Raw genomic sequence first — 72,089 nt, 5'->3', positions numbered from 1 at the left:
CTTACTTTAAGAGGGATGAGTAATGATGTGTATCTTCTACATTTGTAAACAGAGCCTGAAAGGGTTGCGCGAATAGAGACACTTCCCTCTTAATCTCTAAGATCTGTTACAATGCTTTGAGTAGAATCCTGCTGGGATTCATTCAAGCTGAGCACCAAGCTTCGAGCAAAGCAGCACTGAGTTAATGACTTTAAATTATTTTAAATTTCCAATAGGCGGCACTGTTAACTGCCTTAAAGTACCTTTGGGCCATTCAATGAAAGTGGTAGGTGGGTCACATCTTGGCAAATATATTGATACCTGCTTTTCGGTTCAATGTCAAACCCTATAAAGGCACTAAAACCCCAATTTTCATCTGCTCTGTAATCACCAGTGTATTTGCATCTGCAATTTGAGCATATAATAATAATAATAATAATAATAATAATAATAATAATAATAATAATAATAATAATAATAATAATAATAATAATTGTATTTAAGGAACTTTCTCCCACTTTGGATACCAAAGCTGGTTTATTCCCTGATGAATCTCATGGACTGTGTGATGAATAAGTTTACAGATGAATCCAAGATAAAAGGCATGAATGAACGAGATGGCTGCTCATGGCTGGAGGTGAGTGCAACCTTGAGCTTTACAAACTGTAGCTATTAGTATGTGTTTCCTAATAGTACATGTGCAGTACTTAATGATTCAACATCTCTAAACCCTGTGCAGGAAAATGCAAAATACCCTTCTATTAACTTTTGACATCTGCATTTCACAACACCAAATGAAAAATAACAGTTGGTATAGAATGCGGACAATCAAACTTAAATAAAATTTCCCCAGCAGAATTAACACAGAGATATTTTAGAGAATGAAATTAATTTACATGTACAATACAACTGTCATCGCACCTACAATTAAAATAAATTAATAAATAAACAAAAAAGTAGTGTAAATTTGTAATAGTATCTGTTTCTGTTGCCTGTAAAACATACAGAACACTTGATGAGCTGTACAGTGTTATTCTATTTGGTAAGCTGGTTCCCCCATCAATACCAAGTCATATTTAAGTCCTCATTTAAACTTGAACTCAAGGTATAGCTGCAATAGTTTTAACAGTCTTATCATACACTTATCACTTAATATACAGTATTTTCTATTGGAAAACCGTCTTTGTTTCCAAACATCATTATCTTTGCCAAATTTAGCATCAGAGTTTGAAAAGATTGTGAAGACAATTCTGTGATGCATGAGTAATACAGTAAAGCTGCAAGCCTGAGGCCCCCTGGAAGCTGCCGAAAGTGTGAAAGCTGCAGGATTATGCTTGCTTGGCTGCAAGATTTAATTGAAAGGGAGATTAGCACATATCTGCTTCTTAGGAAAGACCAGCAGAGCTCAGTGGTAGGAATAAGGCAAAATCTGCAGGAGAATGGGCTCTAGTGGGATATCTACTTCTCATTTTAGATGTAATCCTTCTACACATTCAATGAGATTTTTACACAGCAGTTTATATGGGAAGTAATCTGAGTGGGCACACTGACTTCTATAGCCCATCAGAATAAAAAAAGGGTATGTTTAAGTGGTATTTGTGTATTATTGTAAGAGTTGATTATTATTATTATTATTATTATTATTATTATTATTATTATTATTATTATTATTATTATTATTATAATAATAAAAGCCATGTCCCAATTAGAACCTGTAGCATCTGTAGCAACTGCACATAAATCAGTTAGAGGTGTTGTGTCTTATTAACAAATACATAAATACAATTGTAAGCATGCAATTTCATATCACGTCATATTGCTGGTCTCTGCAGTCAGATGCAAAAGATCTGTTATGAAGCTATATCATTTTCCACAGCGTATGATTCACAACTTGTTCATTTAAAGCACATTTAGACAGAAGTATATTTATAAATGTATTGCACGGAATAACTTCATAATATTGGCTTTGAAAGCGTTAAACTCAACAACCCTGCTTGTATCTGTAAATGTCTTTTTAACTTTAAGTTGCTGCACTGTTTTGAACTTATTGAGTGCTCCTGTCCTCTGTCAGGGAGCCTGCGGTGAAATGGGTAATGCAGCTCAGTAGGTTTGTTCTCCCTGGATTACCATGTTAAGTACTTTGCCTTCCCTTGTAGGGCTCAGGGAGATGGGAGTTGTGGACTGAAGCTCTGGCATCTGCCCCTGCGATTCCACGGGATGTGCAGTTCAATGAAATCATTGTGCCCACCCTGGACACTATCCAATACACAGCACTGATGCAGCTCCTGACAACACATCAGAAGCCAACCGTGTTCGTTGGGCCTACGGGCACCGACAAGAGCGTCTACATTTTTATAAGTGCCAATTAGCAGTTTAAAGGTGACCTTTCTCTTTTAATAAAGTGATCTGGCTTCCCCAGAACATATTTCTTTGCAAAGAAAAAAGAAAAGTGCAGAGCTAAACTATGCCTCCAGATGGGTGCAAGAATTAAACTTTATATTTATAATTTTTAAAGCAAGATATATGTCTAACTACATTACATTTGCAGTTTTACCATAGCCCGCAATTAACAGTTTACCCCAGACTTCAAGAGAGAAATAAGTTTGCAGTATCTGAATGCCATCTTACCCTGTAAAGCCCAGAGAGGTATAGTAAGCGTGGCAACCCATGGTAAATGCATAGTATACCCATGGGAAAAGAAGCAGCACATTAAAGAGTGCATGTTTCACTATGGGGTGCAAAGATTCCAGTCCTAAAATCTAAGGCTCAGCATTGTGTGTGCAGTAAAGCATATAAGAATAGGGATATGCATGCACATCGAGGTCCGCCACAAACACAATTTCTAGTATGAAATGTCCGTGGTCTGATATAGTCTAGTCATGTCAGAGCACAAATATAACAGCCCTAAAGCCAGTAACCATCCATATTTAATATTGAGACCAGTGTCTAGAAGTTATATCAAGAAGTTGGTTATAGTAGATCCAGTTGTGACATTCCAGCTCAGCCTGCAGACTATGTGAAAATGCCTATAGTGCAAATCTCTTCGAAATGGTTAAACCATAATTCCTGTTTGAAATGAAGGTCTACGCTGGAGTTTCTCCTGGAACGTCCTATTTTTAAGTAGCCATTTTGTCCTTATCTGTGTAACTTTTTCCTGACCTAATTAACGGTGTCTAGCACAATACCGGCCTGACTCTCAGTGATAAATGAGCTTGCGACTAAAACTGATGACAGTATACACTGGTAACTTGCCTTTAGCACTGAAGAAATTGATGGCTGAAATAAATCCAAGACAGAGATTGTGTGCGTTGCGTGTATGTGTTTTAAGCTCAATGGCGAGATTACAAGAAAACTTTTTGAGACAAAAAGCTTGCTTAAAAACCCATCTCATTTGCAGTTCCATTGATTAACCATCAAGTCTAATTTTTTATTTTGTAAATACACTCATCAAACCTCTGTTTTCCATTGGATTAGAATGGAGTGTTTCTTTATTCCTTATACTGCAAGAGATGAATGTTATGGAAACCAAATATGTATTGTTTATGTTTATGACAGGTGGAGACAGGGGTTGTATATGATTTACATCCCATGATGATTAATATCATAGGTTTGTGGCTCTGGCAGAATGAGAATAGTATCAATAATCCTTTTTATGTGATGTTGGGGTTTTCCTTGTAGGATTTCCTGTTAGAACACCTGGACAAGAATGTCTACAACCCCCTGCTCATCAACTTCTCAGCCCAGACCACTGCAAATCAGACCCAGAACATCATCATATCCAAGTAAACATAAAAGAATAATTGACAGAACAGGTACTATAAATACTTGCACATGTACATGTAAAGTGTGTAAATACATGAACAAAAGTAAAAATTATTAATAATTAAACATAAGAACAACACATAAAAAACTACTAAAAACTAATACCTACTGTAAAAATAGCAGTGTTGTTAATGGAATAACCTGTGAAAAATGTGATGAAATAAAATATGTTGGAGAGACTGGAACAACTTTATATAAAATAATTCAGAACCACCTTTCATTAATTAGAAATAAAAAAAAAGAATGTTAATTAGAATTAATATAGATTTAAAGATATAAGTAAAAATGATATCACATTATGTAGAATACCATTACATAATGTAAGAATAAATCATGGATTTGAATAGAAACAGTAACAAGTAGTTGTCATGCTGTCAAATGCCATTTAATAAAGATCCTGACAACATTTTTAAGAGTAAAACAATTTACTAGACACATTGGAAAGATCGCAGTCTGTTCTGAATTAAAGCTCACAGACAGAAAAATCTGACGGCTTAACCTTGCCTTTAAGGTCTAAGATTCGCACATGTGTAGAAAGGCTCAAAAAGGCAAACGCTAACTTATTTTCTGTGACACTGGAATGTATGAAGGGTAAGTGAACAATAAACAGTAGGCTGTCTGCAGCCACAGTACAGTCTCAGTTAAGAAGCAGAAGTGATAGTTTTAAAGTGTGTGTGTGTTTACCCTGTGCTACTCCTGGTTTCAGACCTGGCCACAGGACGTCCTTCAGGCTGTGCCACTTGTTTCCTGGAAGACATCAAGATGTTGGAGGACACACAAGCCGGTTGCATCGACATGTTCAAGAGCCTCCAGGCCTCCAGGGTCAGGGTAGTTAAGGCACTTTGGCATCGGAGGGATATATGGTGGGGTGAAAACAGAGAACTTTAGTTTCAAGTTCACTTTTTTTTCTAAGTCTTTCCAAGCACACTCCCTCCCTTTATTCTTTCCTGCAGGGATTCTTAATGTTAACTTTGTACCTTGGTATAGCGTTGTGTGATTGTGCCTCCCAGGTGGACCTGTGCAGTAAGAAGCTGGAATGAGCAGAGCAGCTGATCGATGGGCTGGGAAGAGAAAAGACCCGTTGGAGTGTGACAGCCAAACAGCTGGGGATTCAGTATAACAACCTGACTGGAGACATCCTCATCTCTGGGATCGTGTCATACCTGGGGGCCTTCACCTCCATCTACAGTCAGGTACAGAATTAAAAAACAGAGAAAAAGGAACTTAAGCCTTTACTCAGATCTAAAGAACTGTATTGTTCACTATCAATATTAAGTCAATTGATTTGCCAGTCAAGTGTCTCATTTTCTCTCCAGTTATCATTTCTTGTGGTCGTTGCATCTGGTGGGACGTGTTCTTTGATGTGACTGTTTCACGCCAGATATTTTAATATTTAATGAGAGATCACTGTGAAGTTCATTCACAGGACAGGAGCAAGGGCTGAGAGGTATAAGCCCTGGGACTTGAACTAGGAATTCTGTGCTTGTGACTTTAGGAAGATGCTATGCTTTACCCTTGGCTCGCGAAGAGCCACCCTCACGGAGGTGAGACCGCACCAATCGGCCTCCTAGGCTGGGATGCTGGGAAGCCAGAGAGGAACACTGGCATAGATGAAAGCAAGTTGTTAGTAAAGAATACAGGGTTTACCCCAGGCTCAGGGAGAGCAGTCGTCTCAGAGGTGAGACCAAATGTATCTGCCTCCTAGGCTGGGAGCATCGTTGGTGGCAGAGGGGGAACCTGAAATGATAGAGATTGTTAAGATAGATTTGGCCGGTGGTCCCCTCTGGCTCTCGGAGAACCTTCCTCTCGGAGGTTGAGGCCAGCTCAGCATGAACATCACTTGCCCTCAAAGGAAGATTGCTACAGAGGTGGAGCTGCCATTTTGAGGAGGAGGAAGGGTGAAAATGCAAAAAGCAAGACCGAGAATGAATGTTCGACCCAAGGCTTAAATAATTGATAAATTGGCTGGATGAACTAAGAGATACTTTTTTTTCAGAATCTATCTGAAGATGTTGTTAATATTTGCATTTATTTTTAAATATTTTTTATTAAGAAAGACACCTTCGTTGCACCATGAAAAAGTAAACTGAAGATATTTTATTATACCGCTATGATAATAATGCACGCAAATAATAAAGATTAGACTCCCACTGTTTTCTTCTGCTGTTCAAAATATTAAGGCATTTATTTATACATTATTATTGAGATCCACACTTTAATGTTTTTTCATTCCTCTTAAAACGTGCCTTTGCATTTCCTCTTGCTTAAATATAGATCTCAAAAGTCTGGAAAATAGGCCCCATAAGTCTAAGCAGTACAAGATGTGAACAGACAACACCAATCAATTGGAGAGAAGTAACTACATTATATTTCCTGTTCAGCAGTAGCAACAGCATTAAGATACAGATATTAATGATAAGATCTTAAAGTTATATGTGTCGATCAATCTGTCTATCTATTTTAGACTCATGTGTGAGTAGGCTGCTCTGTGAAAAAGCCGTCACATCCTCTGTTCGGAGGATTTCTCCCTCATGGCTGTCTGGGGGAGCCCTTGAAAATCCGTGCCTGGAACATTACGGGCCTGTCCTTGGACAGCTTCTCCATTGACAATGCCATCTTCATCTCGTAAGTGTCCAGTGCAGCCTGGGGACATGCACCATTGAGGAGTGGATAAAAGCGTCTGGAACAGGGTTTCAGGTTAACCTGGAAATAACATTCAATTGGGACATATTTTGCCCTAATCACTGGAAGATTGCCCCCTCCATAGTAAGTGCAATACATTTTCAATCTGTTTACCCTCTGACCCTGCACTTAGTGAGTCCTACAGTATATCCCCCCAGCTCTGCCAATGTGACAAACCTTACCGACACCGACAATTTACCAGTTAAACCTTATATAAGGTTAATGTCCTCATACATGAAAAAAAAGATGAAGACATTGAGGAAGACTTTTAGTATTACTTGAAAGATAATAAGAACACACAAAAAGCTGCAAGAGGTCTGAACGGCATTATACATTTTTCATGGTTCATCAGCACCAAGGAAAATGTTTTAAAATCCTTTATTACAATGTAGAGTCAAAATTTTTTAATGTGATGATTGAGATGATTGTGAAGGAATTAGTTTATTTATTTAAGAAATATTTATACATCATAAGATAGCTGTGAAGAAGACAGCAGAGATTAGCAGTTCTCACTAATTCCACTGCTGCTTCAAAGTCTCTCCTGATGAGTGTGTCAGTTTATACTCAGAGACAGTGTAGTCTTCTCTCTGAAGTCACACTCAAGAGAAGGCTTTACTGTTTTAGTTTTATTACCTCTGATATTAAAAAAAACATCGACGACTGTATTTAACAAACCCTTTTACTTTAGTCTGCAAACTGCATTTTTATTTTTGGGTGAATATATATAAAGCTGTTGCCGTCAATGTTTATTACAGTTTTTTGTAAACTGTTTTGTGCTGCAAGTTTTGATAAAGCTTGTCAACTATATCCATATACACTATATTAGCTTACAGTTCACCAGAATACTGGCACTTTTTGGGGAATACCTTAGATTGTTGCAAATACATATAGCTACCTAAAGTTGGACAAAAACCTACTGCTGTTACTGAAAAGCCAGTATCTCCCTTTTATTCTCTTTTCAGGAATGCGAGAAGGTGGCCTCTGATGATAGACCCCCAGGGACAGGCCAACAAGTGGGTGAAGAACTTGGAGAAAGCCAACACCCTCCACATCATCAAACTGAGTTACTTTGTGAGAACGCTGGAGAGCTGCATTCAGTTCGGCACACCTGGTGAGCAGTGCAGAGCTTGTAGTGTTTGAAATCACCTTAAGATGGCGCACTTTACCACAAAAGAGCCTGGTATAAAAAAAAAAAAACAAGGCTACTAAGTTAAGGGAGAGCTGGTGGAAATACTATAGAAACTATAGCAGTATGCAATTATCTAATGCTATCACTGCAGACAATGCTATGAACATATGTGTGTTTGTTTTTTAAAGTTGTCAAGTACTGTGGTGTTATAAATAAAATACCAAAAGCCTACAAAATGTCTATTACTGCACTTAGAAAAAAAAATGTCATGAATATTTGTAACTGTTAGGAATATTTGCTAAAACAAGGCAACAGCTGTGAAACCCTTGCTAAAACCCTTACTAAATGTTATGCATCAGTGTAATTGATGGACGCCAGCCCGTGCTGATCTCTGTCTCTTGGGGAGGAGCTGGACCCCATCTTGAAGCCGCTGCTGCTCAAGCAGACCTTTAAACAGGGGGGCAGTGTCTGTGTCCGGCTGGGAGACTCCACCATCGAGTACACCCCGGACATCCACTTCTACATCACCACCAAGCTGAGGAACCCACACTACCTCACCGAGACCTCTGTCAAGATCAGCACCACACTGCCTGAGTGGTTTGGGTGCCCCTGTCTGTGTGCACATGTACAAATATTTTAGCAGTATCTTAGGAACTGCTCATTTAATAGTCTTGAAACTTGGTATGGGCACACCATATAGGAAGTTCTTGAGGGTTTCAGAATCTGGGACTTGTGGTGTATATATGGCAAGGGAATGTATATATTACTTACACTCTAACCACTATTCCACTAGACATCTATAAAAACAGCAAGATAACCAAAATCTCTTCCACCCATGCCTAATTGTATTTCTTTTTTTATCCCAAGTGTTTTGTGATTATTCAGTCTTCCAAGGACATTCATGTTTATTCATTGTTCCAAAGTGTTTCAGGGTCGTTTCCAACTTTTTTAAACTTTTTTGACAACTGTTGGCTCCTTGGGGGGGGGGTGGGGGGGGGGGGGGGGGGGGGGTGGGGGGGTGGTGAGAGGTTGACTGCTCTGAAATTTATGATGGCTCTTACAGACATTATCATTGCTAGTGCTTAGTCAATAAAAATCTAATTATGGCTCAGCCATTTATTAGGAGGGAGCATCATGTTATTTAACTTTTCAACCCTTTCTTGCCCATAACGCTTGCAAACTTTTCATCATTCTGACAGGCTTTGCTACTTTTTGCCGGCTCCCCGTGGAGCCGTTAAGTGCTAATCAAGTTTATGTGCTGCATGGACGTCTGGGACAGCTGCTGGTCCATTTCAAAATCCTGTGAAAATATGTGACTTGGCCTCTTGTTTCATATTGTCCTAGTTTAGCTACTTGTGTGTTCTTGATTCAGGATTCTCAATGCCCCCATTTAACTGTTTCAAACTGAAGCATAAAGTTACAGATAGCACACAACTATATTTTCTTTGAAAACAGTAAATACTAAGCAAGTCTATTGTCCCTTCTGTTCTGAGATAATAGTTAAAGTCAAGTTTAATCAGTGACTCCCTGCATGCTTTTGCTGTGCTTCCCAGGTGACCCTGCTGAACTTCATGATGATGATTCACCCCTGAAGGCATGCAGGACCACCTCCTCGGGATCGTGGTGGCACAGGAGAGACCCGCTCATTTTATAAGGCGATAAGTGTGCATGCTAAATGTTAATAAACATATTCAATCCTGCACTCCTCAGAGAAGTCACACAATGAATGGATATGCATTAAGAACATGTCAGGACTCCAACTCCTAGAACTCAACTCCTCCACACCTGGCTCGGGAACTAAATAGTGCTTTCCCTTTGCCTGTTTTCTCTGCATTTATCATGTGACTTCTTCAGGACCGATGTATGAGAGAAATTGGGAAAGTTCCACATTGTATTTCATGCATTTATTATTTTTTGCTCCCCCTGCCCAGGCAGTTAAAGGAAATCGAGGACAAGATCCTGGAGGTGCTGTCATCATCAGAGGGCAACATCCTGGAGGATGAGAAAACCATCAAGATCCTACAAGTGCTGTCATCATCAGAGGGCAACATCCCTGAGGACGAGACGGCCATCAAGATCCTGTCGTCCTCCAAGGTCCTGGCCAACGAGATCACAGAGAAGCAGACAGTGGCCTAAGTGACGGAGAAGAAGATTGACGCCACACGCCTGGGCTACCGGCCCATTGCTATCCACTCTTCCATCCAGTACTCCCTAACCTGGTTCATCAACCTCTTTACCATGTCCATCGAGAGCTCGATACCAGATGACCACCCAGTAATGTGCAGCTCCACTGTAGCAGCTTCTGGTATAACCATTGATTTTAACCAATTTATATTGTAGCCTAGCAAAAAACAATTAACAATTGAGATCAATAGATATAAGTGCAGTTTGCCAGTTTGAAAGACATAATTGCACCTGAATTATGCATTGCCTGTTAGCCTGAGGGGGATCTGTGAAAGAGGAAGAAAAAAATCAATCGCAATTGTAGGAAAGAAAACCTAAAGCAACACAAAGGCTTTATAATCCCCTATACTATCCAAGTTTCCATGGTTCTGGCGAGCATTGATAATGAAATGTTGCTCATGTTTTATGGATAATTGACCATAGGGCTCTAGTAGGACTAAGTGGTTGGTAATCAAATTATTTAAGTGTGCATACTGTATGGGGATATACAAACACACTGCACATTTGTCCTATTTACTGATGCACTTTATAACAGATGTAGTTTTCATACAGTGTCTGGAAACAGATTGCAGCTCTTAGTATGGTTGCAAACTCTCTAGGAGTCCATAATAATCTGCATCATTTAATGCCAAAGGTCAGAAAACATGCATGCTGATTGGCTTACTGGCTTTTTTTTACAAACTTTATTTCTGCTTTATTTTTCATTGAAATGCATTCCTTATATATGAATGCATTGCAATGAAAAACAAAGCAAAAATAAAGTTTGTTAAAGTCAGTAATTTCCTCCATGTCTGGTATTGATTAACTCATGGTGTCTCGCCGTCCTGGGCAGGCTCCAGATCCTGTGAGATCACTTCACCTACTCTGTACGTCAACATGTGCCGCTCACTGTTTGAGAAGGACAAGCTGCTCTTCTCTTTGTGTCTCAACGTCAACCTGCTGAAGCATGAGATGATGGTCAGTGAGCCCGCTTTCTCACTTTAACCATTTAAGATCAGTAAAAGATATGTGGAGTTATTCACCAGGGGCATAGTTCAATTGTTTGGAGAGTATAGTGTGTCTTGGAAAAATCTATGCAATAAGCATCGGTAAAGTAGTATTAGACCAAAGGTATTAGATCAAGCTTGTGCAAGTGTTCTAAGTTTGATGTAGTCATTTTTATGACTATTGAAAATACCAGCATCCATGTAGCAGATTTAGAGACTGAGGAGTTTATTGATTGACTACAGCTCTAAGAGGGGTTTCTTTTGTCCCTCCCCCTGATTGACAACAGTTAATGGAAGTTCTTGCTGACAGGAGGGATGGGGCTGGATAATCCCCACCCTAACCCCTGCGCCTGGCTGCCAACAAATTCCTGGGATGAGATCTGCAGGGTGGACAGTCTGGTGACCTTCAAATTCATCCGCAGGGACTCTGAACGACTGAAGGAGGGCTGGAAGCAGGTCTATGACAAACTGTAAATATTTACATGTGAAAAGGAAAACTTGTTTTTAAGGTCACACAAACAAGGAGAACAAGTATTTAGTTGTGGCTGTCTGGAAGGACTCAAATGATTCCAAACATTAACCAGGTTAGTTGCAGTGACACACATTGATTTCTGGTATAGATTAATTATATTTTAATCGAGCAGGCCGATAAATTCCAGGATCGAAAAAAAAAAAAAAAATGACAAAAGTCACTTCATTAAAGGAAACTAAACTTGAGTGATATAAAGCATAATCAAATACGCATTTCCCTGTGATACATTCCTTTTTTTATCGTGTTCTAATGGCGTGTCAATAAAACTACAGAGGGATTAATATGTAGTTAAAAGGCAGTGGTATTTATATATGTGTTAAGCATTAACATAGACCCCCATCAATTAATCACCATGGAGATTACCTAAGATTCACAATGAGGAGGAAACACAGCTTACTGTCTTACAGTGTGAAAGAAAGTAAGCAAGAAAGAAAGCAAGAAAGAAAGCAAGCAAGCAGGGTGACACTGTGCTATTGGCTGACTGGCTGTGTCTTATTGTTACAGAAGCAGCATCACATGCCGTTCCCCGAGGAGTGGCAGGATAAGCCTGGCGAGTTCCAGAGGATGCTGATGATCCGCTGCCTTCAACCGGTCAAGGTAGGGCTGCCCGTTACTCATTCCTCACCAGCTCAGGGGCCAGGAGCAAAGTGGCACAGACAAGAGCCCGCGAGGAGCAGGGAGACTCAGCCCAGCGTGCAGTCAAGTGTGACATGCAAAAAAACTCCTTATTCTGTATTCAGCTGTCTTTCTTGACAGTGTTGCAAACCGCACAAGGGGGCTGAGTGTGCGTCAAGGTTATTCTGGTCTTGATCAATTATTTCTGTTTCCTTTTTCCGAGTAGGATCAGTTGGAGACGATGTAAAGAAGGACTTTAAAGTAATACTGTCAAATCTATATGGATTTCGTTGGGATTGCAGTTAATTGTAGGAAGATAGTGCAGCTATTTTACAGTTGCCAGCAAAAAATCTATAAGCAATTCAAGTGTTATGCCTGTACTATCCATCTATGCTAAATCGTTACCACAGCACTGCTGGTGAATTTGCCAGAAACGGAGGTACTTCTGGAAAATTCAACGTTAGGTCGATTGATCGCCATCACTGATGTTTTTGACCGGTAACATATAGTGGCTCTTCACGGCGAGATCTGACCTGGAGATGAAAAGGCAATAAAACGACAGCCACATCAAATGTCTCGGCAGTGCTGTGGCTGCTGCGATCACCAGGGAGGCTAGTTTTCCATAATATAAAGAATAAAATTCTCTGATTAAAAAATAAATACACCTGAATTTTTCCGCAATTAAAACAAAAAACTAAATTAAATCCCCCCCCCCCCCCCCGTTACAAGATGCACAACAGTACGATTGAAAAACACTTAACATAGGAAGTATTTATTGGTACATTTTTTAAACAAACTTACAAATTTACTTTAAACATTACAAATACATCTGGTAGTAATAATAAGAACAAAACAATTCATATTAGTTTATCTCTGAGTTAAGTCTTTGTCACCTGGATGTCTATTGCCAAACTCATTGACCTGATCGTTTTCGGCATCTTTAACAGTTTGTTCAATAACACACGTTGTCAACATAAATGTGACAGTGCGCCTCGTTCAACATTCACCTCTGCACACATTCGGCATCAACACTCGAAACTAAATCAGAACTGGAGCATCTCTACAGCGTTCTTTCATTCTTTCTTTGAAGCTATAAGACCCTGACCTCTGCACATTAGGCTTAGGGTTAGTTTGCAGTCTGCTGTAAATTGTACAAGAATGTTGGGCACAAAGGATCAAAGATGTGTGTAAGCTTTTGTGTAATTAAACGTTATACATCCATGTGTCAGTATAAAACCAAATTCAGATATGTTTGATCTCGGTCTGCTGCAGATGGAAACGAACAGGAATGATTTGAAAACACTTCCGTGGGAGTACTGTGTTCACTTCCTTGGCATGTTTTTTTTTTTTTTAATACTTGTATACTTCTATTCAATTTGAATTATAGTCTAGTGAACCACAGTTTTATTTATTTATTTATTTATATTTATTTATTTAGTCATCCGCTACATGACGGGCGAGTATAACTTCGGGGGCCGTGTGACTGACTACTGGGACCGGCGCAGTCTGCGCACTGTCCTCTCCAAATTCTGTAACAGGCAGATCACAGACAGTCACGATTACAGGTTCGACTCCAGAGGCCTCTACTACTCTCCTTACGAGGGGATGCTTGTATCTCAAAGTGAGTTCCAGTATCTCAGAAGTACACCCAGTCTGCTGTACCGCCTGTGTACTAAACATGCTTTCACTTCTCAAAATACACTTTCTAGTTCTGCTGCTACAGACAACAACAATACAACAGCAAATTAAACCTGTCGTTTTCGACAGAGTACTCTTAGAAATTCAGGATCGCTGCAAACCCGTGAATCAAGCTAAGTACGATACTACTATAACCAGTGCTGTTGCAAAGTGGGTAGGTACGACTGCAAAACCGTTAACGTTGTAGTTTGTTTTATATCAAGAACTGCATTTGTTTTAAACAATATTATTTACAATTATGGTGGATATGACCGTTATTCAGTGAATGTTTTGTTTTAGGTAGGCAATTTCAAGTTATTAATAAAAAGTAATTTTTAATTAGTATTATTATTTAAACGGCAATGAAAAGCATCAGTCTATGAGTTAAGGAAACTGATCGTTTAAAATGCAGTGAGGTGAGTAATAAACTGATTATTGTGGCTTTGCATTTGGTTCAAACAATTTAACAACAAATGTTGGATTGTAAATTAAATATAAAACTATAAAGAGGGACCAACAAATAGGATCTAGAAATAGGAAAACAGAGTTTTTATACTGGGTTGTTTTTTGAATAATAATAATAATAATAATAATAATAATAATAATAATAATAATAATAATAATAATAATAATAGCAGCATCAGTAATAAAACAAACTTAAATTAGATGGATACAGTGATTGTATCATTTCAATATGCAATTAAAACTAAGATTAACTGAGATTAATTTTTTTAATTGCTTGACAGCCCTTATAAGAGGCTCTTCCAAGTGGCAGAGTATCTGTTTGCAGGTTATACTGCAATATCTGTGCATAATCAATACAGGTTGTATGGTCACCAATTAACTTTTTAAATAGAGCAGTATTATTCATAGTTTAATAAAATGTTCAAGAGAAGAACACAAACAATATGCAACAAACAATATCGCAAGTTCCTCAGGATTTTCTGAGCGTTTGGTACAGGACCTTGCTGTTAGCTGTTATTCTAAGCTAGGTTAAAACCCTTTTATTTTCAGCTGCCTTGCCATCAGGCAACTGCTTGCTTGCAGACATGGGTTGCATACAGGAGTTCATTCATAAGCATGTCATGCATGGGGGACAGGAGTTCATTCATAAGCATGTCATGCATGGGGGGCAGGAGTTCAGATGGTTGTAGGATTTCACTGCACTTAGTTGTGTAGTTCTCAGTAGATCATATTTAAAGAAGAGAGCACACAAAAATGTTCAGATTCACAATACTTGCATTTAATTAATTAGTTATCACACAAGAGTTTATAATTACTGGCAACAATAATTATAGTTATTTACTGCAATTCTGTTGGCAAGGAAACAATTGCATGTTTAAACCAGCCTTGCAGAGGCAGATAAGTAGTTTTCAAATAGCATTTGTAATCAACCAGCAAACCTTTTCTATTAAATTTTTATTTCGGCAATTTGCTGCATCAGCTAAACTGTGCCTTTTGGAAGTGTTAAAGATTTAAAGGTTTTAAGCCAGCTCTAAAGAGAGCAGATTATTCTCTTTTTCTCTGAAACTGCTCCAGTGTTACAGTGCCTGAATACATTTTTAAATATTTTTAAAAATAATTTCAGTTACAAATACTTCAGAGACCAAATATACACTATTCTGCATTCTACAGATTTCATTGATTACAGTACAGTGCTATGGCAATCTAAAGGTATTGTAATAAGTGATTACACACCTACAAAAGAATAAAACTTTGTTAACTGCAACATTACGATGCAAATTTATTGTGGTAAACTTTTATAATGGAATATAGGGCCCCTGAGCAAAGGGAGAGTAAACAGTGAGGGAAATCCTTTGTGAGGGATAGTAGATCTACTTCAGTGGGTACAGCAATGGCAGGCTTGCCTCCTAATTGTTCTCACTCCAGGGCTGTTTCCTGTGTCCTTTCTGCCCTTCTAAGCCAATGGTCTAGAGCAGGGGTCTTCAGCCCTGGTCTTGGAGAGCCCCTATCCAGCAGGTTTTCTAGCTGTCTTTACATCATCAGTGGCTAAAGATCTGGAACATCTGTTAATCTTGAATAATTAAGCCAATAACTGGTTCAATGAAGTAACTGAGAGCTCAGTTGAAACGAAAACCAGAAGACCCTGTAGCTCTCCAGGACCGGGGTTGGAGACCCCTAGTCTAGAGTCACCGTTGTTGGTTAGTGGTGTTGGTAGGCAGGGATACGTCTGACTTCACTGCACAGCATTTCAGTTTAAACAGACTGCTGTAGTGTAAACTTGCATTAGTATTTCTGCTATGTCGTGTTCGTTGGGCAGTACGATAAAAAGGTAATTTAGCAAATTTCTACCTGAAAGCATCTTATTAAATAAAATTAACACACTGTTTGAACTGAAACATCAGTGCTGTGCAGCGCAGTATGTTCTGGAAACACTGGAATAGACTAGCAATGGGCTTTTTCAGATACCTGTAGATTGTAGCAACACTAACTTATTTTACTAACATTATTCTTGTATTATGACTAAATCCTGGTGTGAAACAAGTTAAGGTTTGGAATTATGGTTTGAAATTCAACAAGACATTATAAAAAAGAAAGAAAAAAAGGATTCATCAGTTACCTTTGCCAAAACACTTTGAAAGGGGAGAAGCCGGAATCCAGCATCACTGCATGTTATTCATTGTCTGGGTCCAGAGTGTAAGATACATTTCTAATAATTAGATATGGCAGTGTAGGTCTGACCTTGTTTTTGTGTTTTTTTTTTTTTAAATTAAAATGTTGTGTAATTAAAACACCATTGTTTCAAAGGTGTACAGAGTCAGAGTATTAGGCTGATCTTAAAATGGTTGTGTCTACAGAAAGGGGTTGACTGTGGTTCACTCAAGCACTCTTTTTTGTCCATTGTATTCTTTAATTACTTCCTTTTTTCCCTGAAGACCTAGGAAGGATACTATTTGAAGCTTTTGTTGTGAGTAGTATACAAGTACAATGTAAGCAAACTGAGGATGTAAAGGGCAATTTTTTTAATCTATAAATTGAATGTTGTTATTGGTGATACCTACTTAATATGATCAGCTAAAATATGTAGAAAAAATATGTACATATATTTTGCACTAGCTTTCGGGACCACAAAAGTCATTTTGAGATGAATAGTTGAAACTGAAGGGGAAAAGAGACTCTAAAAACAACTCATAACAGATGTAAAATACCGGCATCTTGAAAGATAACATTATGTTGCTATAGTATGTTTCAGGGTATAATAAAAATTTGTAAAAATTTACTGTTGTGTTGTTGGGGGCAAATATTTACAGGATGCAGTGACTGAAGGATGTGCAGAATCTAAGAGGTGACAAATGTGTTTCTTAATTGGTGTAAAAAGAAGCAGTTAAAATGCAGTTGGTGTCTAAACTCTCCATCTGACTGCACTTTCATGGCAATTGACTACAGTATGGATTAGCTGAAAACTACATTTCACACGTCCATGTGGATTGAGGCCAGTCTCTGCGAGAGGGAAAGTCAATCAGCTGCCACGTCTGTCCAGTTACTGATTACAATAACATTGATCATAGATGAGCAGGATCTATTCATCTATTTGAACATCCAACTCTGCACGGCAGTTATTTTCCTTCATCTTCGCTTCACACAATCCAAAAACATATTTAACAACTGTGACACCTTGGAAACGATCCCACTCTCATCTCCTAAACTTTGTATAATAGATTTGCAGGGCAGAGCTGCCTCTCTCCTGCGCCTGCTTCCAGCCCACGCAAGGGGAGGAGTGCCTGTCTGCTGTGCTGCTCTGAAGCTTGCAGAACACATGGGCAGAGTGCCCGCGGCAAAGTAGCATCTGGGTCCGATCTGCAATAGACAGACGTAGCTGTAGTGCTAGACATACATCCGGTGTAAAGAGCTTGGCAGAGTTTGATAGCATAACCCTGTATTGCATGAATTTATTTGGGGGTAACAAAACATTTTTGAACTGCAATGTGCAATATCTGTTTGCCATTTTACACATGACACAATGCAACTGAGGATCATCAACCTATTTTTTTTTCTTCTAGAAAACAGAAAATCTTGATCCGAATTATATACATTTTGAAAAGTGTAAACATTAGGCTTCAAAGACACCAATCGACTGTATATTCCACTTTTTGCACACAATATTAAAACAAAGACACAAGAATACATTTGAAACAGATTAGTTTTTGCCATAGTAATCAAAGCAATAGGTTTGAATATTTGATATTGTTTATTAGATTAACTATGATATAAAATCACTAGCTTTAAAACATCTCTTACACCTGAAGATGACTTGAAAGCTAGTGATTATACTGTCATGATCACTGCACCCTGTTCTGGCTCTGGGTTCTTTACACAAAGCCTTCTTGGCGGGCAGCAGAACTTCGCTCGCAAGTACACCATCCCCATCGACCTGCTGGGCTTCGACTATGAGGTGTTGGAGGACAAGGGGTACCACCAGGCCCCTGACGACGGTAAGCACAGCACAGCACATTGTATTGGAACACGTTTAACTTTACATTTTTAATGGAATTATTTATTTATTTTTATATTTAACAGCCTAACTGTATGAACTTGGGGGAATTATTGTAATATTTTAAGTAGTACAACACATTTGATATGCCAAGTACACTGCCTCTTTTCATAATAGATTATTATGTTTGTCAACAAAATTATTGTGTTAAAAGGAAGCAGGGGGACTCTTAAAGTCCTACTAATTGCAATATTGAGTGAAATTAGGTGCCAATGTGTTAATGAGGAAGACAGCATGTTACTTCAATGATTAACATTCAGCAATTAGCATAGAGGACAACCCGTCTCTTCAAACAACCCCAAGAGATGTTGAATCTCCTATTCAGCATTTAGAAATGTGCCACACCTCCCTGGGGATCACATATCTCCTATTCAGCATTGAGAAAGGCACAACACCTCCCTGGGGATCACACTGAGAGGGAGGTTTAATTGAATATAACAATAAAATAAGAATACAAAAATAAATTACATCATTGTGAATAATACCTGTGGTCAGTATTTACCTTCCCCTAACCAATCGCCTTCTTGCCCCGACTATTCCATACTGTTTGAGTTTATTGACCCTAACAAATGTCAAACCATTAGCTATACATGCCTAGTTATTATCCCTAGAATCTTTCTCAAGCATTTATATCAATTAAACAGGATGCAAGAAGGAAATCTGGTTGCAACATCAAACAAACCAAGCTTAGCTTTTTTCTTTTGTTCATTTCCCCCAGTTTCAATGGGCAAACCAAATCAAGACATCCATCTTTACCTGTATTGTTATAGTGAATTATGAGCCACCCAAGCAATTATTTAGGTCTCATAAATAAATAAACTATTACAATGCATTCTGTTGCAAGTTTTATTTTTTTTTTTTTAAAAACAATGTTGACAGCCCTGCCATTTTTCATGTTGGATCCGGAGCTAATGTATTATTCAGAAGCTTTGCTTTGATGGTTCTGACAGGAGCAGAAGTAAATTAAAATAATGTTTTTAGTAGAAAAAAGTAACAACAAAGTGAAGGATTCTTTAAAGAGAGGCGCTTATTCTCTAAGGAATCTGTTATCATTGCATTGCTTGGGTGGTAGAGATAATCTGTTCTTATAAGCCTTATATCCAGATATTGCTCATTGTCCTTCAGGTGAAAAACTTGCAAAGCCAGCAGCCAATGATTTTCCTTTGATCATATCCTGAGAAATTAATCACACCAGTGGAAACCTTTCTCCCAAGACCGACCAAGAGATCATGTGTTGGTTCTTGTCAAACTTAATGAAAACAGTAATAGCAGCCTACTTTGTGTCTGATCAAAACAGAACATCCATAACTTAAACATAGAAATGTATAAGAAAGTCAAGGAGGCAAGTGTTTTGGCTACTGCCTTCATCATTGTTCCATTCCACTAAGGTATCTTCCTGTGTCACTTGAGGTGCAACTGGCCGGTATGTCTTACATCTCCACGTATTACTTGTTACAATCTAATCACATGATAGGTTTATGATGATAAAAGGTTGACAAGGTGAACAAATACCTTTTGTATGTATGGAATTGGAAAGTGTGTTCATATGTTATTTGCATTTCAATTACTGCAACTTATTATAAAGCATTAGCAGCAAGTATCTGTTAAACAAGGATTGAGAAGGTTAGAAGTAGGATTTATTAGATCATCAAAATTCAGCAGGAAATAAACATTTGACTTGTGATGCAATTACCTGTTACCAAATGTTGCTTGAAAGTTATATATTAAACACTGTTATAAATATTTTGCAGATGTGGCTAAAGCCTTGTAAATTCCCAAGTGCCCAAGCTACTTATCCCGTTTACAAGACCAGCGAGAGGAGAGGCACTCTGTCCACCACCAGGCACTCCACCAACTTCGTCATCTCCATGACCGCCCCCTCCGACATGCCAGAGGAGCACTGGATCGGCTGTGGAGTGGCTCTCATGTGCCAGCTGAACTCTTAACAGCCTGACATGAAGCAAACTATGTGCACTTTTATAACTTTGCATGTCATTTAAACTTGGTGCCTAATATTTTTTTTGTTTGTTTGTGCATTCACCACTTTTGAGAATAAAAAAATAAAGAAAAATAAAGTTTTAAAAAAAAATTGTTATCTTTCAGACCTGTTAACTGTTGTTGCATCTCAATGGAGCTGATTTTATTTATTTATTTTTTTTTAAATGTTATCAATAAGAACATACTCCATGTCTTCATCAATGTAATGCTCTCCATAATGGCAAACAAAGGGCATCATGGGTAGGGCGGTATTTTAGGAATACGAGAAACATTTTGTGCCCTTTTCAGACATTCAAGGGCTAGCAAGAACACACACTGTGCAGTATGCACTTTTGTTTTTGCTCCATTAGTTTGCAATGGTTAAAATCATAACCCATTACTCCTAGCTATACTACAGTCCTGTCAGGGAACCAAGATGATTGTCTACTTTTATTACTGTTACTATTATTTTAAATAGCACTTTAACATCAGTGTATTGTCTTCATGACTAAATGTTATGGCTTGGTATACATTGGGAACATTCTGTGTTGACACTGAAAATAGAAAAATATATTATTCCTCTATCCACTTAACCCTGTAACCCTTTTTTATACCACAACAGCAGGAGCACTGTCTGAGTGGTTTGTATGGATTTAGTCAGGGTTCCCTGTCGCTGGGAGCCACTATCAAGGAGGCCAGGCCCCACGGGTGAGTAGTGAGATTCACCTGCCTCCAGGGGAGATGCACAAGTGGGGATTGGGAGGAATGGTTGGCAAAAAGCACAAGTGCAAACACAAATGTAAAAAGGGTGCTTAACTAGGGTTTTAACTGATTGAACCACACCACATCATGTTTACTAGAACGTGCAGTGTCAGTGAGTGTCATTTTTGCTAAAAGGAATAGAGATCCTAATTTAAGGAGCTTAAATAACCACATAAAATTGAGAGGTGGGTAAAAAATTGCACTATAGTGGGCAAGTACACAGGTGTAGAACGCTCCTATAAAGATGTTGATTTTAATGTAAAATAATAAAAATAAAACAATATTAAGCTACAGTAATTCCAGATCCAGGACTTATTTTTTTCCTTTATTCAATAAGGAATGCGTACACATTGACGATCAGCAAGAATGGCAAAGGCAGTGAATACATTTATATAGCCAGGTCTGTAAAATCAAAAATCACTGGTTTTGGCTATAGATTAAATTATACGTCAAATCTGTATTTATTATTCACACAAAATCCTTTGAGGTCTTATATAATCAAGAATTACTCCTAAAATCCATGTCACACAAGCCCCTGGGTTGCAAATGAATCTCGCTTAAGTCCTTAATAAAGAGCAAACTACTGACATGCACTTTCTCTGCAATTACTTTTTTTCATATGGATCTACATAGGTCTAAGCAATTAAGTTGATCCATCTCAACTTTTTCAATATTTGTACACAGACAGCTCTCCATAGAGTACCTCCTGAATGGGCCTTCATCTCAATTGTACTAAACCTGCCTGTTCAGTATTAACCCATCTGGTATTGCGAATTTGTATGCATATTTTTAATCATGTATTTATTCATTTGTTTTATGAATACCAACAAAACCAAAGCAACAAGAAAAAAAGAATCCTACTCCTACAAGCATATCTATCCATTCAATTACAGTACTTTAACGCGATTACAATGGTTTACACCCAATAAACAAGAACACAGATGTCACGCAGTGACAGGATAAACTGTACAGACGAACAATTGTGTACTCCAGCGACCAGACACTAGCTAGCTGCCTCGAGCCATTCTGGAAACAAGACAATGGTTTGGTAGTGAGGTATCACAGACTGGAATGGAATGACAGGAGAGAACGAGAACTTACATATCAAGAGATTTCTACTGTGGCCACTGCCTGACACACTACAACTTCACTGGGAACATAGCATCTGACATTTGGCACGACGGTGATCTATATACATAACACTGGCATTTTGTAGAACATTAGTATAAATGACAACGAGTTGCATAATAAGCTCATTCTATAGTAAGAGACCACCAAAATGTATTTTTCTTGATGACTCCATTTATTCCCTCAAAGTGGAGGATGATAACTGAGCCGAGTGCTAGCATGGAACTGTAATGTAGTCATCTCCAGTACCATGGTTTTGCTGTGAATTACAGGTGTATGGATTGGATCAGCAGCACAACTAAAACAACAACAACAACAAAAATCAATAAAACTATTTTAGCATTTTAAAAAGTGCTAGAAAATTGAACTGACCAATGCTAAGTGTATGCATTTAAAACAGTTGCTATTACAGAAAAAAAAAAAAAACCTCAAAAAACTGGAATGACCTACTGTATGCTTTAAGATTAAAAGCTACTGTAGTGTGTTTAAAAGACAAAAACATATTTTAACCATAAAAAATGCACACAATGCTGTATGTTTTAGTTCCTTAGAAAATGCTGCTTAATGTGCGATGTTCTTGTAATTCTGAGAGGTTACTGTTCAGAAGAGTCTAACTTTCTACCAAATGTAGCTTTATTTTATAAGCTGCAGTGCAGACACAAGCCCATTATCTGCAGAAATGCATGTGGGGAGCTTTTTAAGGAATAATATTCTTTTGATAAAAGTTTGCATTACTCATTACTTTTGGTGTTTTTTTCCCCACTAATACAATTTTTCATTAATGAAGCCTTAAACTCAGCAAAAGCACTAAATATTAGGAATTATACTTTAACAAAAAAAGCCAAAAAAGCCATCAAAAAGCCAGATTCCTGAAAATGACAGCAAAGAACTTCAGTTCAAGGTCAACTGGTTACTTAAAACTAGCGATGAGAATGTCACTTCTGTATTAACACTGCAAATGTTTCACACCGTTCCCAATGGGATATATACCACAATGCACAAACAATGACCGGACTGTAACACAACGGTCAGTGAGGACTTGAACACCCAGGAAGCTCCTCCCATTGCACAATATTTCTGTCACATGGAGTGCCACAGTCAAAGCAATTAGGCAGTGATTCCAGAACTGTTCAAACTGAAAACAAACAAGATGTAAGCAATCATTCAACAACATATACGGGACTAGCCTAAAAATCATCATGTACAAGTGTTCATTAATGTGGTCCTATTGTTATGGGAAAGGGGAGAAACACTGATCTAGATAGACTGATACCTGCACTAGACTAGGGCTTGTCTAAAAAGCTCAATATTATAACCACATAAGTCAGTTGAAGTCAGTTTCACACTCTAATTGGAGGTTAAGGCCAAGGTTTCTATGACTCTTAACAGGCAATCACAGGCTGCAAATAAAGCGATACCTGTGTGTTGAACTGTAAAAATGTGCTCTGAAAATGTTCAAGCTTTGCAGCAAAAGCCTACTAAAAATCAGGCAGTATACTGTTTCCAGATCTGACGATACTTGTTAGGGGGAAAGGTACCAACGTGCGCTAGTAAAACCAGTGCAAGCTGCTGACTTGACAGCATCAACATTAAAGAGCAACTGGATATGGGTGTGAAGCATAAGAGTTATATTTACCAATGTTGTCTAATTTACTTTGTACAATTTTCTGTTTCAGGTCAACACAGCTTGGGTGACTTTTGAAAACTTAAAAAAAAAAAAAAAAAAAGATTTAAAAATCTTCTCAAAATCTCTTTCAGAATCATGCCTACACTAAGATAACTCAGGTAGGGTTGGGCCAATAATAAAAAAAAAAAAAAAAAAAAAAAAAAAAAAAAAACTTAATGACGATAATGAAACCGTAAGCCACTGCTTTTTCTCTCTGAAATACAAATGATTGCCATTGCCAAGTTCATGCATGAATGGACTTTGACACAAACATTAAGATGAATAAAAGTACTAATACACCGCTTGCTCTCTCTCTCTCTCTCTCTCTCTCTCTCTCTCTCTCTGGGGTACTGACTGGCTAAAACTGGATGTCCAGGATTATCTTATCCTCAAAGATGGCGATGAGCAGCATGATGCCGAACCCCACCAGCATGCCCACGTTCTGCAGGAGGAAGTAGCCCAGCGGGCACTCCTGGAGCTCCTCATTGTTCCCGTGAAGCATCTCTGGCAGCTGCAAGGGAGGAGACAAGAAAACAACAAATCTGGTCACACAAGCATCTTCCTGTTGTCTGGAACTAGAGAGACTTCCGTTGCCTTGTGTGACCACCCTGGTCAGCACCCTGTCAACATCCTGGAAACCGTGTGTTCCCAGATAGGATACTATTCTATTTTGCAAGCAACAAGTGTGCAACTGAAGTCTGTCTTATGGCCGCCAACAAAAGGTGGTCCTTGTGTGAGTAGGCAAGTTCTAGAACTGGTGACAGGAACCTCACTCCCTCTCCTCACTGAAATGCAAACAACAAGTGGCACTCCAATCTGTACACCCTATTACCTTTATGTGAAGCGACAGACCGTACACTTTCTTTAAACTCAGCACTTATACTGGGTTGTATAACGATAGAAAACTGCACCGTTATTAAACAGACCTTTAAAATGAGAAATGTCCCATACCCTCAATTTAAGAAGAAATGTACATGAGAAAATAAAAAAAAGAGTATGCTAGGAAAATGTTTAAAGAAAAACAAATTGAAAATAACTAAAATGAAAAACTTCTTGAGCAGCTGAGCCTTGGGTCCTAGGAAATAGTTCTCTGTAATCACTGCAACAGAAACTGCTCAGGGGTGAAAGCCCTTATTATTAGCTTTTTTTTTTTTTTTTCAACCTATTGGTGCCCAAGCACGAAATATGAATTTGCTGATCCCCCATACTAAGCTGTCTATACTTTACTTAGTTCAGTGGCTCTCCGATCAACCTCAATGCATTTGCATACAAAAAGACCCGTCACCAATGCAGCTTTATTCAAATATTTTTATAAAAATAGACTACTGTGGGTAATAAAGCAAGTGTTTCTCCTCCTTATTCCTGACGGAAATGCACTGCTAACATCTGTAGCATCAGACTTTCAAAAGGCAGAGCCATACCACGTGGAAAACGACAGCAAGCAGTGCTGGTTTTAGTGTTCGTTATTCCCCGCAGAACTCATAAAACATGTGCAGAGCTCTTCTACTAATTAGTCACTATTTTTAACTCGAAGAATCGAAAGATGAGAAAAATGCTGATCTCCAGACAAATTGCAGTTTTTTTTTTTTTTTTTTTTTAAGAATAGTTCATCTTACTAAATTAAGTTAAATATTACCTTTTGCAGTCTGTAAAAAGTGTTCTTATTAGAGGTCATTTTGTTTGCATATCACTGTAACAGGCTCTGAGCAGCCCCCATACATATTAAATAGAGACCTAAAATTCATATCAACCTGCTTGCCCCTACATCCATCAAAAATGTTCACAATAATGAACACAAACAGCTTGATAGGTGTACTTCAGGGAGCTTGATTGGTAAATGCTCTTTAAAAAGATGCAGCTTATCAGCCCTATGCATTCAAAAGCTGTGCAGACTAGCCAACTGTGCTCTCTATCTCCTCAGAAAGCAAAACTGCTGGAGAGCAAGGAGCTTTTCTCGTGTTCAGCTCATCACTGAGTGTGGGGTGGGGAGATTAGCAAGGCTGGAAAGAAGATGTTTTTAAAATAGCACACACACACTTTCTGCCACTTTTCTCCTCCCATGCATATGCATATTTCCTCATATGAAAAACTCTTCATACTTGTATGTAACTAGTTTTGATAACTAATTAATTAATTTGGTTTTCTTTAGTATTTTAAGTATATGTTTTTTGGGATTTACCACATACTCTAAGTGAGGGCTTATATCCACTGTTTATAGACATGCTTACCATATCCACCAGTGCCACGTAGAGGAACATGCCGGCAGTGACTGCAAAGATCCAGGGGGTCAGGTTTTCGGTGTACTGGCCCACAGCTGTGCCAATCACCATGCCCACGTACGCCATGAGGGCAGACAGCAGGTTGTAAACGATGGCCTGCTTCACTGACATGCCAGCCTTTAGCAGCACTGCAAAATCACCTGGAAGAAAGAGAAAGCAGGCTCTGAGAAATCATAGTGTGTTCTGCAATGGTATGTTTCTTTCCGATTACACATCTACAAAAAAAAAAAAATGTAATTTAAAATGAGCATGTCAGAGATAACAGGATATAGCTGCTACCAAAAAAAAACATAATTAAGTCTGAATTAAAATGATGGGGACTCGCTGCAGCTCTGGAAGAAAACTTCTCCATGGCTGACTTTAATTAACACTGCTATCACTGCTAATTAACTTCTTAATGGGGTACACAACAAACTCCTACCTCTCACAATCTGCATTCAAGTGCACATACTGACAAGTCATTTATCTTGGCCAACGCAAAGTGACAGACTTATCAACACTAGATCACATCAGAAAAGACACTGAAGTCATAAATCACTTATAGTACCAGAGCAGGAAGGACTGCTGAGCTGTTAATTGATTTTAAATGCCTCTAGTCTTTGTGAAACTGATTTCTTTGGGTTTTTATTTAGGTAAAAGCATGCACATTTAGTCAGTTTCAACCAACTTCAGTTACCAGTTGAGATGATGATTTAACTTATTTATTACATATGTTGTTCAAGTAACAAGGTGTCTACCCTACGAGAAGCTGGATAACATTTTTAACAAGAAAAGCTTACATTAAAACAAAAAAGTTACTGTCAATTATCAATTATGCATTCCAGTCTAAAGGAATAAAACAAGACCAATGATATATACAGCAGTGAATGCTGCGTGTGGATGAGGTGAAGGTGGAGGTGTGTGTGTGTGTAAGTAATGCTAGAGGTCTCTTGCAGTTTTTTTCTTTGTGGGATTTACTGTTTATAAGTTTATAGAGGTCTTTCTGCTCTGAGACGACTGTCAGCAAAATGGTCAGGACGGCTGGAAGGAAGAACTCATCGGCATGGTATTAAAGTGTTGTCCGATGAGTTTATTCCTCTTGAGAAGTACGTGCGTGCTATCGGAGATGGGTTGTGAAAATATGGACTTGTTTCTGCATTTTTGTGAATAACTGAACAATGATGAATCATACAATACATAAGATAAAAGCCTCAACAGGATTGTTAGCTGTGTAATGGCACAGACGATGTACTTGTTATGAATGTTGTCCTACGTACATTTAATGATGACTTCTGTATTTCTAATCACATTTAAAAAGCAAACAAGTTTAATAAAAACATACATTTAAATTAACACAATTGGTTCAAAAACCATAAATCTGAATAAACAAGGAACTTCCTTACTTGCTAATCACTATCAAGGTGACACCTAAATGATATGTTTCTCAAAATCTGAATGATCTTGCTGGGAATTAAAATCTTTTCAAGCTCATATCACAGAGACGAGGAAAACAAAACAAAACTTTTTCACTGCAATTCCCAAGTTAAGGGAAAATGTATGTTCAGTCATATGATGGCAAAGGTCAGAATAAAACACAAATCTGAAGTCTGGTGTGTTACTTTTGCATCATGGACTTCATATAGAACGAGTTAGCTGGCCAGTTGCAAGCATATTGATCAAATGATGAATTCTGTACATTAGCAAGCCTTTTTCAGCTCACGAAATAACCGACAAAAAAAAAAAAAAAAAAAAAAAAAACGTTTTAAAAAACGTACTGCAAAAGTTGCCCATATGCCTGTCTTTCATTACGGCCTGTGTCCGTCAACACCAGCACATCTGAGCTACAACCCATTCACAAACCTATTTCACATACATGTGAAGATCCTTCAAATAATGTACCACCCCTTTCAGTCTAGCTGCTACAATGACAGAGTAATCTACTCAAAATGAAACGCAGCGCAATGGAATATTCCCCAGAAAGTGTCCTGAGGACATCAGATGATTCGAGACATTTGCATTACTCCCACCTTTCAATTCCAGAGCGAAATCAAGCCACCCTGTCCCTAACCCAACCCTAACCTTAAACAACCTCTGCCCTAAAACCTAACCTCAAACCCAATACCTCACCTTAAATTTAACCATCTGATGCCCTCAGGACATTTCTAGGGGATATTCCTGTGTGCTGCACCACACGCACACTCTGAATACCTCAGTGGAAAGACCCTAGTCTGTACTTTTAGACACGCCACGAACCAGGTAGGTGGCTTTTACGGCGCGCGTAACCACTGGGGCAGCGGCATAGACATATATAGAACTAGACCCGCCAACGGCTGACTGAGTCAGATTTCCATCCGCCATCTTGGATGTTTGTAGGTCTGCCACTGAGAGCGCTGAAACCAATGTAAACAATCAGACACACACAGTGTTTTTCACGGTTTAATTTATTTAGCTTCAATAAAATTGTATTTTTAAACTTGGATATTAAACTATTAAATTATTCTTCAGATCGTGCAATGTCTAGTTAATTTATCTATTTATGTCTTGTAGACTATGTGTATATCTTGATTGATGCTTTTTCAACTAAATAGATAAATTAACTAGACATGGTGAGAGTTGGTGAATAAATGTCAGTTGTGAATATAGCTTGTCATAAAGTACTTGTTCAGGAACCATGCAGCAAAGCAAAATTAAATTAAAAAAAAACAAACAAAAAACAACAACGAAAGAAAATATTGAGGATCTGATTAACTTTTCATGTCAGGTTGATTTTGAATAAAATCAGTATTGCATTCTTGCATGTTGGATTAAGATTTGGTGCACTTTGAAACGAGTCATGTCAGATTGATTTTGAATAAAATTTGGGACTTGTGCTTTTTTTTGCACTGCGTTTTAATGCTTTACCGAATTAGATAAAGTAAAAGCAGAAGACTGCATAAATTAAACAAACAGGTAAGTGTAATTCTACTTTTATCAACAATATCATCTCATTAACTTACTCCAACAGTTCATCGTTCATTTTGATTGTCCTTTCGCTATAACGAACCCCTCGATATAATGAACAAAAGGCTTAGACCCCAACAGGTTTCTTATAGCGAGGGTGTGCTGTATTTAGCTCTTGTTGATAGGGCGGCTTACTTCAGTAAAAATACCCTGAATATTTTTTTTTTTTGCCACATTACCCTTTGTATTTTTTTATTTTTAAGGTTTGTTTTTAAAATATTTTTATACCATTTTATTTTCACACTGGATTGGATTTATATTTTGCCTTTCTGCCCCTGCCTTGGTGCCCCTAAATTTTCACACCCAACGAAGGCAGCATTGCCTTGCCCATCTTGTTCTTAACTTTCTGCCCTGGTCTTTTAGGATTGCTAGGCAGCTGACAAGCATTGTACTCCTGCCAGGCTACAGAACATGCGTACATCACAAAGTCTGATGCCTAACAGACTCCAAAATAACCTGCAACATATTGTACTACTGTACATGGAACTCATCCGCAATAAACTGTTAGCTAATAATATATAATAGGCCAGCTAAAACACCAGAGCCCTATGGATGATCAATCAAACACCAGAGCCCTATGGATGATCAATCAAACACGTGAATGATCAATACCCAGTCGACCATATGCTTGAAATCGGTTCAAATTGTTACTATAGTAATGTTTAGAAAATTACATCAGGTTTTTAATAACCCTAACCCTAAAAATTAACAATGTTTGTTAACAGTTAATAAACAAAACAAAGAAAAAAAAACACCCTTAAAATGTGACCCAAACTAAAAAGTAATTTCTTCAAAAAAAGTCCTTCATTTTGAAACACCTTGACTGGGAACTTAACGTTTCTCTGCCACCCAAAACACATACATCAATTATAACATGGTACTACGTGCACACGAGGATAAATCCACATTGAAGAGGAACAAGAGGTTAGCAAAAGTGACATTTTGTCTGGCAGGCCTTCAGATGTCTGAAGAAAGCTGAGGCATAACTGATTTCCCTACACCTCGGCCTCAACCTGCCAGACTTGTACAGGTTTATAATAGTAACCTTGAAAAGGCACGTTAGGAATAATTCTATAACTATAGTATTTTACTGTACTCTAGACAGTGAATGGCATCTGAAGTTTAATGATCTGTCAAATAGTTTTTTAAAGAATTCTGAGGGGTTTGCTAGGGATCAGGGATTGAAGGGCAGTGATTCAAACTCTGTTTTGCAAAATAACTACACTGCTATGTGCTAAATGACTATAGTAAGAATTGTAATGCAGTTATATTGTCACAACTTAAGACACTCGATCATAAGTTCTGAAAGTAAAATAGGAAACTAAAACAGGCAGACAAATGTTTTGTCTCAGTAACAGTAACCAGCATGTGTTTAACTGCACTACATCACAATGTAAATTAAATGCAAGATCTTTGTAGCTTAAGCAAGGTTTAACTAACTGTACTGCAGTGTAAACACGCAAGCTCATCTTAGTATTTGTACCAATCCTCTGTATTTTAACTGCTTTTCTTGTATACATTCATGGCTAAAAGAGAAGGGATATTGGCCATCTTTGTCCAGGTTAAATCATTCAAGATCCTTCAATACTACAGTGTAATGTCTCAATTAGAGCCCTGTGTTTGTCGCACATACGAAATAACACAAAATAAAAAGAAACGTAACATATAAAAACGAAATAAAACAAAATGCAAATACAAAAAGAAATAAAACGATAAATCATTATAAAAGCAAACACAGAATGGCATTTTTAAATTGGGAGGTTTGTACAAAAAATACTTTGGAATATTGATGGAAGAGAAGAGACGTTTGTTTCTAAAATGCCTAAAATATGCATAACAATTAAACAGCGGTACAAAGCATTTCAGCATGAGGGGATTCATAAAGCAGACTGTGACAAAATATTGACAGTTGGCTGCAATGGGACAAAGAGCCAGCTGCCTTTGTCTTGCTGTATTTTTATAGAGGGCATGGGAAGTATTTACTGTAAACAGGCAGTTGATTAAAAAGAGTGGGGAACTGTACGTTACCTTTACTGCCTCAAATGAGAAATTATGGTAACTGAATTATTTTTCTGTACGACGAGGTCAATGTTAATGTTTAGGCACCCATAATGACATCACAGTTTACTGTATCTCCGCTTCCTCCAAGCAGCAATCAAGTCCCCCTTTACCAACAATATATTAAGAAAATACACTGTACAAGATAAGTGGTACAAACAGAACACTCCACAAACGTATTTTAATAAACACATTTCAACTCTAGAAGCCATTAGTGACCATTTTACACACAAACTGCTGAAAAACAGGCAGATTAGCAATAACCGGACTACAGATAACTAGAAGCTATCGAGCACAGCCAAACACTTACCAAGCTCATGAGGTAGCTCATGGCAAAATACAGCAATGGAGGTACTAATGCCCCCTGTCACCCCTGCACTGAATGCAGCACCTGAAAAGAGAATCAAAACAGTACAATTGAGACTACCTTTCAATCTCTCCTCAGGAATACAATGGAGAGTCAAAAGTAAAACCTTAACAGCAGTTACTCTAGCAAGTGTGTGTTTGCGAGTCATTTGCATCATCTAAAAAGTGGAGGGCACTAATAACGACTTAAATGGCATACCTTCTCATCCACGGACGTTTGTACTGCATTTAATGTATTAATAAGGGGGGCAAAAAAATAAATAACTGTGCCACAGTATAACGAGCACTGAGAACAATGGTGCACCATTTATAACTTGAGTAGACCAAAGCAGTGTTTTCTCACCTATAGCCAGACCGTCACTGAAATTGTGCATGCCGTCCCCCATGATCACCATCCAGGCAATGCTAGCTATCCCAGCATCCTTCATCTCCTGGTCAGAGTGGCAGTTCCCATGGGAATGCCCGTGTCCATGCGAGTGGTGGTGCTTCTTCGTTTTCACTTTCCTCCCGTTCCCTGCTGCTGCAGAGAAGTCCGCCTCCTGGTGATGGTGTTTGTGCTCTGTGTGCTGGGGGAGCATGATAGTCTCCTCTTCTAGGGACAGGGGTCTCTTGTTGGGGGAGTCTGGGGGGTCCTGGATCTCTGTCAGCTGAGTGTTATTGTGCTTATTGTCGGACAGTCCAGAATCATCTGGCCCTGGTTAATGCAAGGAAAGAAAGAAAATAGGTGTGTGAATCATTCTGCGAATAATATCCCAACAGGGTCACACGCCTGTAGATTAAAAAGATGCACTTTCTTTGCAATGACTATTATAACAGGACTGTGTAATAGGCACATACCACTGGGTGGTAGGTGGTGACAAACTAACACAAGAACAAATAAAAATATGCGGCACACAAAGATCAAAGTCTGTATTTAAAACTGGACATCTACTCTCTTCAGTGCAAAGCACCACAGCATGGAACAAGTGGGGTACTCTAGATGCACAATCATTAACCCTCACCTGTCAGTGGTTTCAGGTGTAGCCACTCTGCATCTGACCTGCGATTCAGTTTATGATCAGACAGCTTCCTTCCGATTGTCGTTTCACCCCCCTTCTTTTTCTTCCAGCACCAAGATCTGTTCCCCTGAAAATGGAGGAAGAGTGAATATAGGAGTACAGAACACCAGACATGCAAAAACAAGAGCAAATAATAAGAAACAAATAAACAAATAAATAAATATATAAATAACACACAAGCTTTTTTTATTAGATTTTTTTCAATAAAAGAGAGATCAAAGACTTGTTACCAGTCCTAGAAAATAAACAGGTATGTAGACAGATAGATAGTTAGTTTGGCTGTTACCCCTTTGTCCTTGTAGTGCTTGAACATTCCTATGCAGTGCTCAATGATGAAGAGGAGGTAGATGCCCCCCAGGGCAGTCAGGCCCTTCCAAACAGCATTGTACTGGGTCAGGTAGTCTTCCCCCTTCCTGCCTTCATGACTGTGATCATGTCCGCCTTGTGACTGGGGGCAAAAAAATAAAGAAATGTTTAAACCTTACAGCACAATCGCCTTCCTTGCTGCAACCCTGTTTGGGATTGACCATCTCTACAGCAGCAGCCAATACAGAAATCGCAGAACTAAAGTCTTGGTCTGGCTGTGTACAGTATGACCAGTGTTGCAGCGCTCCGTGCATACGGTTTGTGCATGTGATTTTAGAGTATTTAGCCATGTAATAAAAGGGGGGCGATAATAGAATAGATTTTAACACATCCCTTTTACAGACGTCTTAAATAATTGGTGTGTAGAGTATGCATGGCCTGTCAGTTCACACTGTTTACTCGAAAGGACCACATACGTCTTTTTTTAAAGTTTGCAGTTCACCCATCAATCCATCCCAAGCTTGTTGCACCCTTCACTCTGCTTGGAAAGGCACGTTCCTGCCCAACGCATCAGGTTTTTTATTGTTATTTTTAAACTGATATCTGCAGGGATCTGTGGCTCACATGAGGTATTCATGTCTTGAATAGATTATATCCAGACGGGGCATTTTGTCCTATACATTCTGTAGTACACGATAAAGATATTGTAATAATTGGTAATACATACAGATTTGCTTCACAAAGACTGAAACTGCAAGTTAATACTTTGTGAAGGATATATCATCTTTACCAAACTGGATGAAAGAACTTCAAAATAAATCCTAAAAATGAAGACCTTGCACAGGAATTGCTATTTACCTGTTTTTTTTTGTTTTGTTTTTGCTTTTTTACTACTTTAGAATTATGCACAGTACGCAGGAAAAGATGTATCAACATTCAGACAAATCTGTTACTGGTTGCGTTCTCATGTGATTTATAATGCATACAAAAATAACAACTTCAAAGCAAGTGTTTTGCCTGACTGTTTGCATGACAGTGAAATAAATGAAGCTGGAAGAAAATGGCCCCTTCTCCCCCCTCTGCATCTGTTTGATAGCCCCCAATTGACAGAATAAAAGGGCCATTGTGCAGAAGCAGAGCTTTTAAAAGAAGTTTGCAGAGGTAAAGTAGTTTTTGTTTGAATAACTTTCTGAAAAAGCAGACCATGCTCCTTGAATTATTTTGTAACTCAATAATATCACTACATTCACCTCTGCCAGCAATGCAAGCAAAGTCTTTTTAATAACTTTTTTAATAACATTTTTTTTTCTGTTTGATACAGAACAGCCACAGCATTATTTAGCAGTTTACAGATGATTGCATTAAGAGTTCTGCTTTGGCACAGATATAAAATAATGAGATATCTTGCCTATATTTCAGACTTTGCAATAAACAGAGCAAACTGATTAATTTGTAACTGCAAAATAATCTCTCCCACTAATAAATTTACTGAAATGTTGACTGCCTGACTGGGATATACTGTATGGGCTGATCTAAAAAGGATTTTTACTTCCTCAAAATATATAAAACTATACACCAGTTAATGCTAATGAGGCATAAAAGATATGAGGGTTTACGAGAGTTTGCCACTTAATTTTGACATCAGATATTACAAACATTATGTATAGCAGAGGGATAAAACTAAGTATTACTATTATTATTGAGTCATTTTATGTATTTTATCCAAAGAATACACACAGTACATTGACATTAAGTTAGCATAAAATAATGTCAAATGAGTAAAACTAAACAAGGTTTTTGTTTTTTATAACATGGTCATTAACCAGACAGAGCAGAGGAGGGTGCAATACTCACATGGGGCAGTAGATGGAGCAGTGCGTCGCCGCTCAGTGTCCCCACTGCCAGAGCCACCAGGAATGTGAGAAGAAACTTGAAGCACGACTGGTTACTGATGGGGACCAGTATCACTCCAAGCAGGGACAGCAGACTGATGATGGTGATGGAGATGAGTCCCCAGACCCAGGCTGTATACAGGAGAGAGGAGGCAAGAGTAAGCTTTGTTATTAACAACTTACAGAAGCTTAAAAGCAAAAAAAAAAGCAAAATATATTGTAACTAGAATGCAAAAAATCACACCAGATGACGATAGCTGTACATGCCCATTTGCACTTGAAAGAATTTTTAGTTTTTGTGTGTGTTTTTAACTAAATGAGAATTGCACAAAAACCAGGAATGGCTTCCTTAGTTCTTCCCAGAGATTTGTGTACTGGGACCATTAACACCATTTAGTACTATAGCAGCCAACTGAGTTAGCAGAGCTGAAGATTCGCTTTTCTTAAAGCGTAATATTAGCTAAACCTGCAAGAGGCTCCCCAGATGTGCACGCACTCCAGAGAACCCAATACTCCCCACGCCCACTTCACTACACATTTCTGACAAATACACATGTAGAACTACATATTCTTGACAGGTTGCTATAAGCATTACCTGACACATGCGATGACAAACACACTCCACAACTTCTTGGACTGCAGTTCTCCTAGGAAAGGGATGGGTTTAGCACTGTCATCCAGGAGGAGGTGGGAAGAGGTTGTTGTTCTATTATTATTTTTACACAAGACAGCCACATGATTTACCAGACAGTTTTGTGGCCGCGGTCATGACGGTTCCCGATAGCAGAGCTCCCAGACTCAGAATAATGAGCAGCTCAGAATTATACAAGCGAGACCTTTGTGTGGAGCTCAAGATACAGAAGACCTTCCACCGTGTGACCAGTCATGTGCTGGACCATCCTATCTCATACTGGGATGTGAAGGTGGAGACCACCTAATTGCCAAATAGGGTGTGGAAGGGATCCACAAAAACTTCAGAACATTAACTTCACTATATATAAAATGACCCTCGAGCCCATTATACAAAGCACATTAACAGTTTTTGCTCATTTTTCCCTGTGAAACTCAATGCAAAGTCCCCTCTAATCTAAAAGTTTTATAGGCGATTAGTTATCTAGTACAATGTCTTCCAGTGTCAAATGCAATTTCTTTAGTATTTCATTTTATTTAATTAAACAGCCTGGTGCATTCATACTTCAAGTGGAATTAAATAACCAGACATTTAAGGCTGCTGAATTAAAAATAAATAGACAGGAGGTAGATTAAATCATATTCTCTACTACTTTTACACAGTAAGATTTTTATAGCTATATATTATATATCTGCTTGCAAATACTTATCAATGACTCCCAGTGGCCAGGAAGTGATTCTGACAGCTTTAGTGGAAACTTAGAGAAATGTGTCTTCCTTGTTATTTCTACTCAAATTCTACTGAAGCAGCTAGGAGACTTGGAATTACGTCAGACAAAACTTCCGATATAAAAACTTCCACATGCATGGATATCCCACCTACCCTAAAATTGAATGAACTGACTACAGCCGGGGTGACGTGCAGTTTTGTGGGACAGATAAAGTAGGGTCAATTAAACCTGCCCCTGGCATGTCCAGTACGTTAGGTTAATAAGGTGCTTTGTTAACAACAGAACGAACCCTGGGAGTATGCAGGCGACAAGGAAAATCTTTACTAATCTCTATCAAGAAATCTATACAAACTATGCAGAAGAAAAACTCTTAGAATTGCAGTCTATTGATAAAACTATTCACAAATAACTTGACTCTTCTCTGCATTGATTCCTGAAACTTTTTCCAACCACCCAGTCTACACTGCACTTAACTAAGGCAGATTAAGATATCTACTTTTCACAGGCTGACCATTAGTCTTTATGTTCAGTTTTTTTTTTTTTTTTAATATAAAGCATTGCTCTTGATTTATTTAGCATTTTGCACATGTGTGATGCACAACTGTATCCTGAGTAAATATATCTTTACATTTCTTATCTTTTTACCAAATTATAAAAATACCTACCAAGTATGGAGGACTGTCTGGTCTCCTTTAAAAAGCATTTTAAGCAATGAAAAAAAAAAAAGAATTCCCAGACAAGCTTGTACCAAACTTTCCAGAACAATTTCTTACTTCTGGATGCTGGATGTTGACACAAGAACAGCTTTAAGTTATAGTGAAGAAACCCGTCTTTACAAACCAGTTCATTACTTATCAGACAGATTAGTCCCCAGGCAGCACATCGGTAGAGGTTGCTTTGTGATTTTGTTTAAGAGGGCCTGCCATTTAATCCAGGGAAAGTGGTAGATTCTCAAACTCTGAATAATGTATTTACAAGTACAGTAGATGCCGGTCATTCATGCAGCTTTTATAACTAAGGCTCTGTGTAAATCGCGATTTCACAGGCTGTGCAGAAATTGCGAAATTAGCCTAATACCACAATTTTTGCAATATTGTTAAGAAACTTAAATACATTTCATAATTATTTGTATATCATACAAAAAAAATCAAAAAAATCACATTATTGAAACTACAGCTCTGATGTGTGCCTGGGTGTACTATCTGCCATGCACACAGAGGTGTGCAGTGATTATGTCATGTCACTATATGTAATCTAGGCATGAAATTTAAATACTACACACTGTAAACAACAACATGGATGTCTCTAAAAAGGCAAAAAATGTGTGTGCAGCAGATCATGTAAAGCAGTATCCAGCAGCAGTTTTACCCAGCTCTTCTGTACATCCTGTAATGGTATGTTGATCACTACTGAGAGTCAGCCGTTGACAGGCATTTAGATTCAAGTATTCACGGAAAGAGAAAGGCTGAATCCAGAGCAGTACCGCGACTTCCATGTTTCAAAAGTCCACTGAAAACCGTGAAGCACGAAAGGTACATAAATTCTTCAGACTGAGTGTAGCAAATGGTGGAGAGGTTCCTTCATCAGCCCAGCTCAGACATGAATAGTTACCTAAAGTTGCCAAGAATCAAAAACAGCAGATTATGGAATTGGTAAAAAAAACAGTCTGGTTTCTTATCAGTGGTCACTGACGAGTCGACTGATGCCCAGTATCAGTATGGGTTACACATTGTATTTGCTTTGCAAGACCTAAATGATGAACATGCATCTGACGTACTAGAACTGAAAGCTGTCCTTGCAGATAGACTTTACCTACAGGCTGTTAATTACAACATTGTTTCACAAGCTACTGTAAAGTGCTTGAATAACTTTGATGTTGATTTTGATGTCATTGCATTTCTCTATATTTGATGTATAAGAAAATAATAATAATCTGTACACATCATTTATAAAATAGTTTCCTTGAAATATGATATTTTACCTGTGACACTGCCATTAATTTTAAAGAAAATTTCCATGATTTTCACAGGGCCTTATTTATAACACAGTAACTTCGCAATTGTGTATTTCTGGCAGATGAGGCAGAACCATGGCTTTGAAACTGGCTACGAAGCGGCACGCAAAACTGAAAGGGACATTGTAAAAAGCAGACAATGCTGGACAATTTCTTATTTTAGTGTTCTTTAGAATTGATTGTAAGTACAACCCATATTTTTTATGTTTGCTTTACTCGTTGTAAAGACAACTGCAGCACATCGTTGTGTAGAAATACTTAAGACTACTCCCTTTGTTTTGTTTTACACACGCGTGAAGTAAAGAGTTCTATGTTTGGGTGTTTCGTGTTTCTCATGGTAATTAACACTAACATTTAAAACACACGCATTTCAGTGCCACATTTGTACAACTAAGTATATATCATTCCATATAAATAGACTTGAAAATGAGAGCTTTGCTTATTGGCAACTTTCTGTTAATGACAACTTTTTTTTCTGGGAACCGAGAGGTGGCTAATAAGCAGCATCTACTGTATATAAAAATGTACTATTTTGCTACAATCTTTGATAACTGCATCGCACAGCAGGGGAATTCTTAAATCCTTATTTACCACTTTTATTTTCAAAGCACATGAAACTCTTTTCAACTGGAACAGTCATTAACTGTGACAGTCTCCCAGGGCTTGTAAATTTAAAAAGAAGGAGAAATAAGGAGAGCTGCAATTAAATTGCAAAATGGAACAAAAAAAAAAAAAAAAAAAAAAAAAAAAATGGTGATAAGCATTAAAAACAATGGGTCCTACATCCTGCTGAATGAACCCCTGCTGTCTGTGCTGTCCTGGTAGTTTCAAAATGAGAACTGAACATGCAAAATAATAGGGATGGGAATGTTAAACGTTTAAAACACATAAACTCTAAAGAAGTGCTCAAACGTTACATAATATGCTAGATGTATAACTAGTCCAAACGATTTTTTTTTTTTTTTTATGTATTAATTTTAGTAATTTATCATCTACAGTAGTCCGTCGCGTATCTGACAGCAGTGTTGCCATTGTAAGGGCGGATATTATAAAAAGAAAGAGGTTTGGAAATTGTTTTTCTAATTGGTGCAACAGAAAGATTGACAGGCGGCTGGGGTCATCCTCAGTCCATCTGGCGCTTCAGTGGCGCACCCTGTGTTCATGTCGTAATAGGCGTGGCATGGTATCCACTCCACGTTGTAACAGAGTTGATGAGAAGCATTTGTTTCTGATGTTTGTTATATTCTTTAATAAAATGGAATCTCTAGACAGAGGAATGAGGTGAAGCAACGTTTTTAAGTATTTTGAGTAGGGATGGGTGGGTATATCGGTTTTTCGGTTTACCGCGGTTTAGGTACATTACGGTATTAATACAGTTTTTTTTATTCTAAACCGCAATTATCGTAATTCGGTTATACACTGGTTAACGCATTTATTCAACTGCAAACACGCTTCTTCTAAATCAAGCGATGGTACTTGCTGCCTTAGCAAAGTATCTGAGGAAGTTCTTTTTGTGAACTGATACTGTATTTTGATAATGGTTTTGAAGGAAACGTCAAGGACACGGAATACACGTTTCAATTGCTGCATTCTGCTTGCTGCGCCGGCTGCTCTTGGCTGCTGTCTTTCTGACGTCACACGCAGCTTTTAGAGAAACGACTTCTCCAAACCTTGCAACGTTGCACACATTTTCAGCGTGCTATATTTGTCTGGATTATCAACAGTTAGTTTAATGTAATAGATACACATTAAGTTTATTGTAAAATTATACATCGCTTATCACGGATTTAGTACATTATGTTTTTTTTTCCATACTTGATTTATTTACTATAGCGTTGACAATGCTGTTCACGGCTTCATTGTGTAATGATAAAATGTTGTTCGCCTCTGCTAACAAGGTGGCAGCTGTAGTTTTAGTTGTTATTTGCATTAGCAGGTGACTCGTGATCTTTGCATCGTCCCTTTGGTTCACAGCCGCAGCCAGCCTCCCGCAGTAACATTTCAAAGCTGCGCTGCGCGATGCAGAAGCTGCAGATTTCTGTGGGTGTTGAGTGACGTCTACAGCGCATTCTGTGCAGCACTGTGCAGAACTGCGGAAATCTGCGCTAAGAAGACAACCGATGTCTCAAACAAAACTACTACAGACCCGCGACTGCAGCAGGATAGCCTACTTGTTATCAACGTATTTTTATTTAAACTAGTTCTAACAGTATTCCAATTTTCTTAGGTGAGTGAAGAAATCTGAAGAAATGTGTAATAATCATTGCAAGCTTACTTGTGCAATGTCGTAAATGTAAATCCAACAACACGCTTTAATATTAAAATATATATACCAAACGGCTTAAAACAGCTGGTCTTTCTTTATTTCAAGGGCTACCTTAAGTGAACATTGAGAGCAAAAAGAGAATTCTAGCTCAAGAATGCTAAGGAGTCTTATATTCCTACTCGTAAAGCATTATCTACATCTTTTAATCAAAGTATTGCATTACAAGCAACTCAAGCTTCAAAGGGCTTAAAGATCAAGCATTGGATACATTTACTACTGTACTTGGTCATTTTAAGTGTTTTCTACTATATATAAATGTTTTCTTTTTTTTCTTGTTAAATATATATTAATTGGCATGACTTCTTTTTTTTTTAATTTGAATGCACAAAGCCATCAGAATGACCTCTTGTTTTTAATGAACTGCAGGTACTGTGTGCTGTCTATATTAGCAGGATTTCTTATGTGAGACTTGTCAGCCATTAGTGCTTGAACCAGGCCAGGGACAGGATTCCTGGCTACATCAGAGTGAAGGGACAGCACCTGCTAGAGACAGTTGTCCTACTTTCAAACTCCTCAAGACACTTCAAAGTGCTGCTGCAGCACTGACAGGAATTACCAAGCTTAAAGGAGTGCTAGTTAAGGTTTGAACATCCCTTTTCTTAACTCATATTAGCAGCAGCATCACCAGCCCCCCCCCCCCCCCCCCCCCCCCCCCCCTTCCCAGGTGATCAATAGCTTTTGGTTTGTTTGCTTGCCTATTTATTTATACATTGATGTTGTACCAGGAAGTATGGTAGCGATGTCTTTAAAAGGAAGCACTTATTTATAAAGATTTCGTTACAGCGTATACAATGACAAACCACACTGGAGAGATAAACCTCTTTGATGTTTATTGACAGTGTCAGGCCTTTAACTCGGCAGCTCTTCAATTTGTATTAGAAAAAATCAGAGCTGGAAGTGTCTCATTTTCAAAAGCATAAAAAAATTCATCAAATACGGCACACATGGACCATCACGTTAATCTGACAAACTTTCACTCTTACACTTACTTCTTCAAGGGCTCCATGTAATTTATTGGTCAGATCCTTGAGATAAACTTGAATTGAAACTGCAACTAGACAGCATACACTGTCAGGGATCTTCAAGCTCATCCCTATCTCATTATCTTGGTAAAAATGCACTTTTTTTTAGTTGTTGTTGCAAGCAGCAGCCAGCTGAGGAAGCTTTCTAATTATCTGTGTTCACAGCCATTGCAAAATGTTCGCATACCACGCTGCTTGAACAATTCAATTGGCAGAAAAAACACTTAGCAGCCATTTTACTAAGCCTGGATCCAAATTAACAGTGAATAAGTCTGGCCTCCGAACTCAAGCAGATCCTACCACACTTACCAGCCAATAGAGCCACCCTCTCAGAGGTGGTGAGAAAGAGGGAAGTTAACGAGGGATTATCAGTTTCACTCTATGAATCTATATGCAGGATCAGCCAACACTCCCTAATGATGCTGCAATTATCTAAACAATTACCAGAAGAGTACTTTTACCCACCATTATCCACTATCACTACACAGAGCGCTCTGTGACATGACACCACTTACAGATGCCAAGGTCAGCAATCTGAAAACAGCTATAATAACACAGAGGGGAGAGAAGCAACAACCAAGGCTAGCGAGGTACGATCAATATGATCGGCTCCTGGTGTTTGGTGTGCTTTTGATTTGTAAATACAACACTGCAATAAAATGAACAAGAAATGGTTACTGATCTGGACAGTTCTGAATGCACAATGTGTACTTCAAGTGTTGAAGATGGAGTATTATTCATGTACAGTTACTGTGCAAGTATACCAGAACAGTCACTACAATTAAAACTTTCATAGATATAAATAAGACAAGAGCATTCTTTGTTTCTAATAGGAAAAAAAATAAGGGAACTAGAATTATTCTAGCGATAGAAGTTACAGTAATGATTGTATATACTGCTACAGCAATTGTTGAGGTGTGTGTGGTATACCAAGTCGTAAACTACAAGTAATATCGCGGACACAAATAAAATGCAGGAAACAACAAAACTAGACTTGCATAAGGGACAACTGCAATTCTACAAGTGGAAATGGGTGTCATATTATCAAGTAACTAATTCTGCAATACAAAACTTTGGCTATTTATTAGTTAAAACTAATTTACAAATTAACAAAACCACACTTTAATTGACTTCATGCGTGACATTCTAGGGAAAAGGTACCTGTTGCTACAGCCTTGCCAAGCTGTAAAACTGGGGATAAACAAGTTGAGTTGTTTTAGTTGAGCTAGACTAAGCTAATGACCTCCCATGATATAATCTTCATCCTCATATTCTACTGCAATAACAGCAGCTGAAGCTTTGCACCTTGAAAGCAAACATGATTGGAATTGGGGCAGAAGCCCCTCAATGCATCCTACTTTACTTAAATACCCTTCATCCCAAGACAAACCCTATTAATGGTACTGGTATCCATACCAGAACGGAGCTTCTCAATGCGACTCGTGGTCATTACATTAAAAGCTATATTTTGCTATTTAGTAAGCTGAGCAGCCGAGATAACTGACCCTTTAACACCTAGGGATATGCAGCCTCGCATTTGTCTTGTTAAACACTACAGCACATTCATTTAGAACATGTTAAAATATCCCAAATCGAGCGTCAGGCATCAGCCATACTCTCTGGATAAATGACAACGCAGCAGAGCGCACCTTAGCGACAGCAGGCTCTCAATCAGCTGGTCCTTGAAAAATCCCATTTCGTTTTTGATGAATACTGGTTATTCACTGCATTGTTTTTATTCTCAGGGTAGTTAGTTTCCAAGTGCTACTGTTGCAAGACTCTCCAGCTGAATTGTGTTTCTTACTTTTAATATTACTCATGTTGTTTTTATGGGGCACTCCTACATTGTGTAGTTTTATGGTGTGGGTTTTAATTTTTTGATGATTCTGACTTTTAAGACTGAAACCTGGTCCTCCTGGGGTTAAATCTCAGCACAGACATCAATTCACTGTGTGTCCTTGGGAAGTGCATTCATATCACTGGGCTTCTACTGGAAGGAAGCAAGCATTTTAAAAGTTTTAAAGGTTACCAAGCAATGTATGGAAGTAGCATGCATGTAGACATGCACATATATTGAATAGCATCTTGTAACACATGTCCACACAGTTACAAAGAAGTCAGATAGCAAAAAATAAATAAATACATAGGTGGAGGACCGAACTTGTCACAATAATGTGCACACTACGATATGCAGCTATCTAACTAAAAATCTACCTACAGGTGCTATTGCCTCTACTGTGTCACCTGGGTGGGTATTTAGCACAGGGGATCGTTTATGTTAACAGTAGTTAAATCATATATTCAAAAAGCGCCTTTATTGGAGGCTGGCATTTATACTGTCCACCTACAGTGCAAACAAGTATGAGTGTATTAAACACAGACCACCCAGCTTTAACCAGCCCTGTAATTCCTTTAAAGCTTTTAAGAAAATACATAAAAATAAATGTGAACTTGTCATGCCCCGAGTGCATTAGAATCTTTCACTTGCAGATCTGTACACATTTCACATACCTTAGCTTCTACTGGCTATCATGCAAACCCCCCCTCACCCCGTTTCGAGCATGTTAAAGATCACACAGCACTTCTATTTAATAGTAACAAATTCCTCTTTGAAAATGACCAGCACAGGCTGATCTGAATAGACAGCTTCACCTGCGTTGTTTAAATTCAGCTTTTAAGCTATGCTAAAAAACTGGATTGTCTGGGATTCCTCCGTCAATTAGTTAAGCACACATACAAGCTGGTGTATGCATTCTCTACTGTGATTGTGTGTTTAAAAAGTACAACCAATTATCCATCACATCACTTTAATCCTTTTCTTGTATTGTTTTCATGCTGACTTGTTGAATAATCTATACAATGCAGCTTTCCCAAATACCAATACCACCTATTTTACAAACAAGGATCACTGCAATGCATACAAGTAAGGTGCAGTTTTTGTTCTGTTTACACCAAAGATTGACAAGATCAACAAAAAAAACCCCCAAAAAACAGAAAGATGGTATAGTTATGGGTCGTTGCATTCTTTGGGCAGCTGAAACAAAAACAAAACAAAAAAAAAAAACAAGATGGGAAGGAATGAAGGGTATGTAATGAATTTTACTAACTGTACTCTTGTATACTTCCTGTCAAGGAAATGGTATGTTTTAATGTACCTTGGCAGTAAGCTAACACCACCAGCCTGTCAGTGCCCTCCCCTGCTTACCTGAGAGAGCAGACTCGTTCAGAGACTTGTGATCGATGGCCAGTTCATCACTGTGACGGATGCAGACCCTGCTGTCGATCTGGTAGAGCAGGGCAGGGCAGAGGTAGGTGAACTGCTCTTGGGAGATCAGGGTGCCTGGGCTAAAACCGTAGTACTCCAGCAGCTGTGTGACGTTCAGACACTGAAAAATAGAGACACAGGGGTCCCAATGACACACCGTTTAAAAAACAATACATTCGTACAAGCGCTACATTTATTATGTATTCAATGTAGAAACAGTGCTCTTACACTTTAATTTATGAATACAAATTATATACTCTGTCAATATGGTGTATTGCCATATGTGACCATATGTTTGCAGCGATATGCCTATTTACACAACCATGTGCTACATAGTGCAGAACTGCACCGAAATGCCTAATCCAATAAATATATGTATATATGCTTTATACCCAAACATTTTTAATACTGGGAGTTTTATTAGTTGCAGACCTCTCGTTAAGCATCAAAACTCCAGGTTTAACCTCTACTACCTCATTAATCCTCTGCTACCAATCAAGTTCATACAATTTTAATCAATCTGATTCCCGTTGTAATTCCACTTCTGTGCTTTCACGGTGACTAAATTCATCATCTTCAAAATGCTCTAGTTTCTTCTGTTAAATGTCAACATTTATGACTGCTTTCACAGACCTGGATTAGCACCAATGTTGAACTACACCACTTAACCTTAGGTAAGGTAGTGCAAAATCAGTGGTAATCTGGGTATGTGAAACCTGTCAGCATTGGAGAAGATATATCAAAATATTCTTTTGGCGTTCAATGAACCACACACTGTAAATGTGAACAGAAATGTAATATTGTAAATACAATTTCTTTAAAAAAAAAAAAAACCTCCAAATTTGCACTGCTGTTAAGACTGTAGAAAAACTGCCATTACTTTAGTGGAGTATTTCAAATAAAGAATTGCTATCATTAAAGAGCTTTCATTGAAAGTTCCATCCACAACAATCCTTCAGTATTTACCTTCTCCATAATTCTTTCACCTCAAGGCGTATGATTGCTAGTGTTCTCTACAGTGCAGTTTTTCAGAATTTAAATGGATCAATTGGAGCAATTTTCACTGAAATGCATGGAGCACCCTGGGGGGGACAGGGACGGAGGGGGCAGGACAGATTTCTCATTGATTGCCGCTAGTTCTCAATACTGTAATGGGAATACCTGTCACTTATCCTAGAGAAAAAGGTCAAGTGCTGTCATAAAACACATTTTTTCATTTTTATTCATTTTCTGGATGGGGGAGGGGGTAGCTGGTGGTTCTGTGGAAGACTATTTATAGTCTCCTAGTAGTAAAAAAAAAAAAAAATGTTCTCCATTTACAGCTATAAATGACAAATACAGAAAAAATGCTTAAGACTAGCTTTTCTTTTTAGGTCTACCTTGATCAGTTGACTAAAGGCACTTACCTCATCGTGCAGGTGTGCTTCGCCCGCTACATGATCACCCAGAGAGAATGGCACAGTGTGCTTGACAGCAGCTTTGTGATTGTTGGGTGCCTCTCGCTTGCGTACATGTGTGTGCTCGTCCTCAGAGTCATGGCTGTGTTTATGTCCACTGGCATGCTCGTCATGGTCAGTGTTCGCATGGGCATCCCCTGTGTGCAAGTGGGGGTTCTGGCTTTCATTGCTGTGGTGATCATCCTCGTTGTCAGCCGCGGCCTGGGGAGCTGCATCTTTGTTACGGGCGCCTTTCTTTTTCTTCCTGTGCTTCCTGGTCGTGGTTTCTGTAGACTGTTGTTGCTGCTGCTGCTCCTCGTGGGTAGAATTCAAGCTCTGTGAAGCCTCTGCGGTCACGTTGCTTCCAGAAACACTGTGGTTCACGTGATGGTGGTGATGGTGATGGGAGTGATGGTGGTGTGCGTGAGAATCTGTATGGTTGTAGTGATGTGGGTGGAGTTTGTGCAGGGGGTTTTGGTCCTCATGGGAATGTCTGGTGGTTGTAGGTTCTGCTGTTCTTTGCTGGAGCTGGTTGCAGCGGACAGAGTGGACATCCCTAACACTAGTCTTGTTCTCCTCCTGGTTGGAATGGGACAGCGGAGTAGGGGGGTGGTGGTGCATGTGGGAATGCAGCCCCTCTTGTACCTCCAGCGCTTTCAAATGAGCCACGTGATCGTGTCCCAAGTCCTCATGGTCCAGCTCTACCACATGCACTTCCCCGAGCCCCAGGCTGGACAGCAGCTTCTTAAAGCCTCCAAAGTCGAGTTTCCCTCTGTCCCCATAGCGCCGGAACAGCTGCTCTACGTAAAACTTCTGCTCCCTCTCAGCATCTTTGCCAGGTGGCGAGTCGTGGTCAGGAGGAGGCTCTATGTCCACATTGTTCTGCATGTAAGGCTCCTGGGAGATCTGGTAGTCATTGTGATCGTGGACGTGGCCCCCCTCCCCATGGTGGTGGTGGCCATCCTCGTGGCAGTGGCTGCACTGATGAAACAGGAATGTCACCACGCACAGGAAGCAGAACTTGGTGTGCATGTGTACCTTCATAATTTCCTCAATTCTTGCCACCTGAGACAAGAGACAACCAAACTGGAAACAGAAAAGTACTGTTCACAGATTTTAAAGTCATTGCAGGCTGTGTCTAGCTTTACACAAGTAGACTGTTTAATATTCAATATCTAAACTTCACATTTGTCTATGCTTAGTACAGTACATTTGTTAAAAGGCCTGATTTAAACACATTTTAAAAAACTGAAAAATGTTTTCCCCACCTCAAGGGCAGTGGTATCAATTGGTTACTTCATTTAAATGTGGATTTCTGTAAAAAAAATGTGTGTGTGTGTGTGTAAATATACATATACACACACACACTTTTTTAAAAAATAAAACACTGCAGTAAACACTTTAAAAATATGCCCCAAAATATTTGTAGAAAGCAGGAATTGTCATGTGTAACCCTTTGAGACTGAATGGCAACCAGGAAAAGTAGTAAGTTAGATCAATTTGTAGATCAGCTGATGACTAACCACAAAAACATTTTTATTTTTTATTTTTATTTTTTTTACCACTACTGTGCAGTTTCCTCAGATGAAAATTGACCTCAGCCAATTATTGTAGTTATGATTTTAACAGGTACTGTTTAAAGTACTGTAGCAGTCTAATAAGCACTAAAGACTGTAAACAAGTCAATGGACTTCATTTACACTCCTTGTGAGCGCTTGCAATAAAATGCAAGACAATTACACAAAAAACAGCAAAGGGACTGCGTAACATTATATCAAACTAAACTAAGACAGGTAAAAAAGAAATGTGAAGAAATACAGTAACATAATTTATCTATGTGACAGTGAATGGTGTATATTTGAAACAATGTTTTAACAGAGTACAGTTTACTCCTTGTTGATCAAATTTTTTATGAAACTTATTGTTTAAAATATGTAAATAGACAGAGAAAAACAGTCCAATATAAAATATCTAATTCAATAATGTCTACTTACAACAGCTAGCCCTCCGTTGTTCCAGATAATTTAATCACATGCATGGGTCTCTGCAATCTGTGTTGCATAATTTTAAACACGAACACAAATTACAGCACCAATTTCCAAACTCTTTCAGTATTTATAACTTTGAATCGCTGTGAACTATAACCCTTTAAAAGCATGATGACAGAGACAATAATACTATTTATCAATCCAAGATTTTACAAAAAACACACAGTTGTACCTCAATAACCATATTATTTGAATCTAGAGTAACAGTCTACTATCTTCTAAAACAGATGGTTGTCTGTCAACAGTTGAGCTTTAAAAGACACTCATATTTTACATAATTATCATGCGACAATAAGTAAAATAATGGGAGGCTTTGTTTTTATGCCAGAACATGAAATACTTGAAGCACTTTATAATATACTGCATACCTTTGCCAATACAAAAGGAGGCTAGATTCTACAAGAAATATGATGAACTAAGCTAAAAAACGATATGTTTGATTGGAACACCCACAACACATACAAATATTTAATGTTGCATTTATTAGATTTGATATATTAAAAAAAAGGAATCCTGACTTACCGGTAACTACTGGAGAGCTAATATTTTCAATAATGGCAAGATAACAATTTACTGTATGGTACTTCATAACTGAAAGGCTAGTTTTTTGTTTTTTTACAAAATGACTTGTGCAATGACTTATTGTATGGTTGATCTTATATTTAGTTGAAACAGATGTACTGCTTGGCTATCACTGCTACAGAGACCAGTAAACAAGAGGTGCAGTTATCTATTTTATTATTAAGTGTTTCTGGCTTGGTGTCAGTGCTTGATCTGACTAAACAGCATAAAATACCACCGTCACTGTGACTTTGCAGCTTTTCATCACACTGCCAAACTTGCCAAAGCTACTGTACCTACCATCTTTTGTCACATTTTTTAGCTGTTGTTACATAATGATGGCAACATACCTACTCAAGCAAGCTAACAAATTAAGGATTATCACGGATGCAGGGCTCTCCAAAACTTTTTCCCATTGAGGGTCCAGGACGCAGAAGTTCTGACAATTTTATTTTTAACACAAACAATCAATGTGTATTGCTGCCTGTATACTAGCAGACATACCAATTGCGAAATGTTACAGTTCATTTAAAGTGATACAACACAAAAACCACCTAAAAGTACAAGCAGCTTTTTTTCACAGAACTGATTTCACACTGTGAAGGAAGTCTTCAGGTCACAATGTCTGCATATTTATTATTCTGGAACGTGCCAACTCTAATTGGAGCTCATGGTCTTGCCCAACAACATGGATGTATAAAGTACAGCAATCAATCAACCTACCTGCAAAAAAGATCCTCTAGAGTGTGGGAGACAAGGAGGGGGCCTCTTTTGAGAGTGCTTTTTGTTACCAAAATATCATCTGATTAAGTAAAAAATGCACACTCGGCAAAACATCAAAATGTCCCCGACCTAGGGGAACTGAAACATGACTTCTGTTTTTCAGAACACAAAAAAAAATTGCTTGGCTCAAACTGTAATCCAGGTTTTACACTGCCCTCTCTTCTGATTAAAAGACAGCCTGTCCAGGTATTTAGAGTTTTCGTTCCTTGCCAGCTTTAACAACAAAATACTGAAATACTGGACACCTGACAGGGAACTGTGCTAAACTTAAGTTCCTGCAATCTACTGTTTAAACCGTATTTACAATGCATGGAATCTTTCCATTGAAGTATTTTATATATACAAAACAATCGAAAAAAAAGTGTACACAGATCTTCTGACATGTGCCTTTCATACATCCCTCAAAATGAGAAAATGCAAGTTTGCAGAGTACCCTTCGATTTAACAAGAACACTTTGCCACTGACCTTCAAAATGAAACCCAAACCTTCTCAGCAGAATACTACAGTTGCCTAGCAAATTAAATTCAATTATTTTAAGTACTTACTTAGTGTTGGTTCCTCTACTACACTGACAATACAGGACAGGTCAGGTCTACCCTGCCTGAAAGCCAGAAAGTACTTCTACATCTTAAAAGCGCTCAACAGGTGCCAACACATCAGCGCTCAACAGGTGCCAACACAACAGATAGCGGAGGATATAAATGTGATCCACCTTGTATAACCAGTTAGTGGCACATGTGCAACGCTACGCAATACCTACTGTCTCAGTTGCTTACAGCTGTCAGACTGGAACCTGGAATACCGGAGAGCTGTGCACAGTCACAGCCCAATTATGTGCAGTTCAAATACAAGTCAAGCCAGCCAGACAAACTTTGTAAGACTGCCAACACCTACCTCCTTATTCCATACCTGACCTAGTGTGTGGTATGCTAGCTGTCCACCGCTGTCTGCGTAGGGTGTGACTTGTGCAAGATTTATAGTTTGGAAAGTTAAACCATTGTCTAATGACAGCACAAAAAAGTCTGGGGGCCCACAGGGATAAGTAAGCTTAAGCAAATGAAGCATTAACTTAGGAGAGTAGTAACACCACAGTAGGTTGTACAACACAGTCAGACTGGTTCAAGCCTCTGTTTCCATTGCCCAGAATATTGTTGTGGATTCCAAACTGTTCCCATGTTGATAGGTCACAACCTACAGTAAGTGACCAAATGATGGGGGCTATCCCACAGAAGAAGTACTACAGAACCAAAGAAATAATAAGAAGAATATGCTTGGAGTTGCAACCACTCATTATCATACTCAAATTGATCAAAGAGTTGCTACAGTATTTCAGTTTTCTTATCCAACCAGAGCACTAACCTTGCCTAGCAGTCCACCCTTTTTACTGCAAAGACCTAGTTACTTGCAGCCTACAACTATGACTACGTATTAACTGTAGTTCATAAAAACTTTACTATCAAGGCATATCTGACTATACTTGTACAGTAACTGACCGAGTCTCGTATCTTGTAAGCCGCTTTGTGATGGTGGTCCATTGTGAAAGGCGCTATATAAAAAGATTATTATTATATTATATCGTACCTTACATGCTGTAGTGTACAGTAAGTTGGATTACACAGAAATACACACATATTCAAATCATTTGGGGAAGTCTTTTAAAGGCTCAGCTAATACAGTAACCCAGCCAACTGACCAGCTCTAGTAGACTTGAAGAAGCATTATTGAGTGTACACCCACATTTACTTAAATAACAGTTTAACCACATTTAGGTAATCACAAAGAAAAAATATATTGCTCTATACAAAAACAAAAGAATGTCCTGACAGAAGAATAAGTATAAGAGGCAGTAGCCTGCAATACAGTTACATTATATAATACAGTTTAACAGCTGTTATTGAACCTTTAAAGCTGAAGTTAAGCTTTGCCTGAAGACTTCAGTTTTAATAACCAGCAAGGATTCATTCGGTAACTGTTTTATTATTTCACAAAAGATCATTGGTTTTAGGGAGGTATTGATTTGTACCAGGCCTTTACAGGACGCAGCTTTTTACAGCTTTTTTTTCTTTAAAAAAATAAAATAAAAAAATCAATACTCAAGGATATCAACTCTGTTGTTGGGGAAAGTGAATCACAGACATGTTTCTATGAAACTGATCAAGTTTGTGTGGCCTTTGAGAATGACCAATCTATTCTAGTCTGTTTTCTTTGTAACCTAGCCCCAAAAGCAGCACTGCTTTCCAGTTACATTATGTACAGATATTTCTCAGACCTGATTAGAATTAAAAACTAGACTGGACGAGTCTGTGCTAGTTTATTTCCAGCCCAAATGTAGGCCAAGTTGCCTAATTGTTTCTGCAGTAGCTATCAGAGAGAATTAAAATGAGCACATGGCTAATTTAAATAAAAGGCAAGCTGGCAAAAAAACCTGCATCATAAAGAAGTACTACAGTGTAGAGATAGAAAGACTGTTGAAGTAAAAATAGTCAAATAGGTCGACTATATTTATTAGTTTAAAAAGAAATACAGTAATAAAATAATGTATTTGATCATAAATCATGTTTTTGATAATGTCTGGTGCACTATTTGTGAACATACGACTTCACAACACTTTGCTGTTCGTGCCTTACATATATTGTAAAGCTGTTTGGATTTTTCAAAATCTATTTATGAATGGTTTTAAAATGTTATTTATATTATGAATTGGATTGTACTGCTACTGCATTTCCGTCCATGCACGCTTCACCTTCACAATTATTCCCTAATCATGTAACGTGTGATTATTCTACTACCAGTGTATTAGAAATCACTACCAAGCAAATACTATACCTTAAGCTAAAGTAATGAAAGGTGAAACTTGAAATGAGTTGGCTTGCTTCATTTATTATTAAATAGTTTAGTTGTATTTTTTATTTGAAGAAAATACCTTTACTTTCGTCCCTGACTGAGTCAACTCCACACTCTGCACTACCCTTAGCGTTTACTCTGCAGAAGCCACCATTATTTTATTATTATTGCTGAAGGACATACTGGGGGGGGGGGGTTGACACGACTCATATCCCTGCCTTTATTTCTGACTAACCGGTTTCTGAAATGAACCCAGGTTAACTGCTTGAGTTACGTTAACCTTCAGATTACAATCTATTCTAGATAGGTTTACTCTGCTTGCTAAGTAATTAGGTCGTCTGAAACTCCATGCTTCACAATCCTGTGACCTGCGATTAGGTCGTCTGAAACCCCACGCTTCACAATCCTGTGACCTGCGATTAGGTCGTCTGAAACCGCACGCTTCACAATCCTGTGACCTGCGATTAGGTCGTCTGAAACCCCACGCTTCACAATCCTGTAAAGTGCGATTAGGTCGTCTGAAACCCCACGCTTCACAATCCTGTAAAGTGCGATTAGGTCGTCTGAAACCCCACGCTTCACAATCCTGTGACGTGCGATTAGGTTGTCTGAAACCCCACGCTTCACAATCCTGTAAAGTGTGATTAGGTCGTCTGAAACCCCACGCTTCACAATCCTGTAAAGTGCGATTAGGTCGTCTGAAACCCCACGCTTCACAATCCTGTAAAGTGTGATTAGGTCGTCTGAAACCCCACGCTTCACAATCCTGTAAAGTGCGATTAGGCCGTCTGTCACTTTGCTGTTCAACTAGTCCGTTATTCCTACTGTAGTTACTAACAGTGGGGTTACATAACAATTACTGGCATTTTAATGCATGCTGTTTTAAGACCCAGCAACTAAAAGCTGAAGTGTTGTTTGCACTTTTTTCTTTTCTTAAATGCAGCAGCTAACAAGGTCTCAATCTCTTGCACATCTTTAATACTGGCAGTGATTAAAGTGCCAGCACTGATTTTCTGCACCATTTAGTTTAAAATTGTGACATTCCAATGACTTTTTTTTTTTTTTTGGTAACTAATGGTTAGGTCACATAAAAAAAAAAAAATGGTTGTTGCTGATTCTGAAATGAGTTTTGCTGTTATACTGAAAACAATGCTGTCAGTGGCGCTGGAACAATTTTTTAAAGTGGGGGTGCTGAAAGCCACTGAACAAAACTGTAACCCCTGTATATGATGGAAGCCATGCAAATTCAAGGGGGTGTTGCAGCACCCCTAGTTCCAGCGCCCTTGAATGCTGTAGCTGCAAACAATTGCTGTATTGTTACTAGAGAGGGTTCATATGGATTCCAAGAAAGTCCTGGTTTAAATATAGGGAACATGCACTCCTCAAGTTACATCATTAACACCCTAACAAATAGTCCATCATTTCAATCACATTATTGTATAGCTGGTAATCTTTTTTTCTACAGCTATAAAACATGATTTTGTACAGAATAAATGTTTCTAAAAATGATTACATTCGCATCACTGCATTTTTTTTTACAGCCTGGTGAGCATGCATAATAACGTCCAATCAATAAATCTTTCAGTACTGAAATATCATTGCAATATAATTGTATGGCCTATTTCTCAATCTGACTTCATTTAAATGGCTCAATATTATGCAAACTTGGATTAACTTCAATGATCCAATAAAGTGAAATGCTCACTATTATTAAGCCATAAACATCTGAGTATTAAGCTAGTCAAATCATTGCTGTTAGCAGCTGGTAATGGAAACACAGGCAAATTCAAATTGCCTTTGACTCGAGTAGCAGTAATAACGCATTTGTAAATAAACTACTATAAAAAAATTAAAAATAACTTGCTCAAAATGTCTTGTACCAGCTTTCTTTGTCTCTTGCAGTCACACTGTCACTATGCTACGATACAGCTAGAGTGTGCAGGCTCACTGGACATTAAAAACACCACTGCACAGAGGTTATGGGGCATTACAACACTTCTCAATGAATGGGTTCATTGCAATTATTCTTGCACGAACATGTTTTGAGCCTGATGAGCATAAAATCAAGCATGAAGACTTACTGTAAAAAGAGACTGAAAGGATCCACATATAGCAGAAAAAAAGTCTGTTCCTTTAAAAATGGGCAAGCTAAGTAACTTGCATTCCAACAATTAGGGCAGTATGCACGCTACGGGCTTTTCTGCTATACATTTCTATGCAAAAATTGCATTTGCTTAGTGTGCTTTACACACCCACATGCAAAATAAGTGAGGTTTATAAAACTAGTTTAAAAAAACAAAAAACAAAAAAACTGTTTTATAAACTTCACTTCACAATATTGGCGGTTTAGATTTGACACTGTGTGGGTCAACTGATTATATCCCTGGATCTCATGATCAGCTGTGAACACAAAAGATACCAACAGTTCAGTGAGTGTGTCCTAAGACCAACCAACAAAAAACACTTTATTTTTTAAATACTTCACAGTGCGGAGGTTAGGTACACATCCAGCTTCAGCCTGGGTGTTTACTAAAATAACACCCCGTACATTTCACAGGCTGCTTCTTATAGTTAAATATGTACTTACTTAGTCTGTACTAAACACTGGTTAATAATAATAATAAATTCAACATATATAATGCCAGGCAAAACAAAAAATATGCTCATTCATAATAATTAAGATGTTTTTCAGCAACTAACAGATTATCTTTACAGTTGCAACCCTACTCTCCTTGCACATCAGAATGCCTCTGATCTCCAACACTATACCTGTCTGTAACTTCAGTACACCAGAAAACTAACATTTAAATCATTAAAGCACTGAAACTACAGCCTCTCCCCACAAACCACACATACTGTACATGTACACACTAGCAAACAAACAAACAGGAGGCAAGTACATGAACGCATCGCGTAATACTCAAGTAGAATAACAAGTTTTATGTACTTCGGCGATGTAACAAGAAGTTCAACACCAGTCTGAGTCTTGACTATATCTATATATATATATATATATATATATATAAATATATATATATATATCATATAATCATAAGGGGCATGAAAGAAAATTGTGTGTGGCCAAAGCAGTTTTGTAGGTAGCATCTGGTTAATGCTCAATCACACTCCCCTCTTGAGCTGCATTTTGTTGACATTCTTTCTAAAGTATTTGTCCCATACTTTTCTCATCAATAAATACTCAACATTGTATTTTCTAATAGTGGCCTGTATTTTTTAGCTTCAAATTAAAAATGATCGATCTTTCGATCTCTCTCTCTGCTTTTAACTGTATAAACTTGTCTATAAACACTTTGTATTTCATTATATGATATGTGTACTTATATAAGCTGATAATCATAAGTGAATTGCATTCAAAAATGTAATTTTTAAATGAAAATGTAAATCTTGTCAATATCAATGAAATGGTCACACAAAGCAAGGGGATTACAGTCAACCCAAGTGAGTTAAAAGTCTGAAATGTGTATAACATGGTGTTAGAACACTGGCCTAAGTATAAAAGTGTCTTTGTTAGATGTTCTCTGAGTTAACTGGCATGTTACCTAATTAACCTTTTGTCACCAATTATTGTTAACAGGTGAGGGTCCATGACTACTATAAATATAGGTAGCATAGGCACAAGTTTGTCATTCCTTAAGCAAAGAAAAAAGTCTGTAATTACTTTAAGAAATGAAGGTGTGAACTTTGCAAGTGTCTGTAACTGTTGTTGCGAAGACCATCAAACAAATTGAAGACACTGGCACTAATGAGGACCAAACAAGGTCAGACAGGCCAAGGGTGACCTCAGAATCAGAGAACAAGTTCATTCGAGTCACAAGTCTGCAAAACCGGCGATTAACTGCCCTTGAAATAGAAGCTCAGCTAAATGCTACTAGAAGTACAGATGTTTCAACATCAACTGTTCAAAGGAGACTGCGTGAAACTGGCCTAACTGGTAGAATTACTGCAAAGAAACCATTGTTAAGAGTGCAGAATAAGAGGAAGACTTGCCTGGGCCAAAAAACACAGAAAATAGACGTTTGAGGAGTGGAAGTCTGTCTTATGGACCCATGAGTCAAAATTTGAAACATTTGGGTCCAACTGCTGAGTATTTGTAAGATGCAGAGAAGGTGAGCGCATGAGTTCTGCATGTGTGGTTCCCACTGTCAAGCATGGAGGAGGCAGTGTCATGGTGTGGGGTTGCTTTGCTGGTGACAGAGTTGGTGATCTTTACCAAGTCCATGGCAAGCTCAACCAGCAAGGCTATCATAGCATACTTCAGAGGCATGCCATTCCATCAGGATTAAGGCTAGTTGGGCAGTCCTTCATTCTTCAGCAAGATAATGACCCGAAACACCCCGCAAAGTTGTGCAAGAACTATCTGGTGAAGAAGGAAAGTGAAGGACAACTCAATCTAATGACCTGGCCTGCCCAGTCTCCAGACCTCAATCCCACAGAACTTGTATGGGATGAACCGGACAGAAGAGTCAAAGCAAAGCTACAAACAAGTGCCCTACATCTCTGGGAATTGCTGCAGAAGAGCTGGGAAGACATGTCGGGTGATTTCCTGCTGAAACTTGTTAACTGAATGCCTCCTGTTTGTGAGGTTGTTATTAAGTCAAAGGGTGGCTATTTTCAGGAATCCAAGATTTAGAGACAATTTTCAATTTTATTGAACACTGCTTTGACACTCCTTATTGTTTTGTTTATTGTAACATGTGTTTTCATTTTCAAGTATTTACAAATAAAGGTTAAAATAAAACAAAAGCTAGAGCTATTGGAATTTGGAGGATTTCAATTTTGAGTCAAGTACAATTGTAGCTGAGACGAAGAGACAATGTCAGTGGTTAAAACTCTTCAAGGCAAACAATGCAATATCGTTGCGAAACAATTTCTTAAGCAACCAAACGTACGTACGTGTGTGTGTGTGTGTGTGTGTGTGTGTGTGTGTATATATATATATATATATATATATATATATATTATATATATATATATATATATATATATAATATAATATATCACGACACTTATGGTGAATTTTTTCAATAAACGCCCTTCTAGTAAAAGCCATTATTTAAAAGGAAAAACGTGGAATGCAGAACAAAATAGCTTTCCCATTCCTAATCATGTTAGGCGTGTTCTATACGATAACCAAGAGTAATGTTTAAGTCAATAACATGATTTAATTAAAACCTTCTAAAATAGAAATACCGGTACCTATTATATTGATTTCATAGGTACTGCTTAACCGCTTCACGATGCTCTCTATACAGTGCCGACTCAGTCATAATGACACCTTCTTCAACTGGAGAGAGTGATGAGTTTTTTCCGGCCTGTGCCTAGCGTACGCGTAATCAGGGCGCAATGTCATGTAAGTAATACGAAAATACATCGATTCACCATCTGAAATTATGACCAAATGGTAATCATAGTAAAATATTCCACCACAACAACAACAACAAAAAACATTATAATGTCTATTATTTAAACGAGTACACACGTGTACCAACACACATTTCACAAGAGGAGCAATTCCCCAACCACACACCACGTCCACGGCATTATCCCCGTTAAGTTATTAAACGTACAGATAAATACATTACAAAAATGAATACATAAAACAAATAACTGTTCGTTTTATCATCCGTCTGTGTTATATTTTAAAATCAAGTTTCTTATACTAATTCGTCTTGTTTGCTGATTATTAGCAATTCGACTTCCCAAGTCTTTTTAAACCAGCATAGACTCGGTTTAGCTCTTACTGAAAAAAAGAGGTACAGATATTGTAGTGATAAATATGCTTGTTCCGGGAAGATACCCGGAGTTGTTATGCTTTAGCTAGCCGGTTCCGTACTGTGAGAGTGACTGAAAACACATCGTTTTTTTTTTTTTTTTTTTTTTTTTTATATATATAGCGTTACCTCACTCGAGTGCCGTGTGCATCTCCTCTTCGCTCGGTACCAAAAAATTAAATCTGCAGACACGCACAAAAGGCCAACGGAGATGCGAAATTAGACATTCACAAAACCCTTTACGTAAAATGTGCAGCGGGTGTAATTACTCTTTGCATGCCGTTACGCTTAGGGAAAATGCAGAGGGAAGAGGGACGGTCACATGGTTTTCAGACCTTTTGTAAATAAAGCTTTTTCCGCGCGCACTGGGACCACTGAACGTAATGTAGTCGAAAAGCCCCTATATAGTGGAGGAAGTGAACGTACAGGTTTTCACAGGCACATTGCTTGACGCTGCGTTGTATTCGTACACCGTGGTGCATGGGGGAAGTGAGGCGTGGGAACTGGGTAGTGGATTTTTTTTTTTTTTTTTTTCCTACTCACGCTCCTTTTCAATAGGTCTGAGGATGATCTGCAATGTGCCAGGCTACTGAAGTCTACGCCATTTCCGTGGCTGGCCAGACTTTGTTCCCTACTAGCCATTCAGATTCAAATTAAAAATGCTTTATTAGCACGATGACCAGTATTGGGTATTGCTAAAGCAAGTATTGATGACAATTGCCATTTTACATGCATCAATTTGCATACAATAAATCAATCAGTAAACAGTTTACAACATATTTACAAGTGAATATACAACACCAAAAATAACAATAAAAGATTTGAAATAACGGTTTCAAACAGCAATAATAATGATATTGATAATAATAAGCTATACTACTAACTACTATTCTCCCCTCACTTCCCTCCCTCTCTGTATGAGGAGCCCCAGTGTTCACTCTCTGTCCCTCAGGCTGTGACAGAGATGGTGTATTTTTGGGAAGAAGTCTTCCCTGTCTCGATTTGATCGAGCTGGCAGAGGTCACACAGCCTGTCCTCTTTGGGCAGCCATGTCTGCCTGTGTCGGCCCTTCTTGATGGTCAGACTTCACTGAGCCTGTACTTTGTTATTGTCTGTCTCTGTTTACTGTCTTTCACCCTTGTGTTTTCATGTGTGTGTCCCAATGGGTGGATGAGGTATTGTTGTTTATGGTTTTGTTATAATTTCTGATTGTCTGTGTTGGAGTAGTGCTGTCAGAAGCTGGTTGATATTAGTGTGGCTCGGTGCGGCGAGCGAGCTTCAGGACCAGCTGGCTGTGGGGATTCTTCTGTTTGTGATAACAATACAGTGAATTTACATTTATATTAATAAACTATAGATGCACAGTTACATTTTCCTTATCTGTCTTGGTCCAAAACAGCTGACATCTATTCCAGAATTGCAACCTATTTACTCATGACTGCAATTTATTGGTTGGACTTGTTTGTCCTTGCATATCAAAACACTAAATCTTTCTTTAAAACTGTCTTGAAAGAAAAAGCCACATTAACCTTAATAGTTCCACAGAAATTTATGCAGGAATTTAGCTGTTTTCCAATAGTTCAACTATGCGTTTACTATAGTACACGATTGTTTGCCATGATTTTAAATATGCTTTACCATACGTCACAGGTATGATAATTGCCTGATCGAACAGTGGAGGTTCCAGAAAAAATCAGTTGTAAACTTGAATGTGGCTGGCTATCACTCAACGTCCTTTACACCATAAACCACCATGGGCAAAAGAAACAAAGCACAAGGAGACTGGTCAATTCACAGAAGGGTGGCTGAATGCTGGCTGCAAAAGGCAAGTGAGGGCCTTGTGTAAAAGCAGATTAAGCCAATAGAAAGACATGCAAGCGTGGAAGGGATGCAGGCAAACAAACTTACTGTGTTATCGTAGTCAGCAGGTGGGAGATTGCAGGCTTTCTCACACTGGCCTTCATGCATACTCTTATCAAGCAAAACACTTGCAAAAGAACATAGAATCTCAGCCGCACCAGGGTCAAAGTAAAACTGTTAAAACTGTACAATGCGTCAGTAAGACCTCATCTTGAATATTGTGTTCAGTTCTGGTCACCTCGCAAAAAGGATATTGCTGCTCTAGAAAGAGTGCAAAAAAGAGCAACCAGAATTATTCCAGGTTGAAAAGGCATGTCACATGCAGGCAGGCTAAAAGAATTGAATCTATTCAGTCTTGAACAAATAAGACTATGCAGCGACCTAATTCAAGCATACAGAATTCTATTATTACAAAGCAGGATAACTGTATAACATTGCTTGACCATTTGGCAGGTGCAGGGCATAATACATACACTGTGTATCTAGGATTAACAGTGAGTACTATGATCAACGCAACTATCTTACTGTTGAAAAAAACAACAAAAAACCCAACACTAGTCATGAATTACAGGTAATGTTTCACTCTATTATTTTAATTGTTATCTCTTTTTAAGCTGAGATATCACAGTGTGACCCTGAGCAAGTCACTTAACCACCCTGTACTCTGTCTTTTAGGGGAGATGTTGTAAGTGACTCTGCAGCTGATGCATAGTTCATTCACCCTAGTCTCTGTAAGTTGCCTTGGATAAAAGTGTCTACTAAATAAACAAATGGTAATAATAATAATACTGTGCTATCCATGTACAAAAGGGTTAGATGCTGTTTATTCATCCATAGCTATAAAAAACATTTTAATCGCAATAAAACCCTGATTATCAGGCCTTCACGTCTGGTAGCTGAAGCCCCCTACCTTCTCAACAAGGTCTACTGCCACATGACAATGCCCTCAATCAGGGTTCTATTGCTTAAGTTACAATATACAGAAACAGAGTCAAATTATTTCGCAAACTTGAAATCTTCTCCATAGTTGAGACTATTTTAATATTAAATTTTCTTCAGTAATACGTCAGATAATACTAGAGTCCCAAATATCCTGTAATTTTAAAGAAACGCTCATGTTGCCTTACCTGCTCCCGCTGTTCCTGTGAACCCAAGCCCTGTGAGGAACGAAGCAGTGAAGGACACAGCTCTCCAGAGACAGCTGGACCTGTCAGTGTGTTCCCAGGGTGCAGCTCTGAGGGCAGTCACTGAAGCAGCCTGCTTCAAGAGTCTTTTTGCCATTTTTTTTTTCAGCTTTTCTGCTCATCCTGTTAATGGCTATACCACTCCTATAAAAACTGAAGACTTGGTGAAGACATAGACTTATATTATGCTCAGTCATTCAAACAATGAATTAATCTAGTCATACACAGATCTCTACTGCCCACCTAGTCATTTCCAAAGCAAAACATTTTATTTATTTATTTATTTATTTATTCATTTATTTAATATGACAGGCCTGGAACCAACATGACCTCAACATTGTGTCTGGGACACTTTGCAGCTGCTTTTACTCTCTGGATAGGCCAAGAAGTTTGTCTCCTCAAATTTCATTCTGGGCTATAAGAATAGGACGGTTTATGCTTGAGGACTGAAGCCTGGATTTGAGTAATAGAAGGACAGAATACAAAATGACTTGGGCTATTATCACAACAGTTATTGTCCTTTAACCATATAGTATAGTAACTGTTTAACAGTGTCATTTATGATTAAGGGTTTGAAGTTTTGGACGAAGGCTCAATAAATGAGTAGTGTACAAATGAAAAAATAAACAAAAAGATTGGGAATCTGCAATGTACAAATTAACCATGGTTAACAATCATAAGGAGTTCTGATTGCAGAGCAACGACAAAAAATGCACCCTCTATTGGTCATCAGTAGTAGCAAACGGCGCTATAACAGCATAGAAACACCTGGGCGTGTTGTCTAGAGCTGGGAGTCTCAATTACAGATGTACCATTGAAACAGCATTCTTTTTATTTCTTTGGAAAAATGTGACTGGGTTGGATCTGGGTCTGTGTGAGTCCACTGGGGCTTGTCTACTCTCTGTTGAACCTATTGGCAGAGACTTGGAGAGACGCATTAATAATCCAAAAGGACTTCTGTAAAAAATAACCCTTCTTTCATCTGGATCACTTGTTTATAGTTACAGTAAAGCTATTATTGTACAAATGCTACTCAGAGATTAATAATTCGGCTTTAACTGCTAATGCTTCTCCTGCACAATGGTTTGTGTGCCTGTAAAAAAAAAAAAAAAAAAAAAAAAAAAAAGTTTTCTTGGTCCAGGTTAACAAATCCTAATTGTGTATCGTAAAATCAAATATTACAACAAGGGCAGAAATCTCAGTGGTTTAGCACACATTACAATGAGCATAAAAGGAAATCCAGCAGAACTAAAATTACTGCACTTCCTAAACTAAATAAGCAACACTACTTTCTGTCACCTAAATGAAATGCCTGGGATGATATTTCTTGGTTGTTGTTGTTGTTTGGACATTTTATTGGTTGTGCATTGTTTTAATGATGATTTAATGTAAACTACTGTGATAAAATTGTCTCAGTTTTATTATTGTAGCCATCTACACGATAACATGATACAGTATTCATACACATACAGTACAGGTCTACCAGTAAAACTCGATAGAAAATGACACATGTACTGTAACATCAGCCACAACATTTATATTTAAACATTGTTATTGCTTTATAGCATTAGTACCTCACAATAATACTTTCTAAGGAATGTTTAATGGAATTACAATTTTTTTAAACACCTGCTTCTTTGAATTCTCACTTTCTGCTGCATAGGAGACATGTCAGATCCTGATAGCTAGTGTCTGTATGTATAACAAATAGTCCAACAACTCCAAAACCTAAAAGCCTTACTGTAACGTGTGTCCGTTAAGACCCAGAGGTTGTGGGTTTGCTTCAAGCCAAACCCTTAGCGCCACCTGTAGGGCATCCTTGGTATAGCAAACAAAAAAAGAACAAAAACAAGAAATTGTGCTACAATTTGGACATGTTGGATTACAGAATGCATTAGGAGTTGGTGCGCACATTACTGAACATGCTTGATATGCACCTCGGTTTGCTACTAGGTGCGCTTTTTCCCACTAGTTACCCTGCAGGTTGCCTGCTGAATCCTCTGCTCTTTGTTCAATTGCTATTTTTCCCTTCTAGCTCCCATTAGTATCAAAACTCTTCAGCGCATATCCCCTAATAGCTCAGTGGGGCTGTTGCTGCTTTCTCTCACATTAAACATTCAATCTAACAGCCCAAGGTCCTGTTTCTATGACACCTGCTGCGCTCGTCTTCCAGTTTGGAGCTGATATTTACTTTTCTATTTCATGAAAAAAAGCAGCTACTGTAGAAAGTGTAAAATGAAAGATGCCAGAGGCTGGTTCCACAGACTTTTTCTATACAATTCTTTTCTATTGTTTTATTTATTAAATTTGATTTATTTCGAAACCAAGGCACCCATGTACAGCTGAGCAGCCGTCATACCAGTATACCAGGAAGCAGAAGTTTGAACTTTCTAAATCTAGAGTGTAGTAATGTACTTGAAAAATCTGCATACCCCCAGTTAAAGTAAAAAAATAAGCAAAGAACAAGATCTTTCTAATCAAGTAAAATATTGAAATGAAATTGCTAATAACAGTGTTGAAATTACTAATTAAATACACAATCAAAGCCTAATTTAAGTACTCTACCAAACAGAATAGTATAAAAAACTCTGAAAAGAAAAGAGATCAGAGCCTTTCTGACTGCAGCAGATTGCAGTACTATACCCATGTAATATACTTACATACTTTACATAATCCAGCACATAGGAATAGAATGACACAGAGGAGCATACATTATAACTCATTTAAAAGCTAATTTAAAAGCTTAGACTAGAGAACACTATTGCACATATTTTTGCACTACATTCTTTGGCCCTGTCCATGAATTAGTTAGCAGATGAGTGGACTGTCTGACCTTAAGGAAGCCTTGGGCAGGGGAGCAGGAAAGCTGCCCTCCCCATTAGATGAAACCAAAAAGCAGGTGGAGGCTGGTGAGGAGGAGGCGAACTCTGACGCACAGGAGGGACGTAATGGATTGAGGTAAGATATAGATCCCTTCCTTGGCGATCATTAAACATATTGTTTATTGAATGATGAATAAGATACCAGCTTTTTGTACTGAGTATTGGAAGCACCTGCAGTATGCTTGATGTCGATGTGATTTGATCTAAGGTTAAAGTGAGTTCCCTGTCTGAACCACTGCTTTGCTTAATTTATGGTCAATGTTCCTGTTTTCTTAGCACTTCCAATCTCACATGCTGTTTTTTCTCTGGCAGGAGCATGTTTCTGCACATTAAATTTCTCGAACTCGTTTTGTATGGTATTGAACTTGAACACTGACACTGAACACACCCTGCACATGTAAAAGGACTGACCCTGGGCAACAACTCACACAATAAAAGCTTTTAAACACTGTAAGAAAGAGCAAGGCTTGTTTGCACAAGCATTTAAAGAGCTTGTAATTGCATCTCACCTGTAGGGATCAACTTGTTGCAGACACATTCATCTAAGCTTCTCTGGATTGAACCATTGGCCTAAATGTTGATGAGAGCAAATGTTTCGTCATCCGTGCTGCAACCTGGCTCATGGTTTGTTTCAATCAACAAAAATATGGATAAACAGAGTGAACAGAAATGTTCCTTGCGGAAGTGAAACCTTCACGCAGACGTGGCTGTTTGTCATTTAGTCGGCTTGCGAATGGCCGTCATGCATTTTGTCTCGCTCAACCCAGGTCAAAGTGTGTCAACCCACATGCTAAGACGTTCAGTCGCCAAATTGATGACATTTGTTGTGTTTTAGCACGTAAAAGACCGCGTGAAGGTTGTCATCTTCTTCTCCAGTGGTTCTGTGCACATACCAGAGTGTGAAAAATCCCTTAACTGTGACATGATTGGGCTGAATACACCAGCATTCGGTATGGTTTATTATTCAGGTTTTAGCTTTGAGCAGAAAGGTGTACATTTATAAATACAGTACTTGATTACACTTTAGAATTGCTTAATACATTATGTAAAAACAATCTGAACATTATATTACAAGTTTAAACTGCAGTAAGAGCATTTACTGATGATTTAAAAATATTCCAAAGGCTATACGTAACACAGCAATTTATTCTAAAGTTTTCCACGGCTTTGAAGCCGCAGATGATAATGCATTGAACTCAGTTTATTATCAGGTGTGAAGAGTCAGTCAGTGAAACTCCTTCTCTTCTTACAGGGAGATTGATGGCTGGAAGCAGACAGTGATCCCCTGAAGATGGCTCGCAACATTAGGGGGAGAATAAATAAAGGAACACTGCTATTGCAGGCTTTACAAAGCTTTTTATAATTGAACTACTTTCCCCCATGAGGGGTTTGGGTGGAATGTCAGCAGAGCAATTAAGTTAGAGGCATGATCCTAATGGTGTTTTCTAGCATTGAGGGACCTATTTGAATCTGAGCTAACTCGCTCTAAAATGGTCATCAATAATAATTTTGCAGAGCATTCCTGTTTGAAGCACAGTGTCAAAACCGTGAGCGAAAAAGAGCTGCTGACCAACGTAGTTTCAAGACGTGACCTCTGAGGACAAGTTCTTAGATGCTGTTTTACCACCCAAACACAAATAACTGTGGCTGCACTGCACAGTGAATGCTGATTAATCTGGGACTTATGACTGCACAATGGACAGCCTGTTTCATCAAGTCTCAAAGGATGAAGATATAGTACATGCCATCATTCCAATTTTCTGAACTGCGTGGCTACCATGCATTCCCGCCATCAGTCTCTCACATGGGTTCATGTTTTGGAATATGTCCCAAGGGACCAGGCTAAGAAGCCACATGGATGTGTGGGCTGTGAGACCACACCACAATAACCACTATCGTGGAACTTATACAAAGTGTTCAACAGTAACTGTAATGCTAACAAAGACACTATACAGTAAAAGTGCAAGTTAATTCACTATGCGCCTGCTGTCCTCATTCTGACTTATGAAGATGACAGTCTTTGCAGTTATTCCTTGGGGATAGTTAAAGTCTCCAGGAAGATGAATTAACAGCCAAGCACACATACACATTTAATGTAATAAAGAGCTTCACAGGGAGTTAGTGCCTTCAATTCTATCCCACACTTAACAGATGCAAAACGCTTTTATTTCTGGAGTAACTGTTATGGTACAAGAAACCTACTGATCCATATTGTTGTTTTAATCAGTACATTTGATACAGAAAGTTGAAGTGCGACTCACACTCTGTTGCCATTAGTAAACAAAACAACAGAAACCAGTGATAGGGGATGTAGACTTGAGGGCATTGTGATTAATTATAATACTATAATACATCGTCCACCACTTTCTATTCCCTTTTAAAAGTTTGACACAGTAAATTTGTAGTTTTTTTGTTTGTTGCTCCATGATTTTCACACTATTATATTATGAATTTACCATAGTTAACCATGGTTTACCATACCTTTCTGGGCTTCACCTGTCTGTATGGTACCTTTGCCTTAGCATGTTTTTGCTATGCTTTATTACACTTGTCTATCCTTCTACAGTAGTAACTTTTGATAAGGGTTACACTATTCTGACACTGTTTTAGTCGTCTTTGGCAACTCAAAAAAAAGAAAAACAAGATCGACACTATAGCATGATCACACTGTGACACTGTTACTGACACCATCAGAAAATGTGCATTCCTACAGTTACCTGCTGGTATATTCAGACCGAATCCCAGACTAAAGTTGAAATGATTGACATGCCAGTGTGATTTAAAGTACTGATTCATTGCAGAGTAGTGCAGCAGTAACAGGTATGATAATAGAACATGTTGTTTGTAATGCTGAGTGGTGATCTGGATTGTCTCATTTTATCATGCACTTTGAGAAGCACTAATAGAGGTTTGTAAGAGAATTGACGTGTTATAGACTCAATATAAGATGTTGTTAATGGGGTTTAAAAAACAACTGAAACAATTGGTTGTCTCTTAGTATTGAAATATTGTTTTACGTTTTGAAAAATAAAATCTCATGAATCGAACGCCAAATCTCTTGATTTCTAAGTTTGTCTCATGATTTCTGCAGAGGTGTGGTTGGCAATACTGTTCACCTAATTAACGCTTTCACTCACAATCCTCAAGGTCAGGACCCAAAGCTAGAAGTTTATTATTGGTGTGAATCCAATTAATAATGACTCGTTACCATTCTTCTCGAAACGCTGGAGAACGGCAATGGTGCAGGCAGACTAACAGCAGGAGCATTGTGGTTATTTATTTGCTATGGCCTCATGAAACATGGTGGGACTCTCCTGCAGCCTATAAGGATGGACCTTGTGTTGGGTTTGTTCTTGGGGTTACTTTGGGAATCTGTTAGGCTAGGCTGCAATGAAGGGAAGGATTGGGTAGGGACTGTTACAGCTATCAGGGCGAGGCTACAGTTGGCAGCTCTAAGGCGTGCTGTCCTGTGCGTCCTAGCTGACAGCAATCTGTTTGACCTCACCTCACCATGTTTTCTTGCGTTTTCTTACACTTTAGCCTGAATTTGTTTCAAGTTTTAGTTCTAGAAATGCAATTTCGTTTTTTTTTCCCTATCAGAAAAAGTCAGTTGTGTTCAAGAATTTTCATTTATTTTTTCAACAACCCGATTTTCTGAGTCTATCTTGTGTTTTCAATATCCATTAAGCCCTCCTCTTTCTGAAGCTTCCTTGCCTTTTTGTAGAACCTGTGATGCAAATTTTATGTTCTCTTCCTTGTCGGTTTCCTTGTTTACTGGCACATTTATGTTTACCAGCAAACTGACACTGTCAAGAGATGTGCAAAACTTTAAACACAGTGCATCACTGACTAGAAATGAACAGGAAAACCCACATCCCAGGCAGGAGAACTGGTGATAGACTGCTCTTCCACATAAACCTAATAATACAATAACTGTGTCTCTGTCAAATGGTTCAGTGGATTTTTGACAGTGGCACACGCAAAATACACATATTGAAGGATCCAATTAAAAATTTTCGAAAATGATAACTTATTTATTATATTCCCAAACATTTGTGTAACAGGGTTTGTCTTAAAGACATGAATTCAGGGAGTGAAGTATTTTCTGTGAAGATAACAAGATAAGGGTCCAGAGGGTGCAGAAAAAAAGGCACTGCCTGCAGAGTGAAGCATGTGTCAGGTAATCTCACCCGTTTGAATCCTGGCTTTGCTGAGTTGGCAATGATAGCTGGGGGCCAACAGGTAGTCCTGTGTGCAGGTGTAAAAAAGAGGAGAAAAGTGGCTTGACAGTGGGAATGGAGGTCGTCTTTTATGTCTTACTTCCTAATATTCATTAGATAAAATGTTTGTTTTTTTTATCGCTCTTGAAGTTTCCTTCCCATTTGCTGTCATGAGCTGGCTAGGGTTGATGATTGTTTTTTCTCACTCCCAGCTCAGAATTCCAGATTTCTCAGTTACAGTACAACAGCTTTTGTTTCTGGTCTGACCGACACTCTTCACTGGCTTTTAAAATGTGAACACAGCAGTGCCTAGAAAAATGGTTAAAATGATTACAGCTAAGTGATTGATTTCCTGTCGGTGCTAATTAAAGTACAAATTTAATGTTCCAAGAAGGAAACAAGCTTTTTAGTACGATACACGGTTCTGCACAACGCCACTCAAATAAACCAACAAAAGCCCAGAACCTTGTTTAAGCCCTTTATCTATCTAATCATTTGGTCAGCCTGTCTAACCAGAATTTATATAAACCATTTACTGTCATTTAACAATAAATAAACACTGACACCCACATTTCTCACTCAATTAAATATCACCTTCATGTTAAACAGTGTCTGTGTTCACATCTGTAGTCCTTGCTTATTGCTCGACAGTTAGCACTTATTAATATAGCGATGATGGCAAGTCGGTTGGACTTGTACATTAACTTAGCCTTTTATATTTTAGATCATTGTGTGATAAATTTAATTGAATCAGTTACAATAGACAACTGTTTATATCACCTGCATTTGCATTACAGACAGTCTACATTGTGTTTTTATTAACACATTATATGTGTTCTTGATCATCATTTATTACTGTTTCTATATTAATATTTAGCATATTTAAATTGTCATCAGTCTATTTCACCAAGGTGGAATTTCTGTAATGACAATACAACAACTATGACAGGATAATGATCAGATACTATATTAAACATTTGACATATTCAGAGGGTTTAAAGTCTTTAAAAGACCTGAGAGTGCTTTCACATACAGAAAATACAGGAACACCCCGAAATGAATGTGTCATCATAGTGCCATGAACTCACAGCAACCTGCAATAGGGCAGAAAACAGTGTTGCAGAGAAAGGTGGAGACTGGGGTTGTCTCGCTCCATGTAAAGTGACCCAAATAGCTGCAGAGCAAATTTGTAGCTTACAATAATGAAGAGTTTTACAATAACGAAGAGACCTGCTTGTTTATGGTACTACTGGCACCTGTAATTTGTGTTCCTATTGCTTTACTGGGATTGACGCTGCACAGGCTCCACTCTGAAAGAGAGGATCAAGACCAAGAAATATTTAAACACCATTAGTATGTTCGGAAGCATTTGTTCTTTGTTCATACTGTTTGCTCTTCTGGGAAAGACAGAATTGTGTGTGTGTGTGTGTGTGTGTGTGTGTGTGTGTGTGTGTGTGTGTGTGTGTGTGTGTGTGTGTGTGTATGAATCTGAGGTCAATAACTTACGTCCGGGTTAATTGCCATCATAGTGTCATGGGGACTTTAATAGTTCTTTTATGAAACAATCCATCAATTTCGATAGAGAGCTTTAAGCCAAGGTATAGGCGACAGTGAATAAGATTGAAGCTCTAATAGATACAGATGACACCCAACATTTATCTCTGAGCTGTGCTGAAATCCTCGGAAAAGTGGGCAGGCCATTGATGTGTGCTTGTGAAGCCACCAGTGCTTGCATATCTAAAACAAACCCTTAGAAAAAGGGGTTTAAGACAACTTTCAAAGAAAAGGAGAAATAGGTCAGAAATGTGTATGATTCTGTCTGAGTACACTCACACAGTGAGTTTAACAGCTGATTAATTATTTTTTACAGTTCTATTTTACTAACCTTTGTCGTGCAAGTCTCTTTGTTTGCTGGGTTTGCAGATTTCTTTCCCCTTCAAAGGATGCCACCTGAGATTAAGGTGATATACTGTGGTGGAAACATGCAAGTGTAGTAAAGCATAAAGAAAACATGGTACAGCACAAGCATAGTAAAGCACTATAAAACCCATGGTAGGTAATGTATGGTAAATGTATACAGTGATAGTATGGGAAACTGCAAAACTACAACTTTACCACAGTAATGTTTTACAAGCATATAGGGGCCAGAATTACAAATCATTTTGTTCAAAGAGTTAAACTGGTAAAAAAATAAAGAAACTTAGTGGTAAACCAGACTTTTATTTATTGTTGCATCTTTTATCCTTGAAAACTGAAATTTGCAGTAATTTGTATGTGGAGTATGGGTTTGGCTCATCAAGGGCATATTGCATTGTTCCCAGGCTGCTGGGATGATGCTTCTGTGTAAGTACAAGCTCCACACCACATAGATGCAATGGAAAACTAATATATATCTGCGACGAAGAATTAAGGCTCAGTAAGTAACATTTACTATTGTGAAAAGAATACAACATAAAATTATGTAAGACAGATGATCTTTAATGAATCAAGGCTCCTGTAACCGAGTGCATCAGTGTTATTAATGACTTCCCCACTCTGTAGGGACACCTGGCTGCGCTGATCTCAAAGGAATCAATTATAGGTTTTAAAACTAAAAAAAAAAACCCAAGAGGGAGAACGAAGAAATCATGAAACTTTATAACAACAATGAGGCCTTCTTGATTGGTAAACCACAGACAGTTCTTTTCCAATGAAGTAAGCCCTGAAGAGAACACTAGGGTTCATAAATCTAGTTCTTCTCCTGTGTTGTCAAGGTTTTCCTCTGAAAAAGTAAGAAAGAAAAACAAACTGAGGATCCTGGGTGTTGCATCCGCTGGTCTGAGGCAGGCCTGGCATGCTGGAAATACCACAGAGGAGGTCTCTAGCCAACTGGCTTCATCTTGACTGAGACGATGACATTTGGATTTCACGTTACATGTTGTGGTTTTCAGGGAAGGCACTTGGTTTTTGGATTTTAATTTTGGATTTATTTTTATTTAAATGCTGAAATAATAAGGGGTTGCAATTTTGCTTATTTCACAGCTTGTGTGTGTAGCAAAACAAAACAATACGTTTTTAAATCAGGGTATGTCAAAATATGAATTTGTTACCACCGGGGTATGATTTTACCTTAAGCTTCAGAACTGAAATATAAAAAAAAAAAAAAAAAAAAACTTGCAAGACTTAATAGATGACTCAAATGATACGTTTTAGAATACCAAAAACAAATGCTGACCCTGTACACTAATTACATACCTGGATTGTATCAATGTTAATCAGCACTGCTGTGTACTGCTGTGTACAAAGATGTAATTTTAAGAATATGTAATTTGATTGTTAAACAGGCATGACCAGGATCAGTGACTCTACCTTTGTGAAACTGTGCTTTACAGTACAGCATTTCCTGTGGTATAATGTTTTGTTGCTCTTTGTCCTTTGCAAGCAAAGGACAAAGATATTGTAGCAGCAGCAGGGATAGACTCACGTAAGGAGTGGTGTCTCAGGTTCAATAGCCAGAAGCAGTTTTTTTCAGAGCTGCCTCCAGCAATGCTCCTCAATGGCTCAGGGTAGCGCTCCAGATGCATGTTGCCATCCCCCTGACCCAGATGTCTGCTGGAATATATTGGAAGGAACACAATGTTTTTTTTGTCTGGGTTTTAAACAGCGTACAGCTTTTATACATAACATGGTGGACAAAAGTATTGACACCCTTGTATCTTTTCAATGCAACTGTGCTCTAATTTACCTTGATATGATTATGGCTTAGAAAATGTGAATATGTATCTATCAATGTAACATCTCAGCGTCGAAACTTTAGTTTAACAATATGTAACTATATATATATTATTAATATATATATATATATTATATATATATATATATATATATATCTATATATATATATATAGTATAAATTTTTTT

General features: G+C 38.2%; 1 protein-coding gene across 3 annotated transcripts; it reads right to left on the bottom strand.

Annotated features, from left to right (window-relative positions):
* Window positions 1-21,170: 21,170 nt before the first annotated feature.
* slc39a10 (solute carrier family 39 member 10) lies at window positions 21,171-58,388 on the bottom strand. Of its 3 annotated transcripts, none has more exons than XM_041262366.1 (10): window positions 58,173-58,388; window positions 45,985-47,100; window positions 44,519-44,699; window positions 34,553-34,722; window positions 32,679-32,840; window positions 32,336-32,459; window positions 31,678-32,028; window positions 31,279-31,359; window positions 25,881-26,071; window positions 21,171-24,163 (listed from the first exon to the last, which is right to left on the bottom strand). In XM_041262366.1, the coding sequence occupies exons 2-10, from the start codon at window positions 47,056-47,058 to the stop codon at window positions 24,011-24,013; spliced, it is 2,487 nt and encodes an 828-aa protein (XP_041118300.1). In that variant the 5' UTR covers window positions 47,059-47,100; window positions 58,173-58,388; the 3' UTR covers window positions 21,171-24,010. The 3 variants fall into 3 exon arrangements, with proteins under 3 accessions (XP_041118300.1, XP_041118301.1, XP_041118302.1); XM_041262367.1 differs by having other exon boundaries at window positions 45,985-47,079; XM_041262368.1 differs by having other exon boundaries at window positions 45,985-46,990; window positions 58,173-58,385.
* Window positions 58,389-72,089: the final 13,701 nt, after the last annotated feature.

Source organism: Polyodon spathula, chromosome 10 (genome assembly GCF_017654505.1).
Source record: "Polyodon spathula isolate WHYD16114869_AA chromosome 10, ASM1765450v1, whole genome shotgun sequence".
NCBI classification, from domain to species: domain Eukaryota; kingdom Metazoa; phylum Chordata; class Actinopteri; order Acipenseriformes; family Polyodontidae; genus Polyodon; species Polyodon spathula.
This window is presented reverse-complemented; position numbering and strand designations above follow the sequence as displayed.

Coding starts and splice junctions, on each gene's coding strand:
- slc39a10 (XM_041262366.1), bottom strand. CDS start 47,058: ATGAAGGTACACATGCACACCAAGTTCTGCTTCCTGTGCGTGGTGACA. Junction 32,841..34,552: donor TGCTCCATCTACTGCCCCAT/GTGAGTATTGCA, acceptor TTTTGCCCCCAG/TCACAAGGCGGACATGATCA. Junction 26,072..31,278: donor TGAGCTACCTCATGAGCTTG/GTAAGTGTTTGG, acceptor TCTTTCTTCCAG/GTGATTTTGCAGTGCTGCTA.